The sequence below is a fragment of the Dipodomys spectabilis genome, unplaced genomic scaffold (assembly GCF_019054845.1).
Source record: "Dipodomys spectabilis isolate Male_0828 unplaced genomic scaffold, ASM1905484v1 ptg000002l, whole genome shotgun sequence".
Taxonomy (NCBI): domain Eukaryota; kingdom Metazoa; phylum Chordata; class Mammalia; order Rodentia; family Heteromyidae; genus Dipodomys; species Dipodomys spectabilis.
Window position 1 is genome coordinate 43,975,206 of NW_024870679.1, and position 60,948 is coordinate 44,036,153.

At 43.4% G+C, this 60,948-nt stretch overlaps 1 protein-coding gene across 2 annotated transcripts; it reads left to right on the forward strand.

The window, feature by feature from the left end:
* Nucleotides 1-10,877: 10,877 nt before the first annotated feature.
* On the forward strand, nucleotides 10,878-53,268 carry LOC122107120 (protein argonaute-1). 2 transcript variants are annotated; one of them, XM_042678731.1, is made up of 19 exons: nucleotides 10,878-11,061; nucleotides 17,071-17,254; nucleotides 20,628-20,748; nucleotides 21,170-21,351; nucleotides 21,739-21,875; nucleotides 22,097-22,231; nucleotides 22,365-22,452; nucleotides 23,604-23,751; nucleotides 30,032-30,151; nucleotides 30,498-30,629; nucleotides 30,754-30,887; nucleotides 36,393-36,577; nucleotides 40,117-40,276; nucleotides 40,461-40,551; nucleotides 41,801-41,995; nucleotides 46,445-46,579; nucleotides 47,167-47,268; nucleotides 48,126-48,325; nucleotides 48,545-53,268. In XM_042678731.1, exons 1-19 carry the CDS (start codon nucleotides 11,037-11,039, stop codon nucleotides 48,651-48,653), a joined length of 2,583 nt encoding a protein of 860 aa, XP_042534665.1. In that variant the 5' UTR covers nucleotides 10,878-11,036; the 3' UTR covers nucleotides 48,654-53,268. The 2 variants fall into 2 exon arrangements, with proteins under 2 accessions (XP_042534665.1, XP_042534673.1); XM_042678739.1 differs by having other exon boundaries at nucleotides 30,498-30,620.
* Nucleotides 53,269-60,948: the final 7,680 nt, after the last annotated feature.

The window sequence follows — 60,948 nt, forward strand, 5'->3', positions numbered from 1 at the left end:
GCATTCCAGCCCAGAGTTCAAGCCCCATGACTGACAAAAAAAAAAAGAGAGACAGTGATCCCATGCCTTTGATTACATTATATTATTATAATAGTTCTATTTTACTATTAGATGTTATTGTTAATCTCGTACTGTGCCTAATTTATCAGCTTTATCATAAGTGTGCATTTATAATGAAAATATATAATGTATGTAATATAAACATATATATGTATATATTTCTGGCTTGGTACTATTTGCAACTTCAGACATCCAGAAGCCTTAGAATGTATCTCATGTATAAGTGAGAACTGTATTCTGTTAAACTAACCAATTTATCTAGCTATAAACCATTAGACTACTACCCTTCTATCTTTTTAAAAAAATTCCAGTACTGGAAAAAATTTTTTTGGTTTTTGGGGGATTATTTTGGGGTTCAAACTCAGAGCCTTACACTTGCTAAGCAAATGCTTAGCCCTCTGCCAGTCTCCTTTTGCATTAGTTATTTTCAGAACAGAGTGTCACTTTATGCTTAAGCCAACTTGAACCACAATCCTTCTATTTGTGCTTCCCATTGTTAACTGGGATAGCCGGTATCTGCCCCTTTGCCCCAGCCAATAGTTAAGATGAGGGTAGGGGCTGGGAAGGTGGCTCAGTGGTAGAGCGCTTGCCTTGCATGCATGAGGCCCTGGGTTTGATTCCTCAGCACCCCATAAGCAAAAAGAAAAAAGCCAGAAGTGGTGCTGTGGCTCAAGTGGTAGAGCACTAACCTTGAGCTGAAGAGCTGAGGGACAGCGCCCAGGCCCAGAGTTCAGGCCCCACGACTGGACCCCCACCCCCCAAATAAAAAAAGATGAGGGCATATAAATTTTTTTCTTTCTTTCTTTTTCCCCCCAGTCCTGGGGCTTTATACTCAGGGCCTGGGCACTGTCCTTTAGCCTCTTTGTGCTCAAGGCCAGCACTCTACCACTTGAGCCACAGCACCACTTCTGGCTTTTTGGGGTAGTTTATTAGAGATAAGAGTCTCACAGACTTTTCTGCCTGGGCTGGCTTTGAACCACAATCCTCAGCTCTCAGCCTCCTGAGTAACTAGGATTACAGGCATGAGCCACCAGTGCCCAGCAGCATATGAATTTTTATTGCTATGTTTGCCCCAAAATGTGATCCTCCAGTTCCTGCCTCCCAAGTAGCTAAGATTATTAGCTTCAGCCACTATGCTTGGCAGATACTGTGATTTGAACTTGGGGCTTCAAGAGTGCTAGATATATGCTCTATCAACTTGAGTCATGACCCAGCCCTTTTAGCTATAGCTACTGTTTTGGGGATGGGATCTCACATTTTTTCCCAGTAGATTATGCACTGACCTTAGACCATAATTCTTTTACCCATAGCTTCCTGAGATCACAGGTAATGCCACCATGTATGTCTTATTGAGCATCTCACCCATTCTGGCCTTGAACGGAATTCCTCTCGATCTCTGCCTCCTGAGTAGCATGTATTATAGGCATGAGCCATCAGTGACTGGCTTGTATCTATACTGACTTTCTTATGAATGAATAAAAAGTTCCACTTGTGTAAATTAGCCTTTTCCTTAGCCCATTGATATACCAAGGCCATACAAATTGTAAACTTTTTCAAATGAGCAACCCTCATAGATTAATTGAGGTAAAGGAAGATAATAGGAATTAATTTTGTACCAACTTTCCTACTAATTCGCAGCCTGGTAATGTCCAGGTAGATTTGGGTTGAATGACTAGTTCACATTTTTCTAAAGAGGTTGATACCCCTGTTGACTACCATCTTTGGGATTCCTTTAGTATGGTAGATCTGTATCTGCTTCTATCTTAGGAAGGATGACTTACCTATCCATAGCTGACCCTAAACTTTAATATTCTAGTTACATTACTTATATTTGAATGTTCCTAAGTTTCTCTGGTCTGGTCAGGGGAGACTGGTCCAAAACTTCTATTCTGCAAGGCACAAGGTTAAGATTTTGGGTTTCCATGTATGCTGGAATTCAGGCTTTCTCTGGGTCAGTTCAGTTCCAGCCTGGGTGGAACTGGGCAGAACTGAATGCTGAATCTGAATGGAAATGCTTTTAGTATCAGAACCAGGGACAGCTCCTCCTATTGCCTTTGCTGCCCTTTCCCTGACTGGGCTAGGGAGAGAATGGACGGGTTTGGTCAGTCTTCTTTTCTAACCTCCTTTGTTTCTGCTTTTTGCTTCCATGTTCATGCTCAGGAGGGAAAATAAAGGAGAAAAGAGCCTGTCCTATGTCCTGTTTCTAACCTTTATCCCTCTACTAATGCCTTTTTCCCATCTCTTCTTTGCTTAGCTAATTCCTCTTCATCTTCCTAAATTTCTAGAAAACATATTCTGATTACTCCAGATGAGATTAGATGTACCTCCTTTTAGTTTCCATATCACTCATATGTTTCTATCATTAGACATAAATCTGCATAGAAATTATCATTTGCACTGTTTAGTACTGTGTCCCTACCAGATTTATTAAGCACTTGAAATGTCACTAATCTGAATTGAAATGCATTGAATCTGAATTGAAATACACAGAAAAATTCAAAGTAGTCTTAATTTGAAATAGTCATAATTTATTTTTAAAAAATAGTCATAATTTGCCATGTGCCAAGTTGCTGAGGTGGCTGAGATCTGAGGATGGCAGTTCAAAGCCAATTTGGGCAGAAGGTCCATCAGACTCTTTATCTCCAATTAACTATTTAAAAAGCCAGAAGTGGAGCTGTGACTCAAGTGGTAGAGCACCAGCCTTGAGCAAAAGAAGCCCAGGGACAGTGCCCAGGCCCTGAGTTCAAGCTCCAGGACTGGCACAAAAGCATAGTAATATTTCTTTATATTGATGACATCCTAAAATGATATTTTGAGCTAATTAAAATACTAAAATTGATTTCTACCTGTTTTTAAACTTTTTATAGTGCGACTAGTAGAAATTCTAGAATTACATATATATTTCACATCACATTTTTGTTGGATAGCACTGATCTATGTATTTATCTCTCACAGGGGTAGGTCGAGTTCAAATCTATCTTTGTATCTTTGTTTTTCTGGAGTACAGTACATGAAATGAGTAGGGATACAGGATGTTCATCCTCAGAACTTGGGGCTAGAGTAGCAGGATCTTTTGTTGTTGTTGCCTTTTTTTTTGTTTTTTTTTGGTGTGTGTGAGTGTGTCAGTCGTGGGGCTTGAATTTAGGGCTTAGGTGCTGTCATTGAGATTTTGTGTTCAAGGTTAGTGCTCTACCAGTTTAGCCACAGTTCCACTTCTAGCTCTTTTGGTAGTTAATTGGAGATAAGTGTCTCCTCAGATTACAGACATGAGCCAACACTGCCCAGTTAGTAGGAATCTTAACAGACATTATTTTATTTCATTTTTTTTGCATTGAGGAACTTGGTCTTTCTTTGTGCTTGTTTGATTTGCATGCTTTCTTGTTAGTTCTCGTAGATTTTATTATATAGGTCACAAACATCTCATGAAGTTATTTCTAAATATTTAAAACTGGATTTTTATTTATTTATTTTTGTGTGTATGTGTGTGTGTGTTTTTTGTCGGTTGTGGGGCCTGAACTCTGGGTCTGGGCGCTGTCCCTCAGCTCTTCAGCTCAAGGCAAGCGCTCTACCACTTGAGTCACAGCGCCACTTCCGGCTTTTTCTGTTTATGTGGTACTGAGGAATCAAACCCAGTGCCTCATGCATGCAAAGCAAGCACTCTTATCACTGAGCCACCGCTAGCCTTGAACTGAAGAGCTGAGGGACAGTACCCAGACCCAGAGTTCAGACCCCACGACAGACAAAAAAAATGGATTTTTAAATTTTAGGGGTGGTATGAGTTTTTTTTTGGCCAGTCCTGGGGTTTGAACTTAGGACCTGGGCACTGTCCTTGAGCTACCACTTGAGCCACAGCACCACTTCTGGCTTTTTCTGTTTATGTGGAACTGAGGAATCTAACCCAAGGCTTCATGCAGGCTAGACAAGCACGCTACCACTAAGCAACATTCCCAGCCCCTGATATGGGATTTTGAAGTCAGGGAAAACTTGAGCCACACTCCAAGACCTCTTTTGCTTTAGTTATATTTCAGGTAAGAGTTTCATGATTTTTTTTTTTTTTTTTGCCATGGCAGGCCTCACAACAATACCTCTACCTAAGCCTCTCTTATCGCTGGGATAACAGGTGTGCATCTTGGGCCCCTCAAACTATATATTTTATCATTATTGTTTCTAATCAGTTTTTACTAGTACCAAGCTTGATTTGATTTGATTTATTTTCTACAATCTTTCTACTCACTTAATTTGTTAATTCTATTACATTATTTTTTGTCCTCATGCTGTTTGTTTGGATTTTTTTGTTTGTTATTTTGGTTTTGGGTTTTGTTTGTTTGTTTGTTTGTCATGGGGCTTGAACTCAGGGTCTGGGCACTATCCCTGACTTTTTTGCTCAAGGCTAAAGTTCTACTACTTTGAGTCATAGCTCCACTTAAGTTTTCTGGTGGTTATTTGGAGATAAGAGTCTCACAGCCAAGCGCCAGTGGCTCACACCTGTAATTCTATCTACTTAGGAGGCTGAGATCTGAAGATTGAGGCTCAAAGTTAGCCCAAGCAGGAAAGTCCATGAGACTTTTATTTCCAATTAAGCACCAGAAAACTGGAAGTGGCACTATGGCTCAAGTGGTAGAGCTCTCGCCTTGAGCTGAAGAACTCAGGGACAGTGCCCAGGCCCAGAGTTCAAGCCCCATGACTAACCAAAAATAAAAAAGTCTCACAGATTTTCCTACTCAGGCTGGCTTTGAACTGCCCATCCTCAGATCTCAGCCTATTGAGTTTACAAGTTTGAGCCAAGGACACTGTTGGCTATTTCTGGGTATTTGTTGTTGTTGTTGTTATTTTGTGTCAGAGAATTTTGCTCAAAGCTAGTACTTTACCCCTTGAACCACAGCTCCACTTCTGTCTTTTTGGTGGTTAACTGGAGATAACAGTCTCATGGACTTTGCTGCCGTGGTTGGTTTTGAACCTCAGTCTTCAGATCTTATGCTCCCGAGTGAACCTCTGATACCTGGCTCTCATGCTGATTTTTTTTTTTTTTTGGATCTGGTCGTGGGGTCTGAACTCTGAGCCTGGGCGCTGTCCCTCAGCTCTTCAGCTCAAGGCTAGTGCTCTACCACTTGAGCCACAGCACCACTTCCGGCTTTTTTCTTTTTGCTTGTGTGGTGTTGAGGAATCGAGCCCAGGGCCTCGAGCATGCAAGGCAAGTGTTCTACCACTGAGCCACCTTCCCAGCCCTGATTTTTTTGCTTGCGTTTTTGTTTTGTGGTGAGGTCTTTCTATGTTGCTCTCAAACTGCCGGGCTCTGTGGTCCTCCTGTCTCAGTCTTCTGGATGCTTGGGACTATAGAAACTTGTGCCACTGAACTGGCTTTCATACTGTTTTTTAATATTTAAAAAAATGGAGTATAGGTAGTGATACAAACATTTTTAAGGCTATTCTTTCTGTTTTGGTTCTGGGAAATTCTAGGTGTAAATATATATAGATAGGGGGCTCTGGCCCATTAGTGTGAATTAGCTTAGATTGATATGTAAGGACTGAGTTAGAAACAAAATGAGTCAAGCCAGGAGCCAGTGGCTCATGCCTGTAATCCCAGCTACTCAGGAGGCTGAGATCTGAAGATTGTGGTTCAAAGTCAGCCCAGGCAGGAAAGGCTGTGAGACTCTTATCTCCAATAAACCACCAGAAAACCAGAAATGACTCTGTGGCTCAAGAGGTAGAGTGCTTGCCTTGAGCTAAAGAGCTGAGGGACAGTGCCCAGGCCCAGGGTTCAAGCTCTATGACAGACAAAAAAAAAAGTCAATAGAATTTCCAGATATGTATATCAGGAGTTATTGAAGGAACTATGTCATACTAGAAAAGAAAATGCTGTCTGGATTTCTTTTATACTTATATAGGGACACATTGTAGAAGGATTTTTTTTTTTTTTTTTTTTTTATTCTGGTCGTGGGGCCTGAACTCTGGGCTTGGGGGCTGTCCCTCAGCTCTTCAGCTCAAGGCTAGCGCTCTACCACTTGAGCCATAGCGCCACTTCCGGCTTTTTTTCTTATGTGGTGCTGAGGAATCGAACCCAGGGCCTCATGCATGCAAGGCAAGCACTCTACCACTGAGCCAACTTCCCAGCCCTGTAGAAGGATTTTGAAAATTGGAATCACTAGGCTCTTCAGAGATGTGTTAGAATAGTGACTAGTTCCTTTCCTTAAACTTCAATATGAGATCAAGTATTTAGAAAAAAGGACTTAGACTTTTATGGACTCTCCCTCCCTCCACCCTACCCTCTGATACTTGGGCTTTAACTCAGGGCCTTAAGCTCTTGATTGGCTTTTTTGCACACAGCTGGTACAGCTGGTCCTCTACCACTTGAACTACACCCCCACTTCTGGCTTTTTGCTGGTTAATTTGAGATATCCAGGATTTGTGTGCCTGGTCTAGCCCTGAACCCCTGAGCCTCCTAAATAGCTAGGATTATAAACATGAGCCACCAGGGATCAAATTCTGAGAATGTTTTTTCTTTTTAATTTTTGTTGGTTGTGGGGCTTGTACTCTGGGCCTGGACACTGTCCCTGAGTTCTTCAGCTCAAGGCAAGAGCTCTACCACTTGAGCCACAGTGCCACTTCTGGTTTTTCTGGTGGTTAATTGGAGATAAGAGTCTCATGGACTTTCCTGCCTGGGCTGCCTTTGAACCAAGATCCTCAGATCTCAGCCTGCTAAGTAGCTAGAATTACAGGCATGAGCCACCACCACCTGGCTGACTTCCAAGAACTTTATGAAGCCTCTGTTTGATTCAAGAAAACCTACATGTAAGGGTTTCTGTGCACATTTGTGCTATGCACAGGGGCCCAGAAATGTTTCTGATATGATCTCTGTGTTGAACTTAGGAACTTAGAATATAATGTGAAAGGCAAATAATGATTATGTTAATAGCTAATTCTATGCTTGCATTATTTAAGATATTGTTCTAAAATTGTTTTATGTATTACAATTTTTTTTGGTGGTACTGGGTTTGCATTCAGAGCCTGGTACTTGCTAGCAGGCACTGTACCACTCAATCCACACTTCCAATCTGATTTTATTTTCTTTTTTCTTTTTTTTTGGGTCCGGTCGTGGGGCTTGAACTCTGGGCCTGGGCGCTGTCCCTCAGCTCTTCAGCTCAAGGCTAGCGCTCTACCACTTGAGCTACAGCGCCACTTCCGGCTTTTTTTTTTTTGCTTATGTGGTGCTAGGGAATCAAACCCAGGGCCTTATGCATGCAAGGCAAGTGCTCTACCACTGAGCCACCATCCCAGCCCCTTATTTTATTCTTCAAATAGGATCTCATGTTTATGCCCAGGCCAGCCTGGATAGTGACCCTCCTATTTGTACTTTCTGTGGAACTAGGTAACAAGCATGCCACCACGCTCAGGTCATTTTGGTTGAAATAGGGGTCTCTTGAACTTTTTGGTTGTTGCTGACTCAAAGCTATAATACTCCCAATATCTCATCTCCTGAACAGTTAGGACTACAGGCATGAGCCACCACACCTGGCCTGTAACAATTCTTTTAATCTTCACAACAACTATTGAGGTAACCACTATTATTACCATACTTATATAGAGAAGGAAACTGAGATACAGAGAAGTTGAGAAGTTAAATAATTTGTCCAAGTGGAAGACTAGAATTGAATCCAAGACAATCTGGCTCAAAGGTCTCTCTTTCTTCCTTCCTTCCTTCCTTCCTTCTTTCCTTCCTTCTTTCTTTCTTTCTTCTTTCTCCCTCCCCTTCCTCTCCCTCCCTCCCTCCCTCTCTCTCCCTCTTCCTTCCTTCCTTTCCTTCTTCCTTTCTTTTTTTTGTCACTCATGGGCTTTGAACTCAGGGGCTGGGTGCTGTCCCTGAACTCTTTTGCTCAAGGCTAGAGCTCTACCACTTGACCCACAGCTCTACTTCTAGTTTTTGAGCTTAATTGGAGATAAGAATCTCATGGGCATTTTTCTGCCTGTACTGGCTTTGAACTATGATTCTCAGATCTCAGCCTCCTGAGTAGCTAGGATTACCGGCATGAGCCACTAACACCTGGCTTTCTAGAATTTTTCTTAACTACTGTTTTTTTTGGTTGACTGTGGGGCTTGAACTCTGGGCCTGAGCACTGTCCCTCAACTTTTCAGCTCAAGGCGAGCACTCTACTGCTTGAGCTATAGTGCCACTTCCGGTTTTCTGAGGTTTATTAGAGATAAGAGTTTCACAGACTTTCCTGCCTGGGCTGGCTTTGAACTGAGATCCTCAGATCTCAGCCTCCTGAATAGCTAGGATTACAGGTGTGAGCCACCGGTGCCCGGCTTAACTACTGTTTAATATTAGTTGTCAGTGTGGTCCCATATTCAGCAACATCAGCTTCATTTGGAAAATTATTCAAAATACACATTTTTTGGTCCAACATGAGACTTATGAATCAGAAACTCTGGGAGCAGGGCTCAGCAGTCAAGTGTTTTAACAAAATCTCCAAATAATTCTGATTGTTGAGAACCTCTAGTGAAGAGAAGCTAGATATGCCATGATTAAAGTATCAGAAGTTAATCTCATAAGGACTGAGTATAGTCCTTAAATTCTCAGAATTCTTTGCCACATTTGTAAAAAAATACAAGTCATGTAAATATCAATATGGGAAAGTGATGTTTGAAGTGGGTCTCTTACTATCACTTTTATCAGTGCAGCCAACAAAAAGGAGAAATGGCCAGGTGATGGTGGCTCATGCCTGTAATCCTAGCTCCTCAGGAGGCTGAGGTCTGAGGATCAAGTTCAAAGCCAGCCCAGACAGCAAAGTCCATGAAACTGTTTGTTTGTTTGTTTTTTTGGTCCGGTCGTGGGGCCTGAACTCTGGGCCTGGGCGCTGTCCCTCAGCTCTTCAGCTCAAGGCTAGCACTCTACCACTTGAGCCACAGCGCCACTTCCGGCTTTTTTCTTTTTGCTTATGTGGTGCTGAGGAATCGAACCCAGGGCCTCATGCATTGCAAGGCAAGCGCTCTACCACTGAGCCACCTTCCCAGCCCTGAAACTATTATCTTCAATTAATCATCAGAAAGTCAGAAGTGGTGCTGTGGCTCAAAGTGGTAAAAGACTAGTCCTGAGCAAAAGAGCTCAGGGACAGGACACCCAGGTCTCTAGTTGAAGCCCTATGACTGACCAAAAAAAAAAAAGGAATGATCCCAGAAACTGTTGAAATTAGCAAGGGCATACATGTGATATTTCAATTAAGGTAGGATAAGAGTCTGCACCAGCATAAGGAACTATCAGAAATCATGTGAGAGCAGTTCCGAAGGGATGCATGCATGTCATGACATGTTGAACAGTGAGGCCCAGTGTAAAGGTTCATCCCTATAATCCCAGGTATGAGGAAGTCTAGGTAGGTTTGGAGTTCCAGGGTAGCCTGGTCAAAAGGCACAAGACCCTACTGGGAAAATAGCTAAACTAAAAAAGGGTTGAGAGGGTATGACTCAAGTGATATACCTTCCTAGCAAGAAAGAGGCCTGTACTGCCAGACTCCAGTACTACCAAAAGAAGGAAGGGTAGAAAAAGGAAAAGGAAGAGGAGGAGGAGGAAGAAAGAGCAAGCAAGAAAAAAGAAAGAGAAGAAAGACAGACACAGTGAACAACTGAGTAGAGGAAAAGAGCAAAGGAGAGAGCGGAATTGTCATTTTTGCTAGTCATAGAGACAGAAAGCACAGTACAAGTACAAATGTTGGTAGGTGGAAAGATGAAAAGTTTGGTTTGGACTAGTAGATTATCCAGATGGAGCTGTCCAGCAGACACTTGGAGATACCAATCTAAAATGTTAAAAAAAAAAAAAAAAAAAGCCTAAAAATGTGGCTAGAAATCGAGATTTGGAAGGAGAGTGGGACCATACGAGCGTGTTAAATCTTCAAGGTGAGTGTGGAGAGTGGAATAAGAAGATAACTAGGTTTGGAACCACAGGGATCCCTTTATTAATGGGCCAACGCAAGAAGGGCCCTTTAAGAAAGCTGAAAGGGACTGAGGCATTACAAGACTCTAAGAAAAGCCTGAAGCCAAGTAGAAGGCTTTAAAAGAAAAAAAGAAAGATAAAGAGGAGATTCTGGGGGGCTGGGGGATAACTGAAAAGCATCCTTTGCATTTTGACGCACAAAGTCCTTTAGGTGAGGTGGGGAGAGCACAGGCGGCAGATGCTGCCCATGAGGAAGTGGAGGCAGGTGCTTCTTTAGGTCCTGCGGACACGGAAGTCGAGGCTGACGTCTTTCAGAGCGGGCAGGGTCTCCACCGCGGTGTGGTCTGGAGAGGGTGGCGTCAGTGAGTTCGGAGGCAGAGTCTGTGCAGCCGAGGCTGGAAGGATGAGGGTGATGGGGAGGAGAGGTGGGAGGCCGGGCCCTGGGTGATGGGCTTTGCTGTGATGCGGGAGGGGGGGGTGAGGTGGGCTTCCTGTAACGGGCGCGTGACACTGTGCGGAGGGCGGGGGCTGTGTGTGGGTTTGGGGGGACCTGTTTGGAGGAGGAGGGTGTGGGGGGGCGGGGGGGAACCGGAGTCCTAGGCAGCTGCTGGGGGGTGTCACCCAGTCCCGCCCCCACTGAACGCCACAGCGCCGTTCCACGGCCGCCCCTACCGGAGCCCTCCCGCCAGGCTGCAGGGCGAAGGGTGACCGCCAGGGGCCGCTGCCTCCGGTCCCCGTGCCCCCGCCCCTCTCCATTGGCCTTTGTTGCCGTCGGAGCGCCCCGCTTGACTCGTTCCCGTCCGCCCCCTGGGCCTGGCGGTCGCGCCTGCGCACTGGCAGCTGGCCGGGCGCTCGCAGGGGGAGCTGCTGCAGGCTCCGCGGCGGCGGCGGCGGCGGCAACGGAGGCTGCGGGGGCGCCGGCGCGAGCGGCCGGGCTTGGGGGTGTAGCCGAGCCCGGCCCGGGAGCCCGAACTGCGAGAGAGCGGGGGAGCTAGGCCCCTCACGCTGGACTCCACCGTCTCCAGGCCGCCTGACCCCCGCACGGGTATATGGGATGGAAGCGGGACCCTCGGGAGCAGGTAAGGGCCCCGGGAGGGCGGAACGGTGCGCGCTCCAGAAACCCGAGGGCCTCTCGCGGGAAGACCCTGGCTCCTGGGAGGAGGGCTTCTGAGTGACAGCAGGGCTCTCCTGGGATGGGGGGGGCATTTTGAAGGGAGCTGTGCGCCGTTCCGGGTTCGGGGCCTGCGGGGGGAACCATGTGAAGAGGACCCTGAGATGGGAGCTGTTTGCCCGGGAAGGCTGTATGCAGTCCTGGGAGTGGGAAGTAATCTGGTAGCTGGGCCTGAGAGCACGGAAGGGCTCCTGGAGATCAGGGGAGGCCTAGCGAGGCCCGGCAGGTGGCAGGGGCGGGATCCAGGTGTCCTGGAGGGGGGTGGGGGAGGACGACGACAACGTAGGGCCTGCAGCTACTGCATGCCGGGGGCGGGGGCTCGCCTGGGTCGGGCTAAGCTAATGTCTCTTGGGAGAAGGCGCCAGAGCTGGGCTGTGAGCTCCGCCCCAGCCAGCAACTGACTGGAGGGCGAGGGTCAGAGGACAGTGGGTGGGGATCTGGCACGAAGGATTTCCCCCTTGGTGAGGTTGGGGAACCTGAGCGGTGACATAGGAGCATGCGCGGAGGTGCCAGCTGGAAGGGGCTGCCTGATGTGGTGGGGGCGTGGCTGCCTGCTGCTCCCCCCCCCCCCCCCACACACACTTCTCTCACCCTGTTTGGCCTGGAAAAACTAGTGCACTTATGCGTGCATTCTCTTAAGGTGCTGACAGAGTGCCAATGGGAATTGCCCCTTCTCCATCTTGGAGTCTCTGACATTTGGCCCTTAAGCCCCTCAGTCACAATTTGCCAAGAATGGATTGAGGGATGCTGCCAAAGTGCCTTTTTCAGCTTCAAGAGGAAAGAGGAGAATTGAAGTCATGTTTGAGGAGAACTGGTCCTCCCTGAAGACAGGCCTTAGAAAAGGTACCAAGGATAGGCCAAGTTTAACTGGTTTTCAAGTTTCTAGTCCAATCCTGAATGAGAGGTAGGAGCTTTTAATCCAAAAGTAATGATCTTGTCCATTGAATTATCTTTTGATATCACAGTGTAATCTCTTTATACCTTAATATTTTCACAACCTGTCTCCCGGAGTATCTTTCCTTTTTCATCTTTGCTCTTCAGAAACCATCAGGGGGTTGCTCATTAGATCCAAGATTGCTAGGCTAGTCTGTTTTAATACAAACAGGTTGTTTGAAGAGAGATTTTTTTTTTAACATTGGTTCTGGCAAGTCCCAGTTAGTAGTCATAACTTCTTATTCAGAAGTGAAAAGGAGCAGTGTGCCGGTAGCTCACCCCCTATAATCCTAACTACTCAGAAGGCTGAGATCTGAGGATCACAGTTCAAAGCCAGCCCAGGCAAGAACATCCGTTAGACTCTTAGACTAAACCACTCAGAAAACTGGAAGTGGTGCTGTGACTCAAGTGATAGAGCACTAGCCTTGAGCCGAAGAGCTGAGGGAGAGTGCCCAGAGTTCAAGCCCCACAGCCGGAAAAAAAAGTGAAAAGGAGATAAAAACAGGAGAAACTGAGGCAAACTTGCCCCCAAGAAGTATGGATTCCTCTGGATGGGTTGTAGGCTGGTAGTACCCTCTGTATCCTAGGCCTAGCTCTCTTACTCTGTGACGGAAAGAGTATTCTGGACTCAGGAATCTTTTAGGTATTTTCTCACCACCTCCTTCCATCTGGACTGTGGATAGGAGTAGTAAATTTTGTTTTGGACTTAACATTACTTTCCTAATGGACAAATCTTTGTATTTCAGACCAGTCAAGTTGCAACTACTCTCTCAAGTCTTTCATTCAATGATACGTATGAGTACTTAGTGACTATTCCCCCCCCCCACACAGACACTTCCAGAAGTTGTGTAAGTTCCTAAGGTGGAGTGCAGGTAGCAGCTGACTTCAGTGAAAACTGCTATTCCCATTCTCCATCCTACAAACTCTTAGTTTTTTAAGCTGCATAGTTATTACCAACAACCTGTGGACAAGAACAGGGTAGGTGGGTCATTGAAGTCCAGATAGATTGCACCCAGGCTGCTAATGATTTTATCCTGACATATATTCTAATAGGTTCTGGAATAATGAAAAAAATGACTTTTTTTTTTTAAACAAGAAATAAGCTTCTAGGGAAAGAGCTGGGATCTAGTTCTGGAGTCAGCTGTAATCTTGAGAGAAGCCTAGTAGGACCAGGCTTTGCCTCAACAAAGGTAGTAATTAAAATTCAGCCTCAAGGAAGGTGGCTTTGTGGTAGAGTGCTTGCCTAGCATGCATGAAGCCTGGGTTTGATTCCTCAGTACCACATAAAAAGAAAAAGCCAGAAGTGGCACTGTGGCTCAAGGGCTAGAGTGCAAGCCTTGGGCAAAAGAAACTCAGGGACATTGCCTAGGCCCTGAGTTCAAGCCCCAGGATTGGAAAACAAAACAAAACAATTCAGCGTGAAAGCTGTTGGTGGAGGGACTCCATAACTGTTCTAAGCCTAGACTATTTGTCTTGAAAGAAATTGGAATAATGTCCTGAGACAGCTGGGGGGAACTGCACATAACCTAGGCAATGGTCTCAGGTCCAGGTGTGCCTCCTGTGGACAAGCGTGTTCCAAACACCTGTACTGGACTGAGAGTTCCTTGAAGGTAAAGGGAGTGCCTGATTTCTTTAGAATCAACATTTGTCTCATGTATTTGGAGGCCACTGTTAATTGAATGAGATCCCACTCAAGTGTGAAATTTGGTTAATCTCATATGTGTATATTCAATAATGGTGTGTATTTAATAATGGGACAAATCCTTTTTGGAGAGATTGGTCTCTGGGTCTTTTCTTACCCACGTACCTAGCCTCTTTTGATTAGGAGCCTGGCTCTTAGGGAGGTTGGTTGGGCTTCTGTGCTGCTGGTAGGAATACAGAGCCAGGGCTTCAAGCTCTTACTTTCTCTGGGCTGGTTGGAGATGGGGGAGGGGGAGTGTCATTTTCAAGGCCCCTCCCTCCTTGCTTTTGTCTGCAGGGGAGGGCCCCGCCCCTTTCCCCTTAGGCTGGAGCTTTGTCCTCTGTGCTGGGGCCCTCATCTGCATCACAAAGTGGCCGTCTGTCCCTGTCTGGGTCTGACGGGAAGTGTCTCCCATTCTCAGACTGAAAGCTGGGGGCAGGGTGTGGTAATGGGGGGGGGGGGAAGGACTTTGTACAGCTGGGAGGGCTTATGGGAGTAGGGGGGGGGGGGATACCATATGAGACAATTTTTTTTTTTTTTTTTGCTTCCTCCTGTCTTCCCTAGTTGGGATATGAAATGGGGTGTAAGCTCCTTTTTCCAAAACCTTCCAGGGAGGGTACTCTAAGGCCAAGTCTGGTGTATCTTATTTCTAGCCAAGAGGAGGCTTTAGGGTTGATATCTGTCCCACACCCCATCATTTCTAACCAGCTCCTAGTTCTAGGGGCATGTGTTTCTCCCAAGGCCCCAAATGATTATTCAACCTGGAAGATAAGGTAGATGGAATCTGAGTGCTTGGGGAAGAAAAGGTATCACTTTATCTAAACTCACAATGCTTCATGTTTGTCCAGCACAAGATTTTTTTTTTTTTGGGGGGGGGGTGTTTGCAGATGTTCATTTGTTTGTGTCCTCTTGTAATATGTCTCTGGGTGTGTTTCTTTGTTTAAGTCTGTCCACTTGTCTGGTAGGCACTAGGGGTTCTGCTTTTTGAAGAACCCAGATGAAAGCCCTGAGGTAAAGGTAAACTTTCAAGGTCTAGGTTGTGCTCAAATGTGACAGGAACATGTGTCTGTCTGTAGGCTTGTGTTGCAGCTTCTGTGCTAGTCTTTCTGGAGTAGGTAGCCAAGTGTGGGTAGTTATGCTTCTTGCCCATAGCTGCGTTCTGAAGGCTTTTTTTCCCCCTCCAGATTGGGCCTTAATTTCCCTTTCTGCAGAGTGGGGCTGTACTTAACAGGTGGTTAGAGGGAGACTGAGCTGCTAAACTCTGGGAAGTGCCCCCTCCCACAAATGGTTCTGACCTCTTTCTGAACCTACAGCTGAAGATAGGCTTACCTCTCCTCTCCCTCTCCCCCACTCCCAGCCTGTCTGAGGTAAAAGCTGAGCTCTGGTAATGGGAGGTTCTCGGCTGCTTTATCCTTCCTTCTGTCCTCCCACCTGGCTGGTCGTCTAATGGCAAGAACAATAATAGTAAGTGGGGACAAAGGCTTCTCTATTTCCTTCCCCTTCCCTGCCCCCAGCTAGAAAATAAGACTGGGGACAGCAAATAGGTTGTCCTTCTCCTAACCCTTTCCCTAGGGCTCTCAGTCTTGAAATTGACTCCTGCTCTCTAGGCTTTCTGCATGGAAGGATTTGTGGAGCATGGAAAGAATTTTATATTTTCTTTTTCAGAGCCAGTGTCTGTTCTTCTATATTCAGATTGCTATCTCTGCTTCCCAAGCCCCCTAGTTTTTTGTTTTTGTTTTTTGCCAGTCCTAGGACTTTAACTCAGGGTGTGGGCACTGTCCCTGAGCTTCTTTTACTCACTCTACCACTTGAGCCACAGTGTCACTTCCAGCTTTTTCTGTTTATGTGGTATTGAGGAATTGAACCCAGGGCTTCATGCATGCACTCTGCCACTACGCCACATTCCCAGCCCCTAGTTCTTTCTTCACGTAAGCTTTTTCTTCACTGCTCTTTCTGTTGTAGGTACCATACTTCATCTTACCTTAGCCCCCAACTCTAACTTAAATTTCTCTGTCCCTGAATTCTAGCCTTCCTGCCCAATTCAAGCCTTTTTCTACCGTGATTCCCAGTGTTGGTCTTTTCCTCAACCCCTTATCTCACCTTGTTTCCAGTCTGTAGTCTCCTTAGTGTTCTTTTGCACCCCCTGCCCCCCATTCCAGTCATTTAGTTGTCTTAATCCTGTCTCAAACACTACCCCTGCACTACCCAGCCTGGTCTTCTTTTGGTCTTCCTGTCTAAATTGCAGAGGAAGATCAAGATGATGTTATTTTGTGTTCAGGATGGGGTTAAGTGAGCATCTGGCCAGCAGGGTAGGACAATCTTAGTCTGTGAGACACTTGGTAGAGATAGGTATCTTAATCAAGTATAAGGAAGGAAAGGTTTTGTTACTAGGAGTCAGATTTAGCCCCTTCCCTTATCATGTAGTAGGAATTTAGCACATATTTACATCATTAGTTTAAGATAGACATTTTTCTGACTAGAAAAGGGAATTTAACAACAATACCAGAAAAAGAAAAAAGAAATAAATGAGCCTAGCAATGTCTGAGTTAGTGGAAACACTCAACTGAATTAGGAAGCAGTATAGAGGTTTCCTCTCTACTCTCTGTTAGGTTTTTAAAAAGAGGTAGCCGAGTAAGAACAGCAGCACGCACGTGGTATTCAGGTAAGGGGTAGGTTTATTCAGTAGACCTGCTGGGACCAGGCAAGGTTGGCACTCCACGTGGCTGGGAAAGGCCTAGGAAAGAGAGAGAGCTGGGAAAGAGAGAAAAGAGCTTGAGAAGAGCTAGACAAGAGCAGAGAGAGAGGGGTAGCCGAGTAAGAACTGCACCATGCACATGGTATTCAGGTAAGTGGTAGGTTTATTCAGTAGACCTGCTGGGACCAGGCAAGGTTGGCACTCCACGTGGCTGGGAAAGGCCTGGGAATGAGAGAGAGCTGGGAAAGAGAAAAGAGAGAGGAAAGAGCTAGAAAAGAGCAGAGAGAGCAGAGAGAGAGCAGAGAGAGCTAGAAAAGAGCAGCGAGAGAGTCTGGGCCTGGGCTAGGCCTTAGAAAGGTGTGGCCACATCAAATTCAGATGTGACCTCAGCAGATGCAGATGTGACCTCTTCCAAGTGTCCCAGTTGCCTAGGTATTGCAGGTACTGGGTGGAGACTTCGCTGTGAGGAGGGTGGAGTCTGCTGGCCATCCAGGAGCGGACCTTACATACTCCTTGTTCCTTTTCTAGGAGGCCTGTGCTTTCTCTGATCTGGGTAATTGTTAGGAGTTTGAGGACTCTGACCTCATTGGGCCTCTTTGTCTTAATAGCTGCGGGCGCCTACCTGCCCCCCTTGCAGCAGGTGTTCCAGGCACCACGTCGCCCTGGCATTGGCACTGTGGGAAAACCAATCAAACTTCTGGCCAATTACTTTGAGGTGGACATTCCTAAGATTGACGTTTACCACTATGAAGTGGACATCAAGCCAGACAAGTGTCCCCGAAGAGTCAACCGGTAAGTTGTTACCAAGTTCAGGAATCTTTGCTTTCCTCAGAACTTGGAAAGGGGGCATAAAACTAAAAGAAAAACCAGCAGAGGGTGATTCCACCAAATTCAAGCAAACTTTTGAGGAAGAGATGTCAGGTAGGGTGGACGTTGAATTTGGTCATTAAGAGAGAATTGGTGGCTTTTACTAGAACAATTTCTTTTCTCTTGTCTTCTCCCTTTCCTTTCCTTTCCCTTTCCCTTTCCCTTTCCCTTTCCCTTTCCTTTCCTTCCTGAGCACTCTCCCTAAGCTTCTTTTTGCTCAAGGCTAGCACTCTACCATTTGAGCTACAGCACTACTTCCAGGTTTTTCTGTTTATGTGGTGCTAAGGAATCGAACACAGGGGTTCATGCATGCTAGGCAAGCACTCTACAGCTAAGCCACATTCCCAGCCACTGTCAGAACAATTTCAATAGAGTAATTGGGTTAGTTAATCTAACCACAGTAAGCAAAGGCATAAGTGGTATGAATAATGAAAACAGATAACTTTTTCCACATAATTTGGCAGTAAAATGGAGAGAGGAAATATTGGCTAAAGAGGCCTGCAGGGGCCAAGAATAGTGCCTAGCAAATTTAAAGCCTTGTTGAAATGGATGAAGAACTTTTAAGAATGAGGTATGGATGTTTGTGACAGAGGTGAAAGAGTTAATTGAGGAGAGGTTTTGAAAGGTCTAGGAATGAAAGTAGGATGTTCTTCCTGAGACAGGAGGACATCATAAAGTGTATACTTGGGATTAATTATTCTCAGTCAAAAGAAGCAAATTTCTTTCTAAAACTTATTTATTTATTTTTTGGTCAGTTGTGGGGCTTGAACTCTGGGCTTGGGTGCTGTCCCTCAGCTCTTCAGCTCAAGGCAAGTGCTCTACCGCTTGAGCCACAGCACCACTTCTGGTTTTCTAGTGGTTTTATTGGAGATGAGAGTCTCACGGACTTTCCTGCCCGGGCTGGCTTTGAACCACAATCCTCAGCTCTCAGCCTCCTGAGTACCTAGTATTACAGGCATGAGCCACGGGCACCTGGCATATGCACAATGTTTTAAAGTCCTGAGTAATTACAAAAAGTAACAGTAAAAGATGTCTTACAAGCCTGCTCCCCTGAGGCATTATGTTTTACCATTCTTAAGTATGTTTCTGGACTCCTCTGTGCATATTCAAATATAATTTATTATTATTATTTTTTGTGTGTGTGCCTGTCTGGGACTTGAACTCAGGGCCTGGGCAATGTCCCAAGTTTTTTGGTGCAACACTAGCATTCTACCACATGAGCCACAGATCTTCTGGCTTTTTGGGTGGTTAATTGAAGTTTCATGGACTTTATTGGTCTGACTTTGAACCTCAATCCTCATATTTCCTCATATCTCAGCTTCCTGAGTAGGATCACAAGCATGATCTGCTGTTGCCTGGCGCTATACATAATTTTTGAATGCACAAAAGATAGGATCCTAATATATTTTGTTCTGCACCTTGCATTTTTCCTATTAAACCATTATTTTGGAAAATAGTACATATTGATACATGTAATCTGTCTCAGTTTTTTGCATAACTCCATAAGTATTCCATTGAATAGCTATATTACATTTACTCAATAAATCTATTGAATATTAGGGGAATACTAAATTTCTGCTACAAAATTGAAGCTATACTAAATATAATTATATGGATATATATTTTTACCCATATATGAGTACATCTGGGGGATAGATTTCTAGAAGTGCAGTTGTTAGAACAGTAAATATAAAGTATTTCAGATATTGTCAGTTTTTAAAGGTAAATTATATTGATTTTTATTCCCATTAGCAAAGCTTCAGGGGATTTGTTATTCATATCTGTACTAACAGTGTATATCAGTTTTTTTTTAGCATTCTGATAGGTAGATTATTACATGGTATTCTAATTTTAAATTATTTTTCTTTAGTGAATAAAGTTCAATATATTTTCATTTGTCTAAAAATAATACATGTAGGGGACATTTCCAAAATGAGAGGAAAAGAAAAAAAGAGCATATATATAAATGTTTATGTACATATCTGGAAATTCAAAGCTAACTTTGCCTATTATTCTCACTCATTTCAGAGATATTAGAATTACTTTCACATAGAAGGCAGGGATGAATGGTAGAGAAGATTTGACAGATTCTATGAGGACTATAAGTAATCAGGGAGTTGAAAAAAGATTGCTTGGGGCTGGGAAGGTGGCTCAGTGGTAGAGCGCTTGCCTTGCCTGCCTGAGGCCCTGGGTTCGATTCCTCAGCACCAAAAAGAAAAAAGAAAAAAGCCGGAAGTGGTGCTGTGGCTCAAGTGGTTGAGCGCTAGTCTTGAGCTGAAGAGCTGAGGGACAGCGCCCAGGCCCAGAGTTCAGGCCCCATGACCGGACCCCCACCCAAAAAAAAAGAAAAAGAAAAAAGATCGCTTGGCAGCATTGAGACATATTGGAATTCAAATAATTTGCTCCTAACATACCATTTTGAGTGTGGTTTAGATAGCAGTACCAAGGGCTTTGGTTTAGGAAGCAAAGAGATCAGATGGTTCTTGGGCTAAGAAGAATGATAGATGACACCAGGATCTAAGTAGCAGAGGATAAGAAAATTAAGGAGGAGGGGCTGGGAAGGTGGTTCAGTGGTAGAGTGCTTGCCTTGCATGCATGAGGCCCTGGGTTCAATTCCTCAGCACCACATAAGCAAAAAAATCCAGAAGTGGCACTGTGGCTCAAGTAGTAGAGCAGTAGCCTTGAGCTGAAGAGCTGAGAGACAGTGCCCAGGCCCAGAGTTCAGGCCCCATAACAGACCAAAAAATAAAAGTAAAAAATAAATAAAATTGAGGAGAAGATTATAATTGAGAGAAAATAGGTTAGTGGTACTAAGTTTCAGAAAGATGGAGAGATGAGATGAGGTTCTAAACAGTTTATTATTATTCCAGTTTATATTTTCCTCTTCATCCTTTTTTTGTTTTGCTTATCAGACTAGGGATTGGAAATTAGAATAGCCTGGATTCTGGATAGACACTGGAATCAAGTCCTTTTCATCTCAGATTCTTCTGCTTAGAAGGCATGCATACCCACTCTTTCTGGTCCCTTAGAGTCTTGGTGATCCTAGAGCAACAGCATCACCTGGGATGTTAGAAATGCAGTTTCAGACTGCACTCTAGGCCTATTGAATCAGAAGCTGCATTTTAATAGGACCTCCAAGTGATTCATAGGAATGTTGAAGTTTGAAAAGAACTGTCACAGAGTGAAAAAATGTTTGGTGTGAATATAATAGATGGGTCATTGCTTGGACTTTGAATTATTTCCAAAAACTTGAAGTGGTAGTCTCTTGGCTTCCACAGGCCACTTCTGTCCCCCACAGGGAAGTGGTGGAATACATGGTCCAGCATTTCAAGCCTCAGATCTTTGGTGATCGCAAGCCTGTGTATGATGGAAAGAAGAACATTTACACTGTCACAGCATTGCCTATTGGCAACGAACGGGTAAGATGGGGAATCAGGATAGGCCTGTATCAGAGGTCTGAATTGGAACAAACCTAATGTAAGCCCATCTGGAGTTTGGAGGTTCGGGGAGCCTTTTGATAATTTGTGCTATGAAAGTGTGTTTTAGCGTGAGAGGTAAATAGGTGCTAATGCTTACTTAGCCTATACCTGTTCCCTAAACAGACTCAGATTAAATGGAAAATAGACCTAAAGAACTTCCCGCTAGGTTGAGAGGGAAAAAAGCACTGAACCAAGGTGGCTGGAAACTAAGGGGTTGGATTTACTCTGCAGTTTTTATTCTGAGCCTTATTGACTTAAGGAGCAGAATTTTGGCAAGTCCATGGAGTGGGTGGCAGCTGGGTCTGCCTGTATCTCTCTGTGATGACAATCCTTTACTCTTTTTTTTCTCACCCTCCTGAAGGTCGACTTTGAGGTGACAATTCCTGGGGAAGGGAAGGATCGGATTTTTAAGGTCTCCATCAAGTGGCTAGCCATTGTGAGCTGGCGCATGCTGCATGAGGCCCTGGTCAGTGGACAGATCCCTGTTCCCCTGGAGTCTGTGCAAGCCCTGGATGTGGCCATGAGGCACCTGGCATCCATGAGGTATTGGGTGTAGTTAGTATCTGGGCTACTAGTATTGACAGAACTGCTGTGGGGGGAGGAAGGGAGTGAGTACATGTTAAGGTCCCATAGTGTGCCACGGAAAAGAATTTCTTTGTAGTCCTATCATGTGCCAGGCAAGTATGCATAGACATTTAGATGGTTTAAACCCCTGACCCTGTCCTTAGATATCTTTGGGCCTCATCCCATCTGTCCCTGCAGGGCAGGGTAGAAACTTGAACAAGGTCAGTCATACAACTAATAAAAGATCAGAGCTGGCATTAAAGCCCTGGTGTCCTGCCTTCCAGGCCAGGGCTCCTCCGTGCCCAGGATGCCTCACAGGGTGGGGGCCTGTGCCCGAGGGACCAGTTCTCTGCCTGTCCCTGCCAGGTACACCCCTGTGGGCCGCTCCTTCTTCTCACCGCCTGAGGGCTACTACCACCCGCTGGGGGGTGGGCGCGAGGTCTGGTTCGGCTTTCACCAGTCTGTGCGCCCTGCCATGTGGAAGATGATGCTCAACATTGATGGTGAGTGGGGAGAGCTATGGAGCCAGGGGCACCCCAAGTCCAGTGACCACACTCCCAGCCTCATCCCTTCTAGCTCTGCAACCAAACTCCTAGTCTAATTCCTATAGCCCTAGCACCCCCTATCCTCATCCCAGCACCCTATAAAGAAGAGGGTATAAATTGCAATACCTTATTTATTCAGACAGAACCTAAGCTAACCTATCCCTACCCTGTCCCCACAGTCTCAGCCACTGCCTTCTATAAGGCACAACCAGTGATTGAATTCATGTGTGAGGTACTGGACATCAGGAACATAGATGAGCAACCCAAGCCCCTCACAGACTCCCAGCGTGTTCGCTTTACCAAGGAGATCAAGGGTGAGGACCTAACCTCATGGGGAAGGGAAACTGTTGGTCATTCCTACCAATAGAGGAAATTGCCTTGGGAGAGACAAAGCCAGGGTATATGAACATCCTATTTCATACTTGACAAGTAATGTGTGTATCTCAGGCCTAAAGGTGGAAGTGACGCACTGTGGACAGATGAAGAGGAAATACCGTGTGTGTAATGTTACCCGACGCCCCGCTAGCCATCAGACGTAAGTTGACAGAGTTGCTGAGACATACTCCACTGTTAGAAGAGATCTGAGATTTCAAACATATTCTCTGTGATACCATTCTCCCCACCCCCCTTCCCTCCCACCTGTCCTAGGGAATGAGCTTTAGACTAGCCCTGGTTTTGGAGACAAGCTATACGAATGTAGCATCTGTCTCCAACTTTCCAAGGTCCATTGCCTACTCTCCAATTTTTATCTTCTCTTTGGGCCTTTACTGTAGAGCAAGCATGATCCACTGATTCCTGTTATAGATCTGTAAATATTAGAATCTCCATTTTTCTTTTGTAAAGAAAAGGAATGCCAGGCTCCTGAACTTTTAACCTTGGAAAAAGGCTAATCTTGGTTAACCTGGGAGATGTTCTATCCCCCTTCTTGACTTCACTGGACTCTGGAGTACCTACTCAGTGTCTGGCTTTATGTTCAACATTAAAAATATAGATGGGGCTGGGAAGGTGGCTCAGTGGTAGAGCACTTGCCTTGCATGCTTGAGGCCCTGGGTTCGATTCCTCAGCACCACATAAGAAAAAATCCGGAAGTGGTGCTGTGGCTCAAGTGGTAGAGCGCTAGCCTTGAGCTGAAGAGCTGAGGGACAGCACCCAGGCCCAGAGTTCAGGCCCCATGACTGGACCCAAAAAAAAATAAAATAAAATAAAAAATAAAAATATAGATGAAGCCAGGCACTGGCGGCTCACACCTGTAATCCTAGCTACTCAGAAGGCTGAAATCTGAGGATCATGGTTCAAAGCCAGCCCAGGCACGAAAGTCTGTGAAACTCTTACCTCCAATAAACTATTAGAAAATTGGAAGAGCCACTGCCTCAAGTGGTAGAGTGCTAGCCTTGAGCTGAAGAGCTCAGGGACAGCGCCCAGGCCCGGAGTTCAAGCCCCACAACCACTCCAACAACAACAACAAAAAATAGATGAGTCAGACATGGCTTTGACTGTTGGGGAACCTTGTCCTCAAATCTTTGGCTTTTCCCTTGTAGCCCTGTATTATCTGCTTTTTCATGAGTGACAGAGGTCAAGGAGGTCCAGTAGGAAGAAGTAAAGGATGAAACTTTCTGTGGTGTGGATCTAGAGAGAGATAAGATTGAATGCTTGCTGATGACATCACCTTTCCTTTTTTCCAAACAGGTTTCCTTTGCAGTTGGAGAGTGGACAGACAGTAGAGTGCACTGTGGCACAATATTTCAAACAGAAATATAATCTTCAGCTCAAGTATCCCCACCTGCCCTGCCTGCAAGTTGGCCAGGAACAAAAGCATACCTATCTCCCACTAGAGGTGAGACTGACAAATTTGGGTTGGGCTAGTAACAGGCATTGTACCTTAACATTGATCATCAGAGGTCAGTTGGTTGGTTCCTAATCTCATCCTCATTTTAAAATATGGAAAATTGGTATTCTGAGAAGATAGTAGGTAATTCTTATGTGTAACAAGCCTCATTCTTTTTTTTTTTTTTTTGGTCGGTTGTGGGGCTAGAACTCTGGACTTGGGCGCTGTCCTTACACTCTTCAGCTCAAGGCGAGAGCTCTACCACTTGAGCCACAGTGCCACTTCCGGTTTTCTAGTGGTTTATTGGAGATAAGAGTCTCACGGACTTTCCTGTCCGGGCTGGCTTTGAACTGTGATCCTCAGATCTCAGCCTCCTGAGTAGCTAGGATTACAGGCGTGAACCACCAGCGCCCGCTATAAGCCTCATTCTTGCTTAATTTTTTTCTTATTCTTTTTTTACTCTCATGATCAGGGCTGTTAGGCAGAAGGGCAAGCTTTATTTACTGTTTAATAAGTAAATTAGGGCTAGAGATGTGGCTTAGTGGGGCTGGGAAGGTGGCTCAGTGGTAGAGCGCTTGCCTTGCATGCATGAGGCCCTGGGTTCGATTCCTCAGCACCACATAAGCAGAAAAAGGTGGAAGTGGCACTGTGGCTCAAGTGGTAAAGCACTAGCCTTGAGCTGAAGAGATGAGGGACAGCGCCCAGGCCAGAGTTCAGACACCATGACTGGCCAAAAAAAAAAAAAGAAATGTGGCTTAGTGGTAGAATGCTTGCCTACAATGCATGAAGCCTTGGGTTCAATTCCTCAGTATCACATAAACAGAAGAAGCCGGAAGGGGCACTGTGGTTCAAGGGATAGTGCCCAGGCCCTGAGTTCAAGTCCTCGGACTGGCAAAACAACAACAACAACAAACCAAATAAGTAAATTAGTTTGGGTCAGGGCAGAGATAGCAGATACCCATACCCATGTTCTCTTAATTTCTCTTTCCCCATTTAGAGTTAGGGATTCTAAGTGACCAGGAGTAACAAACATACTTTATTTGAAAGAAAATGGAGATAACTATTACCTATAATGTACATTCTATTTCTCTGATGGTTAATGTATTCCTTTTGAAAAAGTTGTAAGAACTGGAGGTGTGACTCATATGGTAGAATACCAGATGTGAGCAAAAAGGCCAAAGGAATACAAGGCCCTGGGTTCAAACCCTAGTGCCAGCAAAAGAATGAAAGAGAGAAAGAGGGGAGGGCGAAGAAGGAGGAGGAGGGAAGAAAGGAAAGAAGGGAAGGAAGGAAAAATTTTAGCTGTAAGACATGTACTTTTATATTACAATAGAAATACTACAATATACTTGGAAATATTGCAGTTAAAGTATAATAATGCTATTTAAGTTGTGGAAACATGCAGAATCACTGGGTTGTGTTTGGTTTGGTGTACTCTAAGTAAAATTTTTAATGAAAAACTATTGCTGACAGCTTCATTGTCTGGTCCAGTGTTACTCAAAAAGTATGATCAGTGTACCAACAGAATAGATATTACTTGAAAGCTTCTTTTAAATGCAGAATCTCTACCCATATATACTGAGTCAGAATCTGTCTTTTAAGGAGGTCCAAAGGGGATTTACATATACATTAAAGTTGAAGGAACACTAGCCTACACTATCCCCTTTTTTACAGTAGCAGAAGTCAGATAGCTTAGACCGAAGTTCAAGCCTCCTGTGAGCTTCAAGCATATCACAACTAACCCAAGGAAATGAGACTGAGAAAAGACCTTCAAAAGTAGTAGCTGCTGATGGCACAGAAAGGGGGAAGAAAACAATATTTTTTGAAGTATAACAAGTTTTGGACTGGAGGCATACTTCAGGTGATAGAGCACTTATCTAGTAAGTGGAAGACCATAGGTTCATTCTCCAAAATTGCAATGGGGAAGTAGATCCACAAATCATTAGGGACAATTCCAACTGAGAGTTGTTACTATATATTGTAAGCTGAGATTTGCTAGCAGATTAACATGATTTCTGCTCATTGTTGTTTTGTTTTTGTTTTGATGGTACTGGGGTACATGCTTGCTAATCAGTCATTGTACCACTTAATCCCCTAGCCCAACAATAGTTCTGTTTAAACAATAGTTTTCAAGGTGATTAATTCATGTAATGATTATTTCTTGATTTATTATGCTTTAGTATGTGTTATAAACTCTTAAATTCTGGGAATATAGAGATTTGTAAGACAGACAAGATTCTTGCTGTTATGGAATTTATTTTCTGGAAGGGAAAGACAGTAAATATAACAGTAAAAAAAAACACAGTTTCAGATGGTAGTAAGTGCTATAAGAATAATAAACAAGCCAGGCAGTAGAGGCTCATGCCTATAAGCTTACCTGTTCAGGAGGTTGCAATCTGGAGAATGGTGGCTCAAAGTCAGCCTGGGCAGAAAAGTCTACAACAGTCCATTTCTAATTAACCAGCAAAATGCCAAACTAATAGGTATGGCTCAAGTTGTAGAGTGTCAGCTCTGAGCAAGAAGGTCAAATGAGAGTTTAAGGCCCTGAGTTTAAACCTTGCCAGCCCCAAACAAAAATAATAAAACAGGTTAGGCCAGATGTCGTATAGTAGTATACTTTATATGTGTGTATAATTATGTTTAACATCTTGAGGATGTGTCAGACTGTTTCCCAAAGTGTCATTGCTATTTTACAATTCTATCAACAAACTAATAAGGTTCAAAGTTTTGGTCAGGTTGGATTTTACTCTAATCATAATAGGAATCTATTGGAAAACTTTAGAGTAGAACAATGAATTACTTGAATCTTCATAGGTAGAAACTAGAAATAGCCTCCAATCCAGTTCAACACTTTCATTAAATTGTTATCCAGTAACGCTGAAAGGCTCAGCAAAATGATATGTTCATATTTAAATAGTTCATTCCTGCTATCATCCTTTTTTTGTCATATTGCAGTAAAATATGCATTACATGAAATTTACCATTTTAACAGTTAAGTGTAGAGTTTTGTGGCACTAAGTATGTTTACAGTGTTATATATCACCACTATTCATCTCCAGAAATTTTCACCATCCCAAACTGAAATCATACCAAGGAAATAGCAGCTCTCTGCATCTCTCCCCTCTAGCCCTAGCAATGACTATTCTACTTTATGTTTCTATGAATTTGAGTATTCTAGGTAATGTATATAAATGACATCGTTAATATTTTTCCATCATAGCCTGGCTTATTACTCTTAGCATATCAACAAGATTCATTCATGTTGTGGGATCTTAGAATTTCCTGCATTTTTTTTTTTTTTTTGTCAGTCATCGGGCTTGAACTCTGGGATTGGGTGCTGTCCCGGCACTCTTCAGCTCAAGGCTCAACACTCTACCACTTGAGCCACAGAACCACTTCCGTTTTTCTGGTGATTTATTGGAGATAAGAGTCTCACAGACTTTTCTTCCTGGGCTGGCTTCGAACTTTGATCCTCAGATCTCAGCCTTCTGACTAGCTAGGATTACAGGCTTGAGCCACTGACGCCTGGCTTCCTGCATTTTTTTTTTTTGCCAGTTCTAGGGTTTAAACTCAGGACCTGGGTACTGTCCCTGAGCCAGGTTGTGCTCAAGGCTAGTGTTCTACCACTTGAGCTATTGTACCACTTCCAGCTTTTTCTGAGTAGTTTATTAGCGATGAGAGTCTCATGGACTTTCCTACCTGGGCTGGCTTCAGCCTCCCAAGTAGCTAGGATTACAAGTGTAATGCCATTTGCATTAAATTTTTATCCACTAATAAACTGTAGCTACTGTAATTCTGCCATGAACAAAGGCGTGTCTATAGCAGGTGTATATATACCTGTTCAAGCCTCTGGTTTTTTTTCTTCTGATTCCATACCTAGAAGTAGACTACTAGTTTATATGGTAATTTCTTTCTTTCTTTCTTTCTTTTCATTTTTTGGTGGGTCCTGGGGCTTGAACTGTGAGCCTGGGTGCTGTCCCTCAGCTCTTCAGCTCAAGGCTAGTGCTCTACCGCTGGAGCCACTGAGCCACTTCTGGTTTTCTGAGTGGTTTATTAGAGATAAGAGTCTCTCGGACTTTCCTGCCCTGGCTAGCTTTGAGCCATGATCCTCAGATCTCAGCCTCCTGAGTAGGTAGGATTACAGGGGTTAGCCACCCGCTCCAAGCTTAAATCTAAGGATTTTTTTTTTTTTGCCAGTCCTGGGGTTTGAACTCAGGGCCTATGCACTGTCCCTGAGCTTCTTTTTGCTCATGACTAGCACTCTACCACTTGACCCACAGTGCCACTTCGGCTTTTTCTGTGTATGTGGTACAAGGAATCAAACTCAGGGCTTCATGCATGTTACGCAAGCCCTGTACCACTAAGCCACATTCCTAGCCCAGTAATTTTTTTTTTTTTTATTTTTTATTGTGAAAGTCCTGTATAGAGGGGTTACAATTACATGGGCAAGATAATGAGTACGTTTCTTATCAAGCATTGTAGCCTCCTCCTTTGTTTACCCTTCCCATCCCTTCCCAGCCTCCCCCCCTTTACCCCCCCAGTAATTTCTTTTTAAAAAATATTTTTATTGTCCTTATATAGTTGTAGAAAGGGGTTTCAATTCAACATGTCTATTTATGTGTACAATGTATCTTGATCAATGTCACCTCTCCATCATTCTTTGCTTCTCCTCTTTCCTGCTCCCTCATGTTGCCTTGTTCCGTTCTCATGTATGTATCCTACATTTGTTCACCCTCCTCCTTTAAAGCTTTATGCTCTTCAGAAAAGACCTATTTCAGTTTCCAGGTATTCATTTTGTTAAGCTGTGGGTTAATTGCTCCACCTCTGTGTACACCATACTTCATTCAATTTGATTGTATATATATATATATATATATATATATATATATATATATGTATACTGTCCTGTATATATTTTCATATGTAACTATATTTAAGTTAACTTTCACATTCATATGGTAATACTATGTTTAATTTTTTTGAGGAATCACACAGCATTTTCACTACCATGTCTGTTACCAGTTACCATTTTATCACACCCCTGTTTTAGTCCTGGTAGTGTTAATTTTATAGCTGAAACCATCTATTGATAGTGCTATAACTTTAAATCACCTTTAAAACAGTAAATTTTAATAATTTTGGATGCTCCTTATGAATTTGTTATTTTGTATATTCTTTAGACTATGGAATTTAAAAGCAAGTGACTTTGGCCTGCTTTTCCCTCCCATTGCTTATCGTAAACTCTAGGAATAAGGACAACAGTTAGTACATAGAGAACATTGGCCTCATGTAAACATTTCATTGCATCTGAGTCTCCACAACAATATGAGACAGCTCATATTTTTTCTCATGTCTGAGATAAAAAGAAGCTAAATCTTAGCTGGGCATCAGTGGGCTTATACCTATAATCCTAGCTACTCAGGAGGCTGAGATCTGAGGATCACTGTTCAAAACCAGCCCAGGCAGCAAAGTCCATGAGACTCTTATCACCAATAAACCACCACCAGAAAACTGGAAGTGGTGCTGTGGCTCAAGTGGTTGAAAGCTCGCCTTGAGCTGAAGAGCTGAGGGACAGTGCCCAGGCCTAGAGTTCAAGCCCCCGTGACCTACAAAAACAAACAAACAAAAAACAAACAAACTGAATCTCAGAGTAGTCAAGAGATCTGCTCAAGGTAACTTCACTTAGAAATGCAAAGCTTTGGCTGGGAGGGTGGCTCAGTGCTTGCTTTGCATACATGAGGCCCTAGGTTTGATTCCTCAGCTCCACATAAGCAAAAAAAACAAAAATGGAAGCGGTGCTGTGGCTCAAGTGGAAGGGTGCTAACCTTGAGCTGAAGAGCTCAGGGACAGTGCCCAGGCCCAGAGTTCAAGCCACAGTTCCATTTTTAGCTTTTTGGTGGTTAATTGGAGATAAGAATCTCATGGACTTTCTTGCCCAGACTGGCTTTGAACCTCAATCCTTAGATCTCAGCCTCCTAAATAGGAAGATTATAAAATGTGAGCCATGGCTTAATTCCATTTTTAATCTCCAGACAACTCCATAAAATTGTTATTATTAACATAAACTATCTGATCCCAAATCTGGTTTTGGATACCAAATTCTTAGCAACAAGGAAGTAGTACTCCCTTTTGTTATATACACATATTCTCAGACTTACACATCAAGTAAATCTCAAGAATATATGCATATATAGCCATTGTGTAGTCCATTTACAACGGTTTATAGTCAAGATTTCGGGTTGATATCCTATATTCAAGCCAGAGCTATCTGTCTTTCTCATTTTCTCAGGTCTGTAACATAGTGGCTGGACAACGCTGCATTAAGAAGCTGACAGACAACCAGACTTCAACTATGATAAAGGCTACAGCTAGGTCGGCACCAGACAGACAGGAGGAAATCAGTCGCCTGGTTAGTGGAGCTGTAGAGAAATGATTGTTTATTTACCCAGCCTGTAGGGGCCTTGAGAGTACTTTAATGCTGTACTCAAGGAGAACCCAGGTCTGAATGTGTTGCCTATAACTCCATTGGGTTGTTCTTGCTTCTTGACCCTTCAGTTATTTTGCTTCTTTTTCCCCTCCTTTATAATTTCCTTCATTATCGACTTCTATTCCTTTTTATTCTCTACCTGTCCTCATCTTCACATTCCTTTTTAGTGCTATTTCTTTGTAGTTTCAGCTTCTCCTTAGAACTTACTCCTCAAGAGGGTGATTGCCAGACTACTGCTTTCCTGAGATTTCCTTATTTTGCTCTGTAGATGAAGAATGCCAGCTACAATCTGGATCCCTATATCCAAGAATTTGGAATCAAAGTGAAGGATGACATGACGGAGGTGACAGGGCGAGTGCTGCCGGCGCCCATCTTGCAGTACGGCGGCCGGGTGAGCAGGGTCAGGGCCAGACAACATCTCTGGGGCATATGGGGGTGGTTGGATTGTATAGCCAGGGGCTTTTGTTCCCTACCCACTTGGCTCTATTGAGGCTCACCTGGGCGCCCCCTCTGCCTATCCCCAGAACCGGGCCATTGCCACACCCAACCAAGGTGTCTGGGACATGCGTGGGAAACAGTTCTACAATGGTATTGAGATCAAAGTCTGGGCCATCGCCTGCTTCGCACCCCAAAAACAATGTCGAGAAGAGGTGCTCAAGTAAGGAGGGTTGGGTGTGGGGTTGGAAGTGTGGGAAAGACCTCAGAGCCACTGTTCTTGCCCACCCAGAGGTCAAGATTGATTTATAGTCTGCTCTTTTGTCTTGACTCAGTCTGCTTTGTCCATTCTGGTTCACACTGTTCCTTTTCTGTCTCTAATAAAAGGCATAAGGAGACTTTAGTAGTAGTAGTAGTGATTATTATAATGTTTATACCAACATTGTACTTATGTACCTCACTTGTGTTCCTTTCTCTCTCTTTCTCTCTTTTTTTGTTTCGATCAGGGAGTTTGAACTCAGGATTTGGGTGCTGTCCCTGAGTTTTTTTTGCTCAGAGCTAACACTCTGCCATAACTTGAACCCAACTTTACTTTCTGGCGTTTTGGTGGTTAATTAAAGCTAACAGTCTCATGAACTTTCCTGCCTGGGTTGGCTTTTAACCACAACCCTCAGATCTCAGCCTCCTGAGTAGCTAGGATTATAGACATGAGCCACTAGTGCTTGGCTGTTTCTCTTGTTTTGTGTTCATAGAGTAGGTAATGATATTCCCAGTTTTAGGAGACTCAGGGTTAAAGAGGTTAAATAACTTGTCCAAAGTTTACACATCAAGAACATATTAGAATTAATACCAAATCAGATCTCAGCTTCAAAATTTGTGTTTCTAATTGGGAAAAACAACAAAAAGTAACTGTTTTAGCTGGTCCTCTAAGCTGTGCTTTATGAATAGAATTTGTTCACTCAGGTCCAAGTGGCCTGAATTAGGAGACCATAGTTGGAAGAGTATCATCATGTCTAAGGGGCTGGGAGTAGATAGCAGAAAGGAGGAAAATGATATTACCAGATGGCTTAAAGCTCAGTGGCAAAACACTTGCCTAACTTCTCTGAGAACTTAGGGTTTATCCATATACTGCAAAATACAGGTTATGACAAGCTCTGTCATGGTGGCATGTACCCACAGTTCCAGCCACAAGTCTAAGACCACTGTGGGCAATGTAGTGAGGCCCTTCTCAAAAAAATAAAAAGAAAATTCTTACTTTATATCAGATGGTTTAACATAAACAGGCTGGAGGAATAATGGCTCTAGTGAGTGAATAAATAAATGAAAAAATGCACAGACATTTCCCTTTTTTATTGCAATATGTTAAAAAAAATCACAAAACACACTTATTAAAGTGTATGGTGTTGTGTCTCTAGATGTAGAGTGGGATCACTGTATTTTGGGAATGTGTAAGAGTCAGTGGAGCTGACCATTTTGGTGTGATGAAAATAATGGAGACATATGGCCCTTGTGGCTTCAGATAGCCTTGCTGTCTTGGTAATCAGTTCTAGCAGCTCTTGAAGGATTCAGTGACAATGGGCCGGCCTCTCCTCTCCCTACCGACCTACCATATCCAAATATATAGCCACCACCATCACAAATTGTAGTTTATTTTCAAAAGATTTTTTTTTCCCTCTTCTTCCTCCTCTTTCCTCTTCTTTTTCTACCTTTTCCTGTTTCTTTGCTCCTTCCTCTCTCTTTTTTCTTTCTTTCTTCCTTCCTTTCTCTCTCCCTCTCTCCTTCCCTTCTTTCCTTCCCTTCTTCCTTCCTTCCTCTCTCCCTCCCTCCTTCCCTCTTTCCTTCTCTCCCTTTCTCTCTCCCTCTCTGGCTCCATCCCCTCCTTCTCCTTTCTTTTTCCTTTTCCTTTTCCCTTTCCTTTCCCTCCTTCCCTTCCTTCCTTTGTCTCTCTCTTTCTCTATTTCTCTCTCTTTCTTTCTTCATTCTTTCTTCATTTCTTTCTTTATTTCTCTCTCTCTTCTTCTCTTCTTCTCTTTCACTCCTTCTCTCCCCTTTTCCTGTTCATTTCTTTGTTTTTGGTGCCAGTACTGAAGCTTGAACTCAGGGCCTGGGCATGCACTGTCCCTAAGCTTTTATTGCTCCAGACTAATACTCCACTGCTTGAGCCACAGCTCTTTCTGGATTTTTGGTGGATAATTGGAGATAAGAGTCTCACTAGACTTTTTCCTTCCTAGGATGGCTTTGAACTGTGATCCTCAGATCTCAGCTTCCTGAGTAGCTTGGATTACAAGCATGAGCCACCAGTGCCCAGCTCCTGTGTTCTTTAGGTTTTAGCTTAAATGAGGGTACTTATTCCTTAACTTGATCTGGTATTGAGGGTAAGCCCTTAGCAATATTGGATGACTCTGCCTTTTTGCTATAGCTATCTCTTTGGTAACCCTGATCTATGTCTGTGTTTCTCTCTTTTTTTCTTTATTGCTGTATTAGGATTTGAACTCAGGGCTCTGCACTTGCTAAGCAGATCCTCTACTATTTGAACCATGCCCCAGCCTTCTGGTGTGCTTCTCTTACCCTTGTGTCCTCCCCTACTTCTAATTCTTTTGGAAACTGATAAAACTAGACTTGCAAGGGGTTAATATTTTGGTCATCCTCTTCTCCCAGTGACTCTTAGATACAGGAGATAAAAATGAGACTTGAGCAGTAGGTCAGTGATGATACCCAGTTTGATGTGTGATTTAGGGCTACAAATAAAGATTTCTGAGTATTTAACCATGACAGTAAATGAGAAGATTTTCCAGGAAGAATGAGCGTAGTAAGCAGAGGCTGAAAATAGAATTAAAAAACAAAAAAAAACCTAGTACATACACAGAGCAAAGTCTCCTTACGTCTGTAGAAAGAGGGTATCCAAACAGAGAGAAAAGGCACTCATCGCACTGGAAGGAAAGAGAAGGCATCGTGGTTGCTATGGAATTGTAGAAATTTGGCATTTATGTATGGATGAGAAAGTTTTTTCAACTCTCAAGAAAACAAAAGTTTTTATTTTTCTTACTAAAGAGACTCTATTGCTTTTAGAAGAGAATTGCAAGAGATTTCCTACTCTAGACATCTCTCAACACTTTTTGGTTACCAATACTGGATACAGTATTCTGAGTATAGTTGGGAGTCAAGAGGACATAGGGAATAACTCACTATTAATGAAACCTGTTAACACAGTCTGCTAAATGCATCAGCATTTTTGGTAGCTACACTACAGTTGTGTGCAACACAGAGAAATGGAAGAAATAACTCTTATTCATGTGAAGGAATGGTCAGGTTGTAGCTTTTTATTTTAATGTTTATTTTTAGAGAATGATAAATGCAGAGAACAGTATTAAAAACACTCAATTTTGTCAAACTTTTTTTTTCAAAAATACACATTATAAATAAATTTGATATTCATTTGTATCTTCCATCCTAGTCTCATTCCTCCTTTATTTTTATTTATTTTTTTTTTCCTGTACCTATCCTGGGGCTTAACTCAGTGGCTAGGTGCTGTCCCTGAGCTTTTTTGCTCAAGGCTAGCATTTTAATACTCAAGCCATAGCTCTACTTCTGGCTTTTTTGGTGGTTATTTGGAAGTCTCACAGACTTTCCTGCCCTCACTGGTTTCAAACTGTGATCCTTCAGCTCTCTGTCTTTCAAATGCTAGGGTTAAATTGACATGAGCCACCAGCACCTAGCTTATTCCTCCCTTTTGATGCAGTCATTTGTGAAGCATTATTATAGCCTTCCTATCCAATTTATATATTTTAAAAACTATACATATATAAGGGATTTAAATTTATTTTTTTTATTGTCGGTCGTGGGGCCTGAATTCTGGGCCTGGGCACCGTCCCTCAGCTCTTCAGTTCAAGGCTAGCACTCTACCACTTGAGCCACAACACCACTTCCAGCTTTTTCTGCTTATGTGGTACTGAGGAATCGAAGCCAGGGCCAGGCTTGCATGAAAGGCAAGCACTCTACCACGGAGCCACCTTTCCAGCCCAAGGATTTAAATTTTTATTTTATTTGTTTTGTCATTCATGGGGGTTGAGCTCTAGACCAGGACACTGTCCCTGAGCTTTTGCGCTCAAGGCTAGCCTCTACCACTTTCAGCCACAGTACCTCTTAAGGTTTTCTAGTGGTTAATTGGAGATAAGCATCTCATGGACTTTTCTGCTGGGGCTGGCTTTGAACCTCAATCCTCAGATCTCAGCTTCTGAAAATTGTAGACATGAGCCACCTGTGCCCAGCTGATTTAAAATTTTAGATGAGATTACAAATACTTTTCTTAGTAAAATTATTGATATTTAAGTATTGTCTAATAACATGTCTAAACATTCACTTCTGTTTTCAATTTTCTTTTTTTTTGTTGGCCATAGGGCTTGAACACTGGGCCTGGGCACTGTCCCTCAGCTCTTCAGTCAAGGCTAGCACTCTACCACTTGAACCATAGCATCACTTCCAGTTTTCTGGTGGTTTATTGGAAATAAGAGTCTCACAGACTTTCTTGCCCAAGCTGGCAATCCTCAGATCTCAGCCGCTAGCACCCAGCTTCCATTTTCTATTTGTATATTACTGTTTTTAATTATTTAGTTTTGTTTTTGTTTTCAGTACTAGGGACCAAACCCAGGGTCTTGTGCATGTTAGGCAAGTGTTCTATCACTCAACACTTTTGAATAAATATAAGATATTTTCAGATTTACTTATTTGCTATCCATTGTAATCCATCAGTGTATTATATAGTTTATATTTACTCTCCTGGCTATATACCCTGTACCAAATTTCTTTTCCTTTCCCAGGGTAAAAGCCAGAGGAACAAAACTCATTTATGAATTGGCTCTTAGGCTTCAAAGCACCAGTTGGGGTATCTCAGTTGGGGTATCTCCTGTACTCTTAACACTTTGAAACGACCTCTATTTTGAGCACAAAGGCCTTGCACTTAGACACTGCTTATTTGTTTGGGTATTTAATGGATTCCAGGTCTGTATAGATCCCAATCAAGCAGGATAAGTAGGAGCCATGGGAACTCCCATAGGTCCCTCCTCTGAGCCCCCTTAACTTCCTTAGTGTTCTCTCTAGTTAAACACTTAGCAAGTTACATGTTGTACTAGTTGATTATGCTTTTTTGTTGTTGTTGTTGGTTGTGATGCTTGAATTCTGGGCTTAGGCACTGACCCTGAGCTCTTCAGTTCAAAGCAAGCACTCTATCACTTGAGCCACATCTCCACTTCCTGGTGGTTTTCTGGTGGTTAATTTGAGATCAGAGTCTCATGGATTTTCCTGCCTGGGCTGGCTTTGAACCATGATCCTCCTAGCTCAGCCTCCTGAGTAGCTAGGATTACAAGTGTGAACTACCAACACCTGGCTTATAAATGTATTTTTTTTATTATTATATGCTTTTTTTTTTTGTCAGTTGTGGGGCTTGAACTCTGGGCCTAGGCACTGTCCCTCAGCTCTTCCACTCAAAGCTAGCACTCTACCTCTTGAGCCACAGTGCCATTTCTGACTTTTTCTGCTTATGTGGTGCTGAGGAATCGAACCCAGGGCCTCATGCATGCGAGGCAAGCACTCTACCACTGAGCCACCTTCCCAACCCTTTATAAATGTATTTTTTAACACTAGCTGTAACTATATTTCATTTGTAATTATATTTCACTTGTGTCTCAAGTGAGACTTACTGCTTCCTATCATGACCATGCTTGTGCTACAGGAACTTCACAGACCAGCTTCGGAAGATTTCCAAGGATGCAGGGATGCCCATCCAGGGTCAGCCTTGTTTCTGCAAATATGCACAGGGGGCAGACAGTGTGGAGCCCATGTTCCGGCATCTCAAGAACACCTACTCAGGGCTGCAGCTCATTATCGTCATCTTACCTGGGAAGACGCCAGTGTATGGTACAGTTCTCTTGGAACAGTAATAATGATAGTAGCACTCTTCTAAGGCTAGTACCTTCCTGGGGACTTTTTACATGGAGGAGTCTAGAGAATTGTGGCTTTGGCCAGATATGTCTCTTAGTATCAGTATTCCTTTTATCCAAGAAGTACCATACTTTATGAATCATTGAGTCAGCCCATGGTTTGACTTACCTCCTCACACATCTTTCTACTAACACTCATTGGTATACTTTATGTACTGGGCTTTCTTCTAGGCTAAGATGGCCAGATACCTGTCCTCAGGAGTGTGTTATTAGGATAGTCCAAACAGAAGGTGTAGTGTTTCTGCTGTTTTTTTTTTGTTGTTGTTGTAATGACCTGGACATTTTGAGAGATTTCTCTCCTCTTTTCTGTTTTTTATTTGTTTGTGTGTGTGTGTGTGTGTGTGTGTGTGTGTTTAACTGAATAGGCATCTGGTGTGTGTGTGTGTGTGTGTGTGTGTGTGTGTGTGTGTGTGTGTGTGTGTGTGTGTGTGTGTTTAACTGAATAGGCATCTGGTGTGTGTGTGTGTGTGTGTGTGTGTGTGTGTGTGTGTGTAACTGAATAGGCATCTGGCTCAGCATTCCATTTTTTGTATTTCTCCTCTTTTAAAGACATTATTGTTCCTTTTACCTCAGTTCAACTCCTCTGCTTATGTGCCTATCTAGCCCCTTTGAGACTTCATGCCTTTCAATCTTCAAACAGTATAACACGGTTCTACAAATTTGCTATCTCCTTTAACTTCCTATTGTTTTTCTTTGGATTTTGTTAATGAGTTCTCTATATTCTCTATGCTCCTATCCTCACCAGCTACTTACTCATTAGCTTCTTTCCTCCATCTTGACTACCTTTTTCCTCAGCCTCCTCTACAAAGGTCACTACTACCTTTATCACTTCTCCTAGTCCTGTGATTTCTGCATTTTTCTCCCTATTCCACCTTATTTTTTTGTCTTCACTAAGACTGCCAAGTATTCTTCAGTTTTCTGTCCTCTGTTTTCTCTTATTTTTTTCATCCTATTGTTTCTCATTCATTTCACTGATTTCAGCCATTATCTATTGTTATAAGTTATAGTAGTAAAGTCATGATTCAACTCTTGAATCTTAATTTTCATTAATCCCTTTAGCCTTTCTCTCTTCCATAATTTTAACTTTTCTTCTCAAGTCTTTGTTTTTTTTTTTTGTTGTGGGGCTTGAACTCTGGCCTGGGTGCTGTCATTGAGCTCTTCAGCTCAAGGTGATCGCTCTACCACTTGAGCCACAGTGCCACTTCCAGTTTTCTGGTGGTTAATTTGAGATAAGATTCTCATGGACTTTCCTGCCCGGGCTGGCTTTGAACTGCAATCCACAGATCTCAGCCTCCGGAGTAGCTAGGATTACAGGCATGAGCCACCAGTGCCCAGCTCTTTTCAAGTCTTGCATAAGAATGCCAGATAAGACTTTTGTAACAATTATGCCTAAATAAATAATAACAATCACAAAAATCCTTCTTCACTGATACCCATTCACTAGTCCATCAGGAGTTTTCAGGGCCCTAATCTTACCTTAATCTTTCCAGCTTTATCTTACAGTGTTCATTTGCCACATATACTAGAAATGGAAAAGACACTGTTCTGAATTTCAGTACTGGTTGTAACTGACTTAAACAAATTATACTGTGAGTTGTTTTTTCTTTTTGCCTGGGCTGGCCTTGAACATTAGTGCTCCCTCTTTTGGTCTCTTAAGTAGCTGGAATTACATACATGATTCATTGTGCCCTATCATTATTGACTTTTTAAAAAAATATATAAGCTTTTTATTAAATAATAAAACAAATAAACATCTTAAATGTTCAGTTGAGTGATTTTTCACATAGTGTCACAACAGCATAACTAACAAGTACTTAGCAGACTGTTAACCATCACTATCCCACACCTACACCATGGCAGCTATTTTTGATTTAAGGTGAATTGTATTGTATGTACTTTTGTTGCATCTGGCTTCTTTCAGTTAAGTTTCTGAGATTCGTCCATGTTGTATATAGTTACCGTTTATTATTTATTTTCCATCATATAAATATAACGCATTTTAGCTTTTTTTTTTCTTTCTCCTTCAGAACTGGGGTTTGAACTCAGGGCCTCATGTTTATTAGGCAAGTTCTGTACCACTTTAGCTGTGTTTCCAGCCCTGATGTATAGGTATTCTTTATAATACCTGTGCTGAATATGTATTGTTATTACATGTACCCTCTCTGCTCTGTGACTTGCCTCTTTCCTCCCTCTCTCCCTCACTCCCTCCCTTTCTCCTTCCCTCCCTATCTCCTTCTCTTTCTGCCTGCCTGCCTGCCTGCTCTCCTTCCTTCCTTCCTTCCTTTCTTCCTTCCTTCCTTCCTCCTTCCCTCCCTCCCTAGCCATTTACCTAAATGATGTTGTTATTAGGATATCAGAAAAGCACTTCAAACTCAAAATGTCACATACACACTAGAAAATCTAGAAATTAAAAGTTATTCATGAAAGATATTTCCTTTTGCATCTAGTCTCTAACTCAGTTTTTTACATATCTCTTTTTTTTTTTTGGTCAGTCGTGGGGCTTGAACTCTGGGCCTGGGCGCTGTCCCTCAGCTCTTCAGATCAAGGCAAGCGCTCTACCACTTGAGCTACAGGGCCACTTCCGGTTTTCTGGTGGTTTATTGGAGATAGGAGTCTCACAGTCTTTCCTGCCTGGGCTGGCTTTGAACCGCGATCGATCCTCAGATCTCAGCCTCCTGAGTAGCTAGGATTACAGGCGTGAGCCACCAGCGCCCGGCTAGTTCTTTACATATCTCTTGAGTCCACTTGTTTCTATCTCAACAATTCAACTTTTTCTTTTGGTGTTGAGGATTGAGTTCTAAAAACAAGTACCCACCACTGAATTATATCCTTAACCCAATAACTGTTCCCAAATCTCTTCTGCAGATCAGTTTAGTGAACAAATTTTGTTCTTCCCTTGCTCTCTTTTTTTTTAGTTGACATGGCCTTCCAATTTCTCAAATATATTTAGCAAATAACATTTATTTATTTATTTAATTTGAGCCAATATGTAGCTCGGGCTGTCCTCAAACTCACTATGTGGTCCAGGTGGGCCTTGAACTCTTGAACCTCCTGCCTCAGCCTCCCCAGGTACTGAGATTATAGGCATGCGCCACCATATTTGGTCAAGAATACATTTTTATTTTTGCATGTTGTTCCACGGCCTGGAATGCTCTCTCAAACTCTTCTCCACATTTTAGTTCAGTCATTACTTGCTCAAAAATATCCTCCTGACTAGGTTATTATCTCCTATTACATGTTCTCAAAGCTCCATGTAGTTTTTTGTTGTAGCATTTATCAGTGTTGTAATTTCACAATTTTTAAAATTAGTCACTAGATGGTAAGCACTTTAAAAGTAGGGATCTTATGTGTTTCTAGTCGCCATTGTTTCCCTTGGTACTTCACAGACTGCCTGGCATTTACAAGGCATTTAGTAAATTTGTTGACTGCACTCATCATTTCTCTCCCTGTCTTTAGCTGAGGTGAAACGTGTTGGAGATACACTCTTGGGAATGGCAACACAGTGTGTGCAGGTGAAGAACGTGGTCAAGACCTCACCTCAGACTTTGTCCAATCTCTGCCTCAAGATTAATGTGAAACTTGGTGGCATTAACAACATCCTAGTCCCACACCAGCGGTATGAACTCTGTTGTTCATTTACTCTTGTCATGGTACCCTGCTGGGGATTGATGAAGAGTCAGGACTCTGACCAAACAGATTAAATCAGACATATAAGAGGGAGAAGACCAAAGTGGGTATCAGATAGTGCCAAGCAGTGAAGATCTAGTTCCTCACCATTGTATTTTCTCTTTCTTGCTCAGCTCTGCTGTCTTTCAACAGCCAGTGATTTTCCTGGGAGCAGATGTTACACACCCCCCAGCAGGGGATGGGAAAAAACCTTCTATCACAGCAGTGAGTAATTCTTTCTTTGTAGCTTAACCCTCAAGACTGCACATGATTTTCATGCCTTAACTCTGGCTTCATAAAATGTATTTGCAGCTCAGTATTTGTATTACCTGTAAAGTTAATGCTGTGTGGTATTGGTTTGAGGAGAAAAGAGTAGTGAGAGTATAATCTGTGGCCAGAAACTTGGCCAAGTCTTCCATCACTTTTGTTCTACATTTATATTTTTCTCTTTTCACACACACACACACACACAGACACACACACACGCACACACACACACACGTACATATCTTCTCTGAAATCCTTCACCCTTGATCGATCTAATAGATTAGACATTCTCTAGTTTTCTCCTCTTTTTTTGCTCCGTATCCCATAGAGCTTCCAAATTGCTTGAATCCAGCCTTCCTTTATCTCGTTTCTACCCTCATTTTTTTTTTTTTTTTAGATATTAGTATTGTCTTAGTGTAAGGGAAAGCAAAACACTTCAATATGTTTACTCCAGTTTTCTTTCTTAGCCATCCCTCCTTGGGCCATGGGCACTGTCCCTTTCGAAAAGGACATTATTGGCATCAACTAACTACAAGAACACTTATCACTGGTCATAATTTCAGGGTAGCTTAGCATGTGAATGGGAGGGGGTAAACTTGGCGTAGGTAAAGTCACTGTTTACTTTTGTTGTTGTTGTTGTTGTGTTTATTGTCTGAAATTAGGACTCAAACTCAGTATCTGGTGCTTTCACTCATTGGCTAGTGCTCACCCAAGCCATGCCTCCAACCACTATTTTCTCTCTCTCTCTTTTTCTCTCTCTTTCTCTCTCTCGAGATAGAATCACTGTAGACCAGGCTGGCCTCAAATTCTTGCTTTTTCTGAAGTATGAGTTATAGGCTTTTTCTAATGTCTGCCTCAAGATTAATGTCAACTTTGTGGCATTAATGCCACCTTATCTGGCCAGTGTTTGACTTAGTAGTATTATATCTTTAATTATATATTTAATTTAATTTTATCATCTTTAATATTATCTTTAATACCCCTAAGGGATAGGGTAGGCCTTTCACAAGGTATTATATGTACTGCAAGGGCAGTGAAAGCAGATATTCCTGTCAGATTAAGTAAAACTTAAATTATGGTAGAATTAAAACTGTGGATCCCAAGCCTCACTCCTTTAGTTACCATTTTCTTGCTAAGAAGTGTTTCTCCAAACCCACAGTCTGACTGAGGGATGGTGATATTCTGAAGGCTTTCTCTTGATTGTCAGGTGGTAGGCAGTATGGATGCCCACCCCAGCCGATACTGTGCAACTGTGAGGGTACAGCGACCACGGCAGGAAATTATTGAAGACTTATCCTATATGGTGCGTGAGCTGCTCATCCAGTTCTACAAGTCCACACGCTTCAAGCCTACTCGCATCATCTTCTACCGAGATGGGGTCCCTGAAGGCCAGCTCCCCCAGGTAGGGTCTGCAGTAGGTAGAAAAAAATGTTCATGTTGAAGCTAGAAGACTAGTTACTTCTACCTTCTTTATGATTGGTATGGTATACCACTACTTAGGACATTTTGGTAAATGAGATAGGCTTGGGGTCAAGGATCACAATTGATCTATAGATGTTGTAACTGAAAGCCTTTAGTCTATTTACTAGTTGGTTTATGTTAAAAGCTGTTTATACCAATAGTTCTCAAATGGTAATAAACCTCAACCTCACCCAGAGGGCTTTGTGTGCAAATAATGAATTTCCATTTCAACAAGTCTAGGATGTAAGCTCTAGAATTGGTAAGTCTATCAAGTTCCTAGATAATGCTGATGGTCCAGGACCTCCAGTTTCAGAATAAACGCTGTCAACTTCCTTTTGTGATGCTCTTCCTGTCTGGTCTCATTGCTAAGCCTTCATATCCTGTTTAGACTAGTGTATGAACTAATCTTTTTTTTTTTTTTTTTTTTGATCATGGGGCTTGAACTGTGGGCCTGACTCTGTCCCTCAGCCTTTCAGCTCAATGCTAGTGCTCTACCACTTCCAGCTTTTTCTTATGTAGTGCTGGGGAATCAAACCCAGTGCTTCATGCATGCAAAGCAAGCACTCTACCACTGAGCTACCTTCTCAGCCCCTGAACTACCATTAAATACTATGTATTGGTCATGTTTTATGTGTTATGAACTGTGCTTAGCCCTTCATGTTCTATTTAGTGTTTATAGTTAATTGCTCTGGGAAATAGGTGACTGTTCTCATTTGGCCAATGAGAAAAGTAAGGCTGGGAAATGTTAATTTTTTTTTGGGGGGGGGTCCAGTCTTGGGGTCTGAACTCTGAGCCTGGGCGTTATCCTTCAGCTCTTCAGCTCAAGGCTAGCGCTCTACCACTTGAGCCACAGCGCCACTTTTAGCTTTTTTCTTATATGGTGCTGAGGAATCAAACCCAGGGCCTCATGCATGCAAGGCAAGCGCTCTACCACTGTGCCACCTTCCCAGCCCTGGAAATGTTAATTTATTATTATTATTTTTTTTTTTTATCGATTGTGGGGTCTGAACTGTGGGCCTGGGCGCTGTCTCTCAGCTCTTCAGCTCAAGGCTAGCGCTCTACCACTTGAGCCACAGTGCCACTTCCGGCCTTTTCTGCTTATGTGGTGCTGAGGAATCAAACCCTGGGCTTCATGCATGCAAGACAAGCACTCTACCACTGAGCCACCTTCCCAGCCTGTTAAATGATTCTTCATTGTAACTCAGGCTAATGAGTGATGGAACTGAGATTCAGACACATGGTCTTATTCCCAAGTTCATGCTCTTAATCATTATGCTCAGTTTTTTTCTAAGTTATCCATATTTGCTAAAATGCCAGATAGATGTATTTTATCACTACTTTTCAAAAATGTCTAGTGGCTTCACATTCCCTTGGGTTCAAATTTTACTGTTTAGGAAAGCACTGTTACTAAGCCTTGCCAAGTTTTCTATACCTTTACTTAATTCCTTATCTTAGTTTTCATAGTAGATTTATGAGGCAGATATTATTAGTAACATTAATGGAGGAGGTAAAAGAATATCTAAAGGGATTTAATAATTTGAGGTTAATATAACATATGAAACTTGGTTTAGAAAAAGGAAGGAGTGACATTGTTCAAAAAGAAATTCTTAGCTGGGCACCAGTGGCTCACACCGGTAATCTTAGCTACTCAGGAGGCTGAGATCTGAGGATCTCGATTCAAAGCCAGCCCGGGCAGGAAAGTCCGTGAAACTGTTATCTCCAATAGACCACCAGAAAACCAGAAACGGCGCTGTAGCTCAAGTGGTAGAGCGTTTGCCTTTAGCTGAAAAGCTGAGGGACAGCACTTAGGCCCAGAGTTCAAGCCCCAGGACCGACAAAAAAAAAAAAAGAAAGAAATTCTTTACCTGACTTATTGTAACTGTAACCTCTCTGTATGTCATCTTTATAATAACTGTTAATAAAATACAGGCATAGTGTTTACTCAGGAGGCTGAGATCTGAGGATCTAGGTTCGAAGTTAGCCTGGGCAAGAAAGTCTGTGCGACATCTCCAATTAAGCACCAGAAAAGCCAGAAATAGAGCTGTGGTTCAAGTGTTAAAACACAGTCTTGGAGAAAAAGGCCCAAAGACAGTGCCTAACCCTGAATTCAGGCCCTAGGACCGGCATATTAAAAGAAAAACTACTCGGTTTAAAGACTCTTTTTAATTGATTTCAAATAATTTTTCAAATTTCCTACCGTACAAGTTTGTTTTTGGCAGGAGAATGCTGCTGAGAATTGAAGGCCTTATGAATACTAAGCACATGCTCTATCCCTAACTGAGTACCCTGTCCCTACCCTGCAGTTTTGTCTTTGTATATTTGATATTCATGGCTGCAGGTAACTGTTGCCTATGATTATTGGCCTACGGTAGCTTCCTTAGCTTATCTTTTTTGTATGTGTGTGTACTTGAACTCCTGGCCTGGATGCTCTCTCTGAGATTTTTTTGCTCAAGGCTAGCACTCTATCACTTGAGCCTCAGCTCCATATCTATCTTTTTGTGGTTAATTGGAGGTAACAGTCTCACAGACTTTTCCTGCCCAGGTTGGCTTTGAACATTGATCTTCAGACTTCTCAGTAGCTAGGATAGCTACTCGATAGGTGAGAGACACCAGTGCCAGTGCCTGGATTCCCATTATCTTCTTGATCTTTAAATTGACTTAACATTAAATATTGTTATTTTATTTTATTTCATTAATTTTTTTTTTTTTTTTTTTGTTGGTTGTGGGGCCTGAACTCTGGGCCTGAATGCTGTCCTTCAGTTCTTCAGCTCAAGGCTAGTGCTCTACAACTTGAGCCACAGTGCTACTTCCTGCTTTTTCTGCTTATGTGGTTCTGAGGAATTGAACCCAGGGCCTCATGTATGCAAGGCAAGCACTCTACCACTGAGCCACCTTCCTAGCCCATAGACATTATGATTTTAGTAATTTTTTTTTTCTGTGAACTTTGGTGTGTGTTTGTGTGTGTGTTTTAATGTCGGTCATGGGCTTAAAACTCTGGGCCTGGGCACTGGCCCTGAGCTCTTCAGCCCAAGGCAAGCACTCTACCACTTGAGTCACAGCGCCACTTCCAGTTTTCTGGTGGTTAATTGAAGAGTCTCACAGACTTTCTTGCCCAGGCTGGCTTTGAACCACAATGCTCAGATCTTAGCCTCCTGAGTAGCTAGGATTACAGGCGTGAGCCACTGGCGCCCAGCTGAACTTTGATTTTATATCTTTATGTATTTATTTATTGTCAGTCATGGAGCCTGAACTCTGGGCCTGGATGCTGTCCCTCAGCTCTTCAGCTCAAGGTTAGCGCTCTACCACTTAAGCCATAGCGCCACTTCTGGCTTTTTTTTTTTTTTTGGGGGGGAGGGGTCCGGTCGTGGGGCCTGAACTCTAGGCCTGGGCGCTGTCCCTCAGCTCTTCAGCTCAAGGCTAGCACTCTACCACTTGAGCCACAGTGCCACTTCCAGCTTTTTTTTTCTGCTTATGTGGTGCTGAGGAATCAAACCCAGGGCCTCATGCATGCAAGGCAAGCGCTCTACCACTGGGCCACCTTTCCAGCCCAACTTCTGGCTTTTTTTACTTACGTGGTGCTAAGGAGTCGAACCCATGCATGCAAGGCCCTCTACCACTGAGCCACTTTCCCAGCCCTTATTTTTATGTTTTATATTTCCCTTTTTGTTTTTGGTTGTAGTGGAGTTTGAACTCCTGCTCTTACTGCTGAACCACTCAAGCCCTGTCAATTTATGCTTGTAATTCGTTGTTGTTGTTGTTGTTGTTAGTTGTGGGACTTGAACTTAGGGCCTGGGCACTGTGCCTGAGCTTTTTCAGTCAAGGCTAGCGCGCTACCACTTTGAGCCACAGCACCACTTCCAGTTTTCTGGTAGTTAATTGGGGATAATACTCTAATGGACTTTCCTCCTCTGGCTGGTTTCAAGTGCTGATCCCTGGATCTCAGCCTCCTGATTAGCTAGGATTATAGGCATAACCCACTGCCACTGGGCTCTAAAATACTGCATCTTGCCTAACTTGATGCTTGGGCACAATCTACTTAAGGTAGGGTTTTCATTGTAGCATGAATAACAAGTGGACCTCACCACATCTAGCTCTTTGTTAACAAGAGGTCTTGCACATTTTTCTGCCCAGGTTCCCTTAAACTATGATCTCCCAATTTAAGCCTCCTAAGTAGTTAGGATATCTTTTGATGCCAAGCCTTCAAGCCAAGATTTTATAGGAACATATCAAGGTTGATTTTGGCAAGAAGAGCCTATCATTGTTGAGTATCAGTTTTGAAAGGAGACTGCAAAAGAGTATATTGAATGTGTTAAACTTTTTAGTTTAGTACAGTGTGTAAACTCAAGAAGAGTTGTGTCTTTCTTTGTCTCCCTGCTCACACTGTGCCTAGATCCTCCACTATGAGCTGCTTGCCATTCGTGATGCCTGCATCAAACTGGAAAAGGACTACCAGCCTGGGATCACTTACATTGTGGTGCAGAAACGCCATCATACCCGACTTTTTTGTGCTGACAAGAATGAGCGAGTAAGTGAAAGATTATTGAGGTCATCAGTATCCTCATACTGTCTGTTTCCTTTGTCTTGACAGAGAAGTCCTTAAGAAGAAGTCTGGGAATTTAGTTCTCTTCTATGGCATACTCTATGGCTTCCTCTTTCTTTTGCCTCTTGTAGTCCGTTCTCTACTACTCCCTTCCCTAAGTGTCTGCTGCTCTTCTTCCCTTGTACTTATTCTCCCTCCTCCTAGCTTCCTGACCTAGACCAGTTCCCAGAGAAGAGAAGTTTTACTTGTTGAGCTTTTCCTTTGTGCCACACGTTATACCAGACATTGTTTGAGGTGTCTTACAGGATCCTTCTGAAGATAGATATTATCATCTCAGAAAGGTTAAATGATATTAAAATCCAAACCTAATAAATGGCATAATCATAACCTGAACATAGATCTGGTTGACTTTAGAAACCTATTATTTTCAAGACCTAGAACCCTCTAGATCTTGAAGATATAATCATAGGAGCTTATGTCGTTGTTCTTGGAATTCTTTGGAGTAGAATTCAGCCAAGGCCCTAGTTAGAACCAGGAATATCTTGAGATTTCATTTGTGTTTGTCTTTGCAGATTGGGAAGAGTGGAAACATCCCAGCTGGGACCACTGTGGATACCAACATCACCCACCCATTTGAGTTTGACTTCTACCTGTGCAGCCATGCAGGCATTCAGGTAGCTGGGCTATATCCTGGGGTTTCTATTGGGTTAACAATTAGTTTATTATTCCCATTGTATCTAGAATGTGTCAGTTAACCCTGAGTGATATTCACACCAGAATTGTGTTCTCTCTCTCTTTCTCTCCCCCCTCTCCCCCTCTCCTCTTTCCCCTCACTCTCTTCTCCTCTCTCTCTTTTTTGTCAGTCATCTTGCTTGAACTGTGGGCCTGAGGGCTGTCCCTGAGCTCTTCACGTGAAGGCAAGCGCTCTTCCACAGTGTGCCACAGTGTGCCACTTCTGGTTTTCTGGTGGTTAATTGGAGATGAGAGTCTCATGGCCTTTCCTGTCCAGGCTGGCTTTGAACCACTATTCTCAGATCTCAGCCTCTTGAGTAGCTAGGATAACAGGAGTGAGCCACCAGCGCCTGGCTCTTTTTTTTTTTTTTCCTGGTCCTAGGGCTTGAAGTCAGGGCCTGAGAGCTGCCCCTGAACCTTTTTGTGCCCAAGGCTAGTGCTCTACCACTTGAGAGCCCCAGCTCCACTTCCAGTTTTTTCTGAGTGGTTTATTGGAGATAAGAATGTCAAGGACTTTCCTACCCGGGCTGGCTCTGAACCACAATCCTCAGAACTCAGCCTTCTGAGTAGCTAGGATTATAAGCATGAACTACTGGTGCCCGACCAGATTGCTCTTAATAAGCTCCAGGTGTGCTTGCAGTTTGCCCATAAGAAGGGTACTTTGTGACATTGTTTTTGTGTCTCTGTTTATAGGGGGAGGATAGGGAAGGGGTAATGTCCTAGTAGTGATCCTTTTCCTTATCATCCCCCATACCCTCTGTCCAACTTTTTTCTGCCCCTTACCTTTTTTCTTTTCCAGGGCACCAGCCGACCATCCCATTACTATGTCCTTTGGGATGATAACCGTTTCACAGCAGATGAGCTCCAGATCCTGACGTACCAGCTGTGCCACACTTATGTTAGATGCACACGTTCTGTTTCTATCCCAGCACCTGCCTACTATGCCCGCCTGGTGGCTTTCCGGGCACGGTACCACTTGGTCGACAAGGAGCATGATAGGTAAGGCCTGGGATCTGGCTACCTTTTATATTGCACTCCCAAGTTTCCTTGAGTAGAAAGATGTGAGTGCTGCACAATTTGGTATCCTTGGGTTTAATCTGCCCAAATCTGGGTTGAAGTTTTCTCATAGGTTGGTGTGGGAATAGCACCCAGGGATGGGTGAGGGAATTAATAGTCCAGTTCACCAGGTAGGACTTTTTTTCATTGTTTTCTTTTCAGTGGAGAGGGGAGCCACATATCTGGGCAGAGCAATGGGCGGGATCCCCAGGCCCTGGCCAAAGCTGTACAGGTTCACCAGGATACTCTGCGCACCATGTACTTCGCTTGAAGGCAGAACGCTGTTACCTCACTGGATAGAAGAAAGCTTTCCAAGTCCCAGGAGCTGTGCTGCCCAAATCCAGAGGAAGCAAGGAGGAGGGAGGTTAGGTAGAGAGGAGTGTAGGAGGCCTTGTTTTTCTCTACAGAAGGGGTGGAGGGGTGGGGAACAGGGCCAGCAAGAGACCACCAGCCGGAAATCTCTGATACCAACCTCATATCCTCCTGCATCCCTCACCCTATTTTGTCACATCTGGCCCTGATCCCATTGGACCAAGATGGGCAGCACTGGCGCCCACCATACTCACAGGTGTCTCATGTGACTCACAGTGCTAAAGACTCATGCTTAACAGCTTGTTAAGGTCGGCTCTGAAGCCCTGTGGACAGAAGCTGGTAGGATTGGGTTTGATACTTTAGATGGGAAAGTGAGGGGCTTGAGAATGTGGGTGGGAGGAGGGAAGGATTTTTTTAGGAGCCTTAATCAGAAAAAGGTCTAGATTTGTTTAAGAAGAAAAATGAAATCAGACCCAGATCAATATTTTAGGATACTAGATGTTTTCATGGGTTCAGAATCCAGTTTGTAGGAAGATTTTTAATGCTAATGGTTTTGGTTGTTCTTCCCTCAGCTACCCACCCTCAATCCCTGCCCACTGCCTTTTGCCCTTATTCTCTCATATTTCCTACCCCATCTTACATCTCATCCCTGACAGAGATCCAGCCCCCTAGTAACACTTAAGGCACTATGGCACTTAGCTCTGAAGTGACACGACCCTGTCTTCCTTCCGCCTGCTGGTGGGTAACCAGTGCCTTCCCTGTAATGGTAATGCTGCAGAACTGCAACCTTTTGTACCTTTCTTTGTGGGACTGGGTGGTGGGGGTGGGAGAAGGAGGTAGGTGGGAAACAGATATCCCAACCCAAAAAGCCTCCAGCCAGAATGCCAGCTATTTTCCATTTGAAGGATTGACTTCCATACTCATTGAGCTTTTAAAAAGATCGCAACCTCACGATGGTTAGAATCCATTGACATTTGCACTTTCAGACATGACAAGTCTCGGAGCTGCTGAGATGACTGGCCCCTGGCCTTTTCACTTATACTTCCCTCTTTTCCATACCCCCATTCCTTCCACCCTGCCTGGTCTGGAGTTACTTTCATACAGCATTTCTCACTCCTGGCTTTTTTCCCCCTAATCGTCATATCTCTTATGTTTCAATATTTCTTAACTGGGGTGTCTTATAACAGAAGATCTTTAGGTCTAAAATGCGAAAAAAGAAAATGAAATGTTATTTTTATACCATAACTTGAGTCTATTGCCAAAATCTGGAAATTCCTCCCATGCCTGATGAGTTTACATCCTGGAAACATTGAGCCATCGGAAGGAACTATGTATCTGACTTGTTCTCTGGCCTGGCTAGGTAGGGGTGGTTATTTTCCCCAAAGTGAGGCTCAGGCTCTGTTCTTCCTCTGTGCAAATAATACCTTTTTCTTGCTACAGGCTTCCTCCTCTGCACTGTCCTGCACTCTTTCCTGCAAGTGTATCTTCCCTTTCTCTGGACTGGACTGTCCTTTGACCCTTGGATTCATCCCAGATTCTAGCATGTCCTGTGGACAGGCTGGGGAATTTTGCTGCTCCCTTTGCTTCTGTTTACACAAATGAATTTTTCCTGGTTTCCCACTAGGGCATGTGAGTGGGTGGCATGGGCTTTTTTTTTTTCCCCCCCTTTGAGATAAAGGGTTTGGCTGGCTTACAGGACTGGAGAAGAAGGAGGTTCTTGCTTAGTCTCTGTTGGCAGTTGAGAGAAGGCTCTCTCTTTCTCCTGTACAACTGCTTGGAATGGGAAGGTTCAGTTTCAGTATGCAAATTCTTCTTTTTGAGGAGCCTGGGCTTGGTTTTTCCCTCTCTGGTGATGAAGCCATGATACTATAGCTCTAGTCCAAGATTGGCCAGTCAGCTGGAGGAAGGAAGGTCTGAATCCTGGCCTGTAGAGTTAAAGCAACCTTTTTTCTCTTCCCAGCAGCCTTTGTACAGACCCAGATTTGCTATGCAAAACAATCTACTCTAGGTTCTGTTCTAGTTGGCTACATTGTTCAGTAACTTCACAAAAAGGTAACGCAAATATTCCTTATGAAGAAAGCAACAGGACTGTTGAGTAACTCCTCCTGTACATTTTTCTGCTGGCTATAGAATGGGTTGTCCAATGGGCACAAGCCCAGTGAAAAACAGAGTGGAAGGTCCTGGGAGGAGGCAGCTCACTGGAGAGCCTACATTCCTTACACAAGTGCCTAAAGAGAGTGATGCTAACACTCCATATGCCCTCTGTCCATCGCCTTCATATACAGTCTACTTCATGTTCTGTCACCCTTTGGGGAGGAAGCTCTCCTAGGACAATGGGCTCTCATGTAATCTACTACATTGGGTACATTTTGGGGCTAGGACAAGGGCATTATTCCTGGAGGGTCCAGTCATTCACCAGCATTTGCAAATGCCCGTAGGGAACAGATGGAAGTCACTATTCTCAGCAACAAGTTTGTGTTCTTTCCTTTCTCTTTGCCTCACTCTCTCCATTGGGCTTTGAGCTGGGGCTTGAAAGGCATTTCTAGTCCTTTGGCATCACATGTGCCATTCAAGAAATAAAAGCAAGAGAATGAGCTTGGATAATGATGAGAAAATAATTTTCTGCTCTTAGTTTTAGGAAAAAAAAGACAAATCCATGATTGTGTTATTTATTCTTGTTTGAAAGGTGGCACATATACAAGGTGTTGGTAGTAAGCTTTAGCTAGCTTGGATTTGGTTGCGGTAGCAGTGCTTCTTACTAAGTTCTGAGGAAGTACTGGGAGGACCCCAGCCTTATCCTCATAGGTCTCTTGCTCCCTTTTTCCCACTGTTTTTAATATCCCTTTCCTCTTTCTTTCCTTGGCTGTCTCCCCCTGCCCCCTATTGACTCAACTTGGTTGCTGGCTGGCCTGTATGCCTGTCTGTCTGCCCATGTGATGAATTCTCTGCATGACCTGCAATGATCCTACTGTTAACTGGCAAGGTCAGGCTAAGCACCTTGACTGCATAAGACCAAGAACCTGTTCCCCATGCCCAGTAGTATTAGTTGAACTTTCCTCAAGCTTACACTATAGAGCAGCAGACTTGCTTGGCTTCTGGGAGTTTGCACACCTAACCATTCCTTGGAGTTAGTTTCTCATTGCTTTTTCTGCTTCCTTTTCTCTCTGCTCTAGGACCTTCCTTTGCTAAGGATGACCTAGGGTCAAGCTTTTTGATTATTCTGAGTTGGGGGTTAGAGAATGGAAATAGAGGGAAAAGTGAGAAGAAAAAAAAAGAATGGATAGAGTTTGGGAAAGGAGAACACTGCTTTTTTGTTTTTTCTAGTTCAGCATGACCCATTGGTTGAGGTGCTACTGCTGGCTACGATAGCCTTGGAGCTATTGTTGCCACGAACTTAGGCTTAGAATGAGGCTGAAGAAAAAGATGCCTACAAGTTTGAAAGCTTCCTAAAAATCTACTAGTTTCCACCTGTTAGATATCTCCTTAATAGCCTCCTTGTTGGCTGAGCAACAGTGTTTTTTTCTGTCCAGAATTATATGAATAATGCCAGTACACATGATGGACACAAAGAGGACACTTCTTGGCTGACTCATTAGATAACTGCAAGGCTGGTAGGACTGTATTTCAGACTTGGCATCATGTATAACAGAGAAGAATGGAAGTTCCTTCTCTTCCGGGGCAGAAAATTCATCTTAAGTGAGCCAAAAAGCAGTTTTAGAAACTATATTGAAGAAAGTTGTTTTTATTTATTTACTGGGCTTAGGCCAATTTAGGATGGTAGCTAAGATGCCTTCCTTCTTGAAGTCTGATCAGGGCAGGGATATGGCAGGGCACTCTTTCCTACTTAGCCTTTTAAGCGGATTGGAGAAGAGGGATTCTCTGGTTTTCTCTTTTCCCCCACTCACTAGGACTTGCCTTCTCCCTGGGCTGGGAGCTAGGCTGGGTTGGTGCTCTCCCCTTACTCTACTCCTACTGACTTCGAACCTCTGGCTGCTGTTTGGAAGCCCAAGAAAAGGAGTGAAAGGAATGGGCTCAAAACAGATTAATATAGGGAAGGCAGATTTTCTCTTTGAAAAGGAAAATAGGAAACTCTCCAAGAATTGTGCAAGTAAAGACAATTTGTCCCAATGCACTGAGTCCCCTAGTGTAGTAGCAATAAGGTAAAATGAAATGACTTTCCTGTGCACACAGTCCAAACTGACTGGTGTTTGATGTTGCACTTAGCCTTGTGTCAGGCACGTGTGACTACTCTGGGTTTCACTTTAGTTTCTAAACTTTTTATCCCTCTCAAGTGCAGCATGGATGGGGAAATGTCCCTAGAGCCCCACAGCTGTGTACTTGTTTGCATTTGTTTCCCTTTGAGACTTGTATTTGTGTCCTGCTTTGAGCTGTACCTTGTCCAGTCCATTGTGAAGTTATTCCAGCAGCTGTAATGTACAGTTCCTTCTGAAGCAAGCAACAGCAGCAGCACAATTCTGTTTTATAAAGACAACAGTGGCTTCTATTTCTAAAGTGCGGTCTCTCTCTCTTTTTTTTCTCCCTACTGGCAAAATAAACTATTGGGATTAATTATATCTCTGATAGGTTTTAGAGTGGAATAATAGATTGTTGTGCAATCATACTGCACAGGGCCTCTGTGTATGCTTCATTCCACAAACATGCAAAGCAGTGTGCCAGCAGTACTGTGGGAGATGGTAGAGCACCTTTCAAAAATGAGGAAAACAGGGTGTTTGAGTTTGGTGGAGGTCATAATTATCCACATAGTTTCCTTGTACAGGAAAACATAAGGGACTGGCACAAGGCTGAACCAAAGAAGATATAGAGAAGAAAGGGGAGGGCTGGGAAGGTGGCTCAGTGGTAGAGCACTTGCCTTGCATGCATGAGGCCCTGGGTTCAATTCCTCAGCACCACATAAGCAAACAGAAAAAAGCCGGAAGTGGCACTGTGGCTCAAGTGGTAGAGCGCTAGCCTTGAGCTGAAGAGCTGAGGGACAGCACCCAGGCCCAGAGTTCAGGCCCCATGACCGGACCAAAAAAAAAAAGAAGAAAGGGGATCCAGGTGCCAATGGCTCATGCCTGTAATCCTAGTTACTCAGGAGGCTGAGATTTGAGGATTCCATTTCAAAGCCAGCCTGGGCCAGAAAAGTCTGTGAGACTATTATCTCCAGTTAACCACAAAAAGCTGGACGTGGAGCTGTGGTAGAGAACTAGCTCTAAGCAAAAAAGCTCACAAGCAGTAGCACTGAAAAAAAAGGTTGATTTGGGGCTGGGAAGGTGGCTTAGCGGTAGAGTACTTGCCTAGCATTCATGAAGCCATGGGTTTGATTCCTCAGCACCACATAAGCAGAAAAAGTCAGAAGTGGCACTGTGGCACAAATGGTAAAGTGCTTGCCTTGAGCTGAAGAACTGAGGGACAGTGCCCAGGCCCAGAGTTCAAGCCCCACGACCAACAACAACAACAACAAAAAGGTTGATTTGAGAGATTCCATGGCTGATTAGAGGCTAGTAGAATCTATTACCAGGTTAACTACTTAAATACAGGAGTATTGCAACCTTATCACCAAGGTAGGGTGTGAGTGACTATTGAAGGAGTGATGGAAGATAATTATATAGATTAGGTGGTACTTTATGTTTATTGCCCCGCCCCCTTTTAAATACTGGGAGTTGAACTCAAAACGCACATCTTGTTTGGGAAGGCAACCTATCTCCTTTACCTGCAGGTCCATTTACTGTAAATCTAGGTGATTTTGTTTGGCCGGCCTTGGGCCTCAATCCTCCTACTTCCACCTCCTGAGTATCTGGGTTTCTGGGTTTGTTATAGGCATGCACCACTGTGCCCACTCATTTTGAGGTCTCTTAACTTTTTGCCAGGGTCTTTCCATCTTTACCTCCCCCATAGCTAGGATTACCAGTGTTTACCATCATGCCTGGCCTTTTATATTTTCTTTAGGAGTCTCACTGTGTATCTCAGGTTGGCCTTGAACTCAGAATTCTTCTGCCTCTTTCCACTGGGAGTTGGGATTACAGATGTGTGCCCCCTTGCTTGGACTTAAAATTTGAGGGGCCTGGGAGAAAGATTTGAGGGTCCTGTGGAGATTGAGGTTAAAATTTTCATTAAACATAGGATTAATGCTTAGGAAAAATGACACAACTTTATAGATATTGAGTTGTACTCATTTATATGAACCATACTCATATAACTAACTAAAACCACGTGGTATACACTTAACATTCAAATTAATGAGAAGGAACAAAAGGTGACAGTCAAAAGAATATCAAATATTTAATGTTGTCTTTTTGGCTACTTTAATAAGAGTGGGACAAAACCAAGAGAGTAAGATGGATCAGAAAGCAATTAACAGCATTAACTGCTACAGGGAGGTGGGCTTTTCTTTCATTTTTATTATCTCAAAAATGAGCAATGAGAAACACAATTTAAATAAACTAAGACTAGGACCTCCAAATTGTTATCACAACCACTTCTACCTCCAGCATCCTCCACTTCTTAGGAGATACTTGTAAAGGAATAAAAGAAACAAAACCTAATTATTTTCCTCACCAGCTTTATAATGTTATAGTGCAATAAAGATAGGTCTTAGTGTATTTTTATGACTTGTCTTCTCCAGAGAATGTGAACCTGTGAGAACAGAAACTACACTATATTCATTTTGTCATCAAGGCAGTAGTATAGATCAAGATATTAATAGAGAATATGAGTAAAATGAGTTAGAAACTGGTTTATGAGTGTGGAGGAGGAAATCAAGAAGTGATACTAAATGAACAGTATGGACTCAGCATTCCTGAATTTTCAGGTAAGCAGAAGCTTAACTGGGTTATTTTTTTCCCACTTTTACTCAACTTTGGAACTTATTTGTCTTTGTACCTTAAACTGGTAGTAGAGTTCTCAAGCATGCAAGTTCTAGCATTCCTCCAAAGTAGTGGAACATTGTTATTTCTTGTACACTGGGGAAAGATAGGTCAGGACCCAGTGAGAAATTGCCACTGGCATCCAGTCTGTATGTCATGGACCTAACATTACTCCGGAGGCCAAATGTTAGAACTTTTCGACAAAGCTAACCTGTGGCTCTCACTTGCCAGATTCCCTTGGGAAAGAGGCCAGATAGGCCTAGTCTCCATTTCAGCAAAGGTTAGGGAGGTTGGTCGAACTCAGTGAATTGAAACATAGAACAATTTTTTCCCTGTTAAAATATGACAAGATTTGTGACCTCAAGTGGATCAGAAATGAGGAATTTAATAAAGGGAATAAAAGATGACCATTACAGCAAATTTTACTCTAAGCTAGTTTTAGAATAGAGTGGTTTGGCTGTTGATTGTTCTCTAAGAGACTTGGAACCCAGGGCCTGAACTGCCTGGTCTTTGAAAATAGTTTTTAGTGAAAGCTTTTTATTGCACCCTGAGTCTCTTCAGAATTGGTTGAACAGAATTGTTGCTCTATTAATTGGCAAAATAGCACATGCTCATCTAGCAAGTGCATTGGAGTAGAGTGAGGCTGGGTATTTATTGTTGGGTATCTCTTGATTTAGATCACAGAATGCAATGCATCAGGGTCTGGTGGGTAAAGGAAAGGGTTATACTAGAAGAGTTCTGAACCTGGGCCATTCCCAAGCTGCTGTCTGCTGTGCTTAATGAAAAATAACAATTTGGAAAGTTAGTTGTTTCATTCCTAGTTTTCCAGACATTCATTCTTTTGGCTATAGTTTGAGGAAAAGTGGCAGGTAAGCTGGTACAGTAGATACAAAGCATGACAGAAGCAATCCTTCAAAGCAGTCTTGTTAAGGAGGAGCTGGAAAGGTAGAGTTGCCTGGGAATGAAGTATATTTGGAAGTTCACTTAAACACAGCTGCCTTTCCTAGCACCATAGAAAAGTTTTTCAGGGCTAGGCACTGGTAGCTCACGCCTGTACTCAGGAGGCTGAAGACTCCAGTTTGAAGTCAGCTCTCCCAGGAAATTCTGTGAGACTCCTATTTCCAATTACTAAAAAACCAGAAGTGGAACTGTGGCTCAATGTATGAGGAACTAGCCTTAAGTACAAAAGCTCAAGGACAGTGCCCAGGACCTGAGTTCAAGCCCCAGGACCAGTACCAAAAGAGAAAAAAAACAACAAAAGTAAGCCAGGCCTTGGTAGCTCATGCCTATAATCCTAGCTACTCAGGAGGCTGAGATCTGAGGATCAAGGTTCAAAGCCAGCCCAAGCAGGAGAGGCTCTTATCTCCAATAAGCCTCCAGAAAACAGGAAGTGGTGCTGTGGCTCAAGCGGTAGAGTGCTCATCTTGAGTGAAAGAGCTGAGGGATAGCACTGAGGCCCAGAGTTCAAGCCCCAAGACTGACCAAAAAAAGTTTTTCAGGCCTGTGGGCATACCCTGAAGGAACAAACTTCTATTTTGAACTACCACCAATATTAATTGGATGATCTTTCTAGGGAGGCCTAAAAGGTTTCCTTATCTTCCAAAAGCAGGAAGCTTTTTACCTCTTAAAAGAATTAACAGGGCTGGGAAGTTGGCTCAGTGGTAGAGCGCTTGCCTTGCACGCATGAGGCCCTGGGTTCGATTCCTCAGCACCACATAAGCAAAAAGAAAAAAGCCGGAAGTGGCGCTGTGGCTCAAGTGGTAGAGCACTAGCCTTGAGCTGAAGAGCTGAGGGACAGCGCCCAGGCCCAGAGTTCAGGCCCCACTACCAGATTCCAAAAAAAAACAACAACAAAAGAATTAACAAAGCCAGGCACCAGTAGCTCACACCTATAATCCTAGCTACTCAGGAGACTGAGATCTAAGGATCACACTTCAAAGCCAGTTGGGGCAGGAAAGTCCTTGAGACTCTTATCTGCAATAAACCACCAGAAAACCGTGGCTCAAAAACTGGCTCAAGTGGTAGAGCGCTTGCTCGCCTTGAGCTGAAGAGCGCAGGGACAGGGCCCAGGCCGAGTTCAAGCCCCACGACCACCACCACAACCAACAACAAAAAAAGCAAACTAGGGTCTGGGAAGTGCCTTAGTGGTCCTTGTTATTGTCTCCAATTAGCTAGCAAATAGCTGCACAAGTGATAGAGCACCAGCCATGATCAAGCAAGTTGAGAGCATGAGACCTTGAGTTCAAGGCATCTTATACACATACACACACACCAAAAAAATGAAATAGTAGAATAGTAGTAGTAAGGAAGGAAATGGGAACTCTTAAGTCCCTGAGCTTGACTTCCTGGGCTTGGAAGTCTTAACCAGCTGTAAGGCAGCAGATTGTCCTGATTATATGGCGTATTTGTGCCTTTCCCTGAGGACCAATAGTATTGATCATCTTATGCTTACGCTTACTATCTTGATATCTATTAAATTGTTCATTTTTAACCCTTTTTTTTTTTTTTGCCAGTTGTGGGGGCCTGAACTCTGGGCCTGGGCGCTGTCCCTCAGCTCTTCAGCTCAAGGCTAGCGCTCTACCACTTGAGCCATAGCGCCACTTCCGGCTTTTTCTGCTTATGTGGTGCTGAGGAATCGAACCCAGGGCCTCAGGCATGCAAGGCAAGCGCACTACCACTGAGCCACCTTCCCAGCCCTTAACCCATTTTTAAGTTGGGTTGCTTTATTGAATTTTAAGAAGTCTATATATTTTAGATACAAGTTCTCTTTTTTTGGGTCCGGAACTCTGGGCCTGGGCGCTGTCCCTCAGCTCTCCAGCTCAAGACTAGCGCTCTACCACTTGAGCCACACCGCCACTTCTGGCTTTTTTCTTTTTGCTTATGTGGTGCTGAGGAATCAAACCCAGGGCCTCATGCATGCAAGGCAAGCACTCTACCACTGAGCCACCTTCCCAGCCCAGATACAAGTTCTTTGTTGGACATACGTTTTATAAATATTTTCTTCCCAACTTTGGTTTGCCTTTTCATTTTGAAGATCAAAAGTTTTCAGTTTCATTGCCCACTTCATGTCCCAGTTTTACCTTTTTTTTTTACTTTTCAAGTTCATGTAGTTTATATAATATTTTAAGAAAAGTGGCAGGCTGGGAAGTTGGCTCAGTGGTAGAGCGCTTGCCTTGCAGGCCCTGGGTTCGATTCCTCAGCACCACATAAGCAAAAAGAAAAAAGCCGGCAGTGGCGCTGTGGCTCAAGTGGTAGAGTGCTAGCCTTGAGCTGAAGAGCTGAGGGACAGCGCCCAGGCTCAGAGTTCAGGCCCCACAACCGGACCCAAAAAAAAAAAAAAGAAAAGAAAATTGGCATTGTTTCCTTGGTGGCCACTGAAGTTTCCAACATTCTCTGCTTTCTCTGCACCTGAGATTTTTGAACTATTTATAAATCTCAGCAGGGCCCTGGCAGCTCATGTTTGTAATCCTAGCTACTCAGGAGGTTGAGGTGTGAGGATCAAAGTTTGACGTCAGCTTGGGCAGGAAAATCCATGTTATCTCTAATATGCCATGAGGAAATGAAGTGGCCCTGTGGCTCAAAGTGGTAGAGCACTAGCCTTGAGAGAAATAGCTCAGGGACAGTACCCATGCTGTGAGTTGAAGTCTCATGACTGACAACAAATAAAAGGATACTTACAATAATCAGAACTACAGGGGATAAAGTAAGTTTTACTGTGAGCCCTATTCTTGATACACATTGATTTATTCATCCACCCACCCAACAAATAATGTGGTTATATGCTAGGCACAGGCATTATTTTAGGTACTGGGACTCTGTTGGTAAGGGCAAACTTGTTTGTAAGTTATCCAAAAATTGGGCATGTGGCCTGGGAAGAGCCTCAGACAACTTTACCTTTGGAACAGGCCTTTCTGCCTTCCCCCTTCCTGATACTACAGTTCATGGCCCTTTCTCATGGGCTCTCTGCAAAGAGGTGCTTTTGGATAGCAGTAGATAGGAAGGTATGAGACAGTTACTGAATTTGGTTGAGCCAGAGTATCCAAGTCCTGATCTATCAATGTCCAAAAAGAAAACAGCCTTCCTTGTGACTTCATCACCATCATCATCATGTTTTCTTGGAGGAGCCAAGTAAGCACACTCATTTGGGAACTAGTTCTGGGATCAGGGAAGTTGAGAATGGGATAGCCCCTTGTGCAAAAGATGCTATTTGCCCTACTAGACCCTGCTACAAGATAGGGATTATGTATAGTCAAGGAATTAAAATGACATTTCAGCTGGGTGCCTGTGGCTCATGCCTATAATCCTAGCTACTCAGGAGGCTGAGATATCAGGATCGCAGTTTGAAGCCACCTGGGGCAGGAAAGTCTGTGAGACTTATCTCCAGTAAACTCAGAAAAATCCAAAATGACACTGTGGCTCAAGTTGTAGAGAGCTAGCCTTGAGTACAGAGGCTCAGGGACAGGGCTCAGGCTGAATTCAAGCCCAAAGATGGGCAAAAACAAACAAACATATATATATATATGGACATTTCGCGTGTCTTATCCTTGATATTTTAAAATTGGGAGGTTATTTTCAGTCACAGGTATGGCAAGGAAGAAGAGAGGCAGAACTCGAGACAGATGGGAGTTTGAAGTTCCTTCTCTTCATTAAGCCTATATAATATGGTAGGTGAATCTATTAAGTGCTTTGAAATTGTAACCATAGTAAATACTTTGGCTATTCATGGACATTTATGGAAGATTTTTCTTTGGGCTTTATGTAAGTTACCTAAGCTCAACAATGACTTTGTAAGGTTCCTACTCCGATTAGGAAACTGAAGATCAAACTGACTAATTCAAAGTCCCACAGTGAGTGGGAATGGGGTGTGGACTGAAAATAGTGTGTGTGTGTGTGTGTATATTCCCTCCTTTTCCTTTAAAATAATATGGTTTGGTTTTTAAAGGGAAGCTTAAACATTGCAATGTAGGGGACCTAGCGTCCCTGTAAAGCTTACATACGGGTAGTACATTGTGAGTACAGGGGCACACCTCGAGTCGCGAACTGCCAGCCTGGGGGAAGGTAACCAAGGAAACGTAGGTTAGCAGGGCGTCCCCGCTGGAGTTGGGGGTGCTGGAAATGCCACAGATGTTTTGCATGCGAGCAAGAGAACGTATGCAGTGGCCTGCAGTGAGGAGGGGGCCGGGGCCGGGTTGGGAGGCGATTTTTGGTCCAGAAAGAGACTCCAGTCAGGGGAGAGAAACGTCTGGCAGGCTCCGGGACTTGCAAGTTGGAAACCCACTTAGCCGCTCTTCTGGAGAGAAGTTCTTGGAGGTGATGAGGCGTTATTTCAGCACTGAGGCGTTTTAAACATGGAAAGCGTTCCATCCAATGTTCCGGTAATGTTCAGTT

What these genes read in the sequence shown, in the direction of transcription:
- LOC122107120 (XM_042678731.1), top strand. Translation starts at nt 11,037, where the DNA reads ATGGAAGCGGGACCCTCGGGAGCAG. An exon ending in TGTCCCCGAAGAGTCAACCG is followed by an intron (nt 17,255 to 20,627) that starts GTAAGTTGTTAC and finishes TGTCCCCCACAG; the next exon opens with GGAAGTGGTGGAATACATGG. An exon ending in GATGATGCTCAACATTGATG is followed by an intron (nt 21,876 to 22,096) that starts GTGAGTGGGGAG and finishes CTGTCCCCACAG; the next exon opens with TCTCAGCCACTGCCTTCTAT.